Source organism: Coptis chinensis, chromosome 7 (assembly GCF_015680905.1).
Source record: "Coptis chinensis isolate HL-2020 chromosome 7, ASM1568090v1, whole genome shotgun sequence".
NCBI classification, from domain to species: Eukaryota; Viridiplantae; Streptophyta; class Magnoliopsida; order Ranunculales; family Ranunculaceae; genus Coptis; species Coptis chinensis.
In genome coordinates, this window is record NC_141462.1 from 73,872,550 (window position 1) to 73,944,638 (window position 72,089).

At 35.2% G+C, this 72,089-nt stretch overlaps 4 protein-coding genes and 2 long non-coding RNA genes across 18 annotated transcripts; 2 read left to right on the top strand and 4 right to left on the bottom strand.

Moving 5' to 3' along the window:
- The first annotated feature begins 1,449 nt into the window (after positions 1–1,449).
- Positions 1,450–5,669, top strand: LOC147488816 (uncharacterized). The gene is made up of 3 exons (XR_015202509.1): positions 1,450–1,622; positions 2,225–2,365; positions 5,563–5,669. It is a non-coding gene; the product is annotated as an uncharacterized LOC147488816 (long non-coding RNA).
- An 832-nt stretch (positions 5,670–6,501) lies between these two features.
- LOC147488817 (uncharacterized) lies at positions 6,502–7,925 on the bottom strand. Its single transcript, XM_086574492.1, has 3 exons — positions 7,541–7,925; positions 6,924–7,447; positions 6,502–6,816 (listed from the first exon to the last, which is right to left on the bottom strand). The coding sequence occupies exons 1-3, from the start codon at positions 7,923–7,925 to the stop codon at positions 6,502–6,504; spliced, it is 1,224 nt and encodes a 407-aa protein (XP_086430618.1).
- A 4,056-nt stretch (positions 7,926–11,981) lies between these two features.
- On the bottom strand, positions 11,982–24,676 carry LOC147488818 (ribonuclease 3-like protein 2). Of its 13 annotated transcripts, none has more exons than XR_015200881.1 (10): positions 24,146–24,673; positions 23,959–23,993; positions 22,876–22,995; positions 19,199–19,440; positions 16,363–16,497; positions 15,150–15,237; positions 13,158–15,051; positions 12,795–12,892; positions 12,463–12,640; positions 11,982–12,370 (listed from the first exon to the last, which is right to left on the bottom strand). XR_015200881.1 is itself a non-coding variant. In XM_086570247.1 (5 exons), the coding sequence occupies exons 1-5, from the start codon at positions 13,229–13,231 to the stop codon at positions 12,221–12,223; spliced, it is 519 nt and encodes a 172-aa protein (XP_086426373.1). In that variant the 5' UTR covers positions 13,232–13,411; the 3' UTR covers positions 11,982–12,220. The 13 variants fall into 13 exon arrangements, 2 of the variants coding, with proteins under 2 accessions (XP_086426373.1, XP_086426375.1); XR_015200883.1 differs by having other exon boundaries at positions 11,982–12,373; XR_015200878.1 differs by having other exon boundaries at positions 12,795–13,032.
- A 15,550-nt stretch (positions 24,677–40,226) lies between these two features.
- Positions 40,227–40,947, top strand: DSI-1VOC (dessication-induced 1VOC superfamily protein). Its single transcript, XM_086571917.1, has 2 exons — positions 40,227–40,596; positions 40,681–40,947. The coding sequence occupies exons 1-2, from the start codon at positions 40,300–40,302 to the stop codon at positions 40,816–40,818; spliced, it is 435 nt and encodes a 144-aa protein (XP_086428043.1). The 5' UTR covers positions 40,227–40,299; the 3' UTR covers positions 40,819–40,947.
- A 1,017-nt stretch (positions 40,948–41,964) lies between these two features.
- On the bottom strand, positions 41,965–42,386 carry LOC147488820 (uncharacterized). Its single transcript, XR_015201688.1, has 2 exons — positions 42,251–42,386; positions 41,965–42,106 (listed from the first exon to the last, which is right to left on the bottom strand). It is a non-coding gene; the product is annotated as an uncharacterized LOC147488820 (long non-coding RNA).
- A 166-nt stretch (positions 42,387–42,552) lies between these two features.
- On the bottom strand, positions 42,553–55,028 carry LOC147488821 (ubiquitin-conjugating enzyme E2 7). Its single transcript, XM_086571916.1, has 6 exons — positions 54,550–55,028; positions 54,359–54,461; positions 53,877–53,974; positions 53,685–53,785; positions 49,159–49,236; positions 42,553–42,966 (listed from the first exon to the last, which is right to left on the bottom strand). The coding sequence occupies exons 1-6, from the start codon at positions 54,596–54,598 to the stop codon at positions 42,889–42,891; spliced, it is 507 nt and encodes a 168-aa protein (XP_086428042.1). The 5' UTR covers positions 54,599–55,028; the 3' UTR covers positions 42,553–42,888.
- Positions 55,029–72,089: the final 17,061 nt, after the last annotated feature.

Genomic DNA, 72,089 nt, shown 5'->3' on the forward strand with positions numbered 1-72,089 from the left:
CATATTGACACTCTCATGTTTGATGCAGAAGAGTGTACTAGTGCTCCTATCAACGTTGCCACATTGGAAATACTTTTGTACCTGAATTTCGGGGAAGATTGTTGGCCACAGAGAATTTCTTCTACACATCAAAGGTTCAAGGATTATTTCCTTTAGGGACTATGATTTTTAATATGGAAACATTTTTAATTTTTGGAATATTAGTCTTATGAACAATATCTTATGCATTTTATTGGTTCGACATTTTGGATCAGTTCTTTGGATTGTCTTCCAAGGCATTTATATCTGACTTGATGTTGGCTTGGGAAAAGTTTTGTGGAGAGGATTGGGCAAAACTACAAAAGAAGTACCACACTCTTGAGAAGGAAGATTTGCTCAAATATTGCTTCTCTTCAGCATATATTGTGGCCTTTTTGCATGACAGTCTTGGAATAGCTTTGGACAATGGAAGGTACCGAATTCTGACTTGCGCTTCACATTGTTAAATACCATGAAATACTTTCGCATGTTGGAGAGATCTATTAGAATTTTTTTTTTGCACAGTTAACATCTAAATGAATTCTCGATAATGAGGATACATATATATTAGTTCACAACCAACCGTGTACCTTTTCTTCTTCTTCTTCTTATTTTTTTTCTAATGTATTCAAATATTCATTGTATTTGACATCCCATTGGACTGGGCATTCCCATTAGACTGGGATTGGTTTCACGAATATCTGTTTAATTCTTTTATTATAGTCGCTGTTCTTACATGATATTGTCCTCCAGGGTGGAATATACACTCTTCCGAGCCATTTATCACCTAGAGCAAGAGATCTAATTCCTAGGATGCTTATAGTTGATCCCATGAAGAGAATGACTATCCCAGAGATTCGTCAGCACCCTTGGTTCCAAGCCCATCTTCCCCGTTATTTAGCTGTGCCTCCACCGGATACAATGCAACAGGCGAAAAAGGTATGCTTTCATTGCTTTGCACTAGCACTTGCTCTTTATGGACGGATGTGCTAATATTTTCATTATGAAAGTACCTGGTCTTATGGATGGTGACTTTAAGCGAATGACTATCCCAGAGATTCGTCAGCACCCTTGGTTCCAAGCCCATCTTCCCCGTTATTTAGCTGTGCCTCCACCGGATACAATGCAACAGGCGAAAAAGGTACGCTTTCATTGCTTTGTGCTAGCACTTGCTCTTTATGGACAGATGTGCTAATATTTTCATTATGAAAGTACCTGGTCTTATGGATGGTGACTTTTAAGCGTATCTAATATTGAACGTGACTCTTGTTTTTTAGTTAACCGATTTTGAAAACTTTTTTTTTTACAGATTGATGAGGACATTCTTCAGGAAGTGATAAGGATGGGATTTGACAGGAACCAGCTGATTGAATCTCTTTGGAATAGAGTACAAAATGAGGTATTATGAATCCATAAGTTATTGACTGCTAATTTTACTTTCTTGTGTTACTATTGTTTATTTATTTGTATTTGAAGTTTTTAAAGTTACTATGATTGCTAACTTATTAAGATTTGACTCAGGCAACTGTTGCATATTATTTGATGTTGACAATCAGTTTCGTTCCACCAGCGGCTATCTAGGGGCGGAGTTTCAGGAATCAGCGGTGCATATCTCCATCAAGAGTTTATTTATTTATATTTATTTAAGATAATATTTCCCATGTGAAACCACCCTCGTTTCAGGTACCTGAGAGTTTAGATAGGAATGCTCGAAGATACCATGAATGCTAAATCACATGATTAGGAATTGTATGTAAAGTGTGATAATCTATACTCTAGACACTACAAAAATACAAAGTGAGTTTAGGTCATCAACACTCTGTGGTCAAAATACTCGCTCCTCAAGATACTCTGGTATCAGTTTTATCATGACGACTTACTTAATTGGTGACACCGTGATACCTGGCGTTGATTTGCGCTGTTCAATTGGCAAGCTATCTTCAGTATGTGTATCTTAGACACAGGCACTGTCGCACGCACACACACACACACTCTGCAGTGCATGTGTCCTTCCACATGTACACACTGTGATCCATCTTTTTTGAGACCTCTTATATGGACACTTAAGTTTCGTTTTCTTTCTTTCCTTATCGTTGTCATTATTGTCATCATAAGTGTTATTTATATTATTGTTGCATATGTTGTTTTATTACACTTTGGTTTCCCAACACTTTTTATATTATATTTTGTGACTGTACTTAAACAGGATAGCAGTTTCAGTCGTATGCATCCAAGTGAACCTGCAGCTTCAACCATGGGGCATCGCTTTGTGGGGTATATGGATTATCAGGGAATCAACTTGAGACCTCACTTCCCGATTGAGCGGAAATGGGCTCTTGGACTTCAGGTTAATTTTTATGTTATATTTCTTATACTTGCATGAAAAACATATACTGTTTCTTGGATCTGTTTCGTCGATATAATAGAGTAGGTGCGAAATTCTGAATTCTTTGCTCAGTGAAATCTACGCTACCACCGCTGTCATTGAAATATTGTAGCGCAATAACACAAAGCACTAGATGAAACTTGCAGATGTATTTCACTGGAGAAAAATCTGGACTTATTACTGATCCAAGTAATCATGTTGGTCACCTCAATTTATTTGCATGTCACTATATGTCTTATTATACATACTCTAACAAACTTAAGAGCACTGACAAAAATCAGGACATAGAAACAAAAAAATTGGGTGTTTGGAAGCATCGAGTGTTTAGAATAATCACCTTCAGTTCCAAAATGGTCTTCTCATTGCATTGTTGAATGAGTACACAATCCAAACATTAATGTACTTAATAAAGTTTGCATGTTAAGAAGAATTCCAAACATTAAGAAGAATAATTAAGAATAGATAAGATTCCATACAATATGATTTAATAGAACCATGAAGAAGACAGAGTAGAAGGGAATGTTAAGGTAGCTAACATTAGCTCCTACTGTCCCTAGTACTACATGGCTTATAAAAAGGGATTAGTAGCAAATCACTTAGGAGATAATCAATTACACTGACGTAAGGAGGATTTGATCTATGTGTTGTTTATGGCCATACTGTCTCTATTTGTTTTCCCTATATTCCGTTGAAAGGAGATTTTCCTATTAAACAATGTAAAAAAAATAAAATCAATGTCTAAAATATAAAAAATATAATAATCATTTGTTTTAAGAAAATACCTTTGAGTGTAATAATCTTCAGATTGAATTGAAAACTTCTTTATAGACAATGTTCTGTGTATGTCCTTCAGGCTCGTCCCCATTCCTTCTGATTAAAAACTTCAGTCCCTCTCGTGAGCTTGTTCTTGAAACTGCAACATATAACTGGCCATGAGTGAAAACTGGCGTTGGCAAATATATTCCAACTTTTTCGAATGTTTGTCCCTAGCTTTTGTTTATGGTCATAGCGAAACAAACTTTAACAGGGAATTGCTTCCTTCTGAATTCAAATGGCCATTTTGTATCGCTTGGGGACAAAACTGTTCTTGGAATAAAAACTGGATCTCCTACTCCGTTCCCTGTAATAATATCCGCATATATCACTTTAGAAACTAATTTTGTGATGATCATCCTAGTCCCATTGCACAGTCCTCGACTCTGATTAATGTTTCTCATTAACATGATCGGAACACCAACTTTTAAATCCACTTTGTGGTTCGGTATGCCGGAAAATTCTAGAGTGTTTAAGAATTCTGTCGGGTATAAAACATTTGGTTCAGCACTTTTACCTTGAATTGGACTTAGTAAGTCTGCACTTAAGTATCTCTTTAGTTCTGTTGGGAGTTTTGAAATTATTGTGGAGTTAATTTCATCAACTGTTTCGTTCCTTGGGGCTAGAATGCTTCTTTCTTTAAGATACTGAATATCTGTATATTTGTTGACCAAATCCGGATATATGCATGACACAATATCTTCTACTGGATTATCACTATCCGGAATAAGCAGGTCTTCGGGAATTTTGAACCAAGTTGATTCCACCTCGTCACTCATTCTAGAAGTAGGAAGATTTCCGTCTCCAAGGTCTAAAACCCATTTGCTAAACTCTTCAATAGACTTTGTTGTAGCTGATTCTATATTTCCATTCTTCAGTCGCATGTTCTCAGTTAAGTGAAAGACTTTGCAGTTTTTCCATAATTTTGACTTGTTGATAGAGGCATCAACAACATTAGTTCTTGTGCCTCTTGGAATGACTGGTAATATTTGTCTGAAATCTCCTCCCATTAGGAATGTTTTACCACCAAATTCTTTGCCTTGTGATTTAAAAAGGTCCTCCAGTGTACGGTTTACTGCCTCAAATCCATGTCTGTGAGTCATTGGTGCTTCGTCCCACACTATTAGATCAGCCCGTCTGATAAGGTTGTGTAATAATGTCCCTTGAGAGATGTCACAATTGGTGTTTTCATCAGTCGGAATAACAATTTTAAACCTAGAGTGAGCAGTCCTTCCACTTGGAAGTAGGAGCGCAGCTATCCCAGACGACGCAACTGCAAGAACAATCTTTCCTTCAGACCGAAGTTTAGATATAATTGTTTTGTAAAGATATGTTTTGCCAGGTCCTCCGCATCCGTACACGAAAAAAACACCTCCTGATTGAGATTGAACTGCATCATTAACAGAGTTGAATACCTCACGTTGATTAGCGTTCATTCCGTTGTTAAGAATCCCATATTCTTTTCGCAACTCATTGCAGTCGTAGTCTAATTCTTCAGCAATCAATCTGTTATCTGTGGAGATCCTTGAAGACATATTAAATTTCGGGAAATCAGGAATGTTTGTGAGAGATAATCCTTTTTCAGCCATAATTTGTTCAATCTCATAGAGAGTCTCATTTCTAATCTGTTCTTCAGTGAGTTGGAGATTCTCATTATTGTTCTTCTTTTTATATCGAAACAAAATATCTTCTCTGAGGTGCTTTTGATGTTTCTCCCAAAGTTTTTCAGGATATGTCACCCCACAAAACAAAATCAATGTGACGAACAATTGTCTCAAAGATTTTGGAACTTGCCAATGACTTGCTTCCTCCATATCGTCATCCCATTTGCTGTCGTCCTCAAGTAATCCATGTGGCTTGATATAAAAATGAAAAATTAGAATAATAATGTAACAATATGAATTGCATTTTAATAGTAAACCATCATAAATGAGCTGAGGTTTTATGATTAATACGTACTATTTTTTTTTTTTTTCAATATCTTTTTCTGATGAAATGTTTTTACATCTAAATGAATTTTCGATAATGAGGATACATATATATTAGTTTACAACCAGCCGTGTACTCTGACTATGCAGGTGTACATTACCAAGTAACGTGTAAACTCTCCCCTTATCTTAATTTCAGTAATACATTCAGCAGACTCCTTGATTTTCAGCATATATTAGAATGTTAGATTCAGCAGTAGTACATTAATCAAATCTCCCAAGTAACGTGTAAAACAAAAAAAAGTAAGAAGTGTTGTATATATATATAATATTGTCTTTTTATTATTATTTTTCTTCTAATGTATTCAAATATTCATTGCATTTAATGGCCTTTTAATTGGAATAACTGTTTTGCAGGATTGGTTTCACGAATCAGGTGGGAGACATCCCATTAGACTAGGCATTAGGAGCTTTTATCATGCAAAATATGTCAGACTTGGACAGAGAACATTACGACCGGATTTACTCAACGTACTTTCGATGGTGACTCAACTGGGAGGTTCTCTCTTTTTATTAGCTCGCAAATCTTGTTGACACAATTTTGGATACGAATTGGGAGATAAATTAGGATGGGGGCAGTTTGGTATTATCAGATTGTGCTATGATAAGTTGACTGGATAGGTTTTGGCATGTAAGTCTACAGCCAAGGAGAGATTGGTCACTGCATAAGATCTTCGTAGTAGCAAGCTTGAGATAGAAATAATGGCAAGGTTGTCTGGCCACCAAACAATGAGAATTATGTACACTTAGTGATGGAGCTTTGTGCTGGCACATTAGAGAAAAGGTACACAGTTCATTCGGAAGTGAGATAGTTAAGAACTGCAGAGGTGAAGCATCATCTGAACCCTGAAGTCACGCTTCTATTATACAAACACCACTATGGTCACAGAAGCAAATGTCTACAATAAACTGCTGAAACATTAGAGCAAGTGCTTCTTGTAAAGCAATAAAAATACTCGCCACCCCGGTTTTCTGTTATGACTTTACTTATATTTGAAATTCTAAAAATGCGCAGCCAAACAGGCTCCTAAAAGCCAGTAACAAAATGTTGTGTGCGAGTTGTGTGCTGGTTTTTAAAACATGAACATAGATTGGAGAGGTTTTGAATCAGTACATATGAATCAGTTTGAACTTCTAAAAGTATATGCGACAGATTTTAGGCAAGAAAACAATATAAAAAAAAAGTTAATATGGAATATGTAATAAAATATACCTGACATGCTGCTCTAAAAGTTGGATAAACTTTTCCATTAACAGTTTTAATATCTTCATAGGACAAAGGACCTTTGACGATATTCAGCAATAGCCGCAGATAAATCTCTCTCCTGAAGTAGGATGTGCGTAGTAGACACGTCTAATTTTCTTCCCATTTTTTCTTGGCTTCCACTTCCTTTCCTTCTTATCCCATACGAATTTAGTAGGAAAATCGACATACGTAAGACCCCTAGCTAATTCTGGATACTCAACATTTGCTTTAAACCACTCTGTGAACTTGGTTTTTGATGAAGATTTCCTGTTTACTACATCTCTTGCATCATCTCTCTCACTATAATAAACCAAATGCTCACCCTCAAGATGGAAAGGTAACCTTTCAACGCCTGGTCTTCTGTACTGAATATCAAATTTCAATAGTCTCCAAACCGCTTCAGAAGCATATAAGAATCGGCAGTCTAAGAAATTTGCAACTTCATCAACGTCCTTTACTATTTGATGAGTACTATCTTTGTCTCAGTAACCATGTTTTCAACAATAATTGCAGTAGCCCTGTCCCTTCCCTTGTTAATGTATTTGAAAAGGTATTTGATTGATCTTCCCTTGTTGCAGTGTTCCACATTAATATGAGCTTGGTACTTAACTATCAAATCAACATTGTGTGGAACAACCCATTTGTTATCAACTTCTATATTCTTCTTCATTCCCTTTCGATTGTTATTTCGCCTCCTGTAAACTGTGAAGTCATTGTCGTCAATAGTTGTTTCTTCACTAAACGGTCTTGGATAGAACTTAGTACACTTTTTCTCATTCATGCAAGGGGAATCTAAGTTTTCTATTCCACATGGCCCATGTATCATGAATTCTAGCACTGAATCATAGGCAATTTTGTCACCAATTGGGTCAGGTAACTCTGCTGATATGAGCTTGTTGATTGGTGAAGGAGTAGTAGGCTTCGAAGCGTTGTCCAGAAAAAGTAAAATGTGAGCGTGTGGTAAACCTCTCTTTTGGAATTCAATAGTGTATAATGCTGCAAAACATTAACAAAACCCGTATGTATTAATATTTTCATAAAATATTATGACTTTTTAAATTATTTAAAACAGTATAGTATATAGGTTACCTGCCCAAGCCTTCCCAAATTTCTTGCGCTTTTGTAAATTAGTCATCAGTTCGTGCAATTTCATCTCAAAAACTCTTGCAACAATATCGGGAAAGTCTTCTGGTTTATAACCAGGAGCTATCATGTCAATACATCTTTGGATTTCTGGCCATTTAGGGTTGCATGTAAAACTAATGAAGAGATCTGGGGAACCTGTGTGCCTGCATATTGCAATGACATCTTGATAGTTCTGTACCATGTACTGCGGACCACCTGTGAAAGATGAAGGAAGAACTAACCGTTTGCCTACAGTACCAGGCCTCGTGTCACCAGCAACAACTGCATCTACTAATCCTTGATACAATTCTGCCCGAATCGTTTGTTGATTATTTCGAACCCAATCCATTCTATTTTATTCAACAGCTGTATAAGCATCTACACAAAGTTGCTGTCTCAATTTTTTCCCACGAACTATAGTCTGGCCTTCATTGCGTCTGAGTTGTAATCTAAAAACATAGTATTCTCTCATGCTAATATTTTTTCTTTTTCCAACTACTGCATTGTTTCTATATGGAATGTCAAGTCTATATCCATCTTCAGCATGGGGGAACAAAAGTGGATACTGCATTGCCATGAAACTTGGAAGCAATTCGTTGATTCTCTTCAAGCCAAATCCTTTCTTGTCCACAATAACATCTCTGTGCTCGTTAAATTCATCACCATTGCCAACGATTAGACTAGCTATCTCTTTTGATGATGGCAAATTATAAAGTCTTCCATCTTTTTATCTTCTATTAATCAATTGTATGCTGACGTCGGCTACATGACATTCTTTAAATCTATCCCTTGCCATCCTATAAGTCTTGGTGAGTTCGTTGGTAACATTCAACATATTTATCAATCCTTGAACAATGCTAGAATCTAAAGCATATTTTGGATTCCTCTTAACAATTTTTTTGCTAAGAGAGTTCAACTTGTGGGTGACTTCATTTTCAGTATCATGTATGTACAACTGTGTAAACCTTGGGCGCATTCTTCACCGGAAAGAATGTTCCAATTTTGTGGTGATTTTGCCCTTTTATTTTATAAACATAGGGTGTCTTTCCATCATTAACTGAGCTCTGAACTTGTCCACCAGTAGATGTGAACGCGAACATTGAGTTGTAAATGCTGATGTTTTCCATGTAATTTAACGATTTGTAACCTCCATTGCAATCCAAAAGATTCTTCAAAAATTCTGGAGTATCTTTTAGAAGAGGCAATTGAACCTTTTCATTCTGACAACATATGGAGAATTTAGGATTAATAGGTTTTTTGCTCTTATCATTCATTTCTTCGTACCAGACAATAGCTCCACAGTGAGAACATATGGATGTTGGACATCCAAAATCCAAAGGCTCAAAACAACTTCCTGCAAAGCAAAAAGTTAATAAAAATTAAAGAATTTAATTATAATAAGAATATAAAACATTGCTGTAAGAAAATTACTTTTATGTGAGACATCTATTCCACATGAAATGGAAACTTCAGTTTCATTGTCCACTTCAATGTCGGAATCTGATCCACTCATTTGTGATAGGTAATCATCATCACTTTCATCGTCAATGTAATTATCGTTTCCAATGCTCTTCAAATTCAGCATCTCTTTTCGTTTAGCTCTATTTATTTTAGCTTCTTCTTCACTTGTTCCGGGCATAGATATTGTTTAAAAAATAATAATATGTCATTTAATAAAGTATTTGATGCTATAAGAACAATAAATTGAATACATAAGAAGAAAATATTTACCAAAACGTTTCATTCTACTAAGACGATTAGATTTATAACTTCTCTTCTGTGTTTTCCTCCTCTGTTTTCTTTTTACTGGAATAGACTTTGTAGTTGTTGTTTTTCTAACTGATACTTGATGCTGACCTTCAATTTAAGAGTAATATTAATATGATGAATATATAAAGTACTTGTCAGAATCGTTGTAAGTTAAGACATACTTTCTTGTGAAGGAACAATGTCACCAAAAGTTTCTTCCATATTATTAGGCTTGGTCTTCTTTGGAGAAATTTGAATCTCTACTTGAATTTCATCCGAATCTTTCTCTGCATTAATGAGTGCTTTTCTTTTCAACTTAGCACGCATGTTGCGAAACCAAGTAACTATGTTTTTTTTCTGAAACATTAACGTGTTGATTTAGTTCAGCTTTCAAATTGTTAATTATCTCTTTATTTGGACTTTTATTGAATTGATCAAATACTTGATGCAGTTTTTCAAGTTGGATTGTTGTTGGTGTCCATCGCTTTCTGCTGGATAAATTCTCGTCAACCGAAATCATGTAGAACATAATACTGCTGGAAGCCTGGAAAGAAAAGGAGTCAGTTAAAGTAGAGAATCAAACAAATATGTGAATTTAGTGATATTTCTTGTGCACGTGGTAGTGTTACTTACTTATTTATCTATTATTAGGTGCTGGACTTCTAATCTCTCAAACTCTTCTATATCCAAGAGTTGAAAGAATTCTTGGTCCTATCATGGTTGCTCGCATTGCAGCAGTATGTTATCAAGATCTTTTTCTTTCTTGTTTTGGAGTTTGTCTTTATTTTTAACATGGATAACTGATTTCAGTTGCTTGTTTCACGTTCTTATTGCATGAAGGTTTTAACTATACCGGTGCTAGCAAGTTACCCTTTCATAGCTAAGCTTTATGGGTTCAATCTAGACACTTTAGGTGGATGAGAAATGTTGTAGTTTTACAGCTATAGAGCATCAATAAGGGTTTGATGCATGCTATTCACCTGATGGTTGAAAGAATATGTCAGACTGGATGGCCTCCACAGAGTCGGCCCATGTCACTTTTGGATCAATAGGCATCTGAGCTATTGGTTCTGAGAAGCATCATCGCATACATTTACTTTTTATCACTAAAGCTAATAACCCCGTTCAATGCTTATAAATGGTTCTTGAACCATTTCTTTGTGAAGGTTAAAGCTGAAGATGTAACACCCAGGATTGAAAGCCTTTTGGAGGAGTTGCGGATGGCAAGAAATGAAGTTTCTGCTCTACGTGCTCAAGTAGCGGTGTACAAAGTAATTGATAGTGAAATTATTAATCTTGATCTGAAAAAGAAGAATTGGAGTCTAACACCTATTTTCTTCTCAGGCTTATGCTTATCATATATCTCTTCCTATGCCAATCACGTCCTGCAAGTTTGGTTCCATTGATCCTATATCTGGGCAAGAGACAGATGACGACAATGGACAGTTTGTCTCAAGTGTTTGTTGGAGAGGGAATTCAAACACGGTTATGACTGCCAACTCCATCGGGAGTATAAAGTTATTGCAGTTGGTGTCTAATTTTTTTAGAAGAAGAGATTTTCTTTGGTGTTTCCGTGTCCTACGGAACTATATTGAAAAGGGAAGCAAAGGAACCCACCCCACGGGGGTGAATCAGAGTTGTAGGAAGGTAATTAAGAAGAGAAAGTTCTATCGGTGAATGGTCTTGGGGAAGAAGTTAGATCTGCTGTTCAAGAGCATCTCAGCTAGTAATGCGATGCCCAAAGGTTTCCGATGTCGTCTTGCAATTGAGGCTTCTCAACCTTTGAATTTTGTAGAGGTTGAAGAAGCTGAGAACTGAGATGCCAGGAGGGTGTTCTTTCAATTTGAATTGCTACATGAATATTCTACTTTACCCTTGCAAAAGTATCTTTGATTAAGTGTGTTTGTATTTCTTATGTACCAAAAAATATGTACTAACAGTAAAAAAAATACTAACCTTCAGTGGAAAGAATTTGGATTCCTTTGAAAGATGATGTACCAGGGAAAAACCTTCAGTCTAGGAAAAAAAAACGAACTTGCAGTAGAAGGATGATGGTGTGTGCTTCGTGAATATTGATGTGTTTTCTTAGAATTTCTTTCTGTATATTGGCGTATGGTTTCAATAGGTTTTTGTTGAATGCTTCATGAATATTGATGTCTTTATATAGATTTTAATATGACAGCAGTTGTATAGCATAAGAATTCTGTTGTTGATCCATTAATTAATTCGTATCCATATCTATTAACTAATCCATATCCATATCCATATCCAATAACTAATACATATCAATTAACTAATCCATTATAGCACGGAATAAGTTGTGCATTTTTATGGATCACAACAAAGTAAAATTATGCATTTTTTTATCGAACTTGTTCACGGGATACTCTAATGGCAACTATGGACGATTATATTACACGTATATTTTCTGAATTGCTACTTGCATTTTTTTTGTATGTTCCTTTGGTGTTTCTGTTGTGCTAGGATATTATACATTCGTTGTGTTATTGTTAGTTTCTCACCACGGTCTTATGGCTGGATTCTGAAAAATGATTCTTTGTGATCTATCACCTGCATTAGGTACATATAACTTGTGATTTTGTGAATGATTCGAGCGAACAAAACGTTTCATAATCAAGGGAATAGACCATTGAGATGTTGGAGTAAACAATGATAATTCCTATTATCAGTACATCTGACTGGCTAGCACGGAGTGTTTTTTTCTCAGTTAATATCTGAATCACTCTCTAACACTGTCTATCGTATCAATAATAAATCGGTTATAGTTCTCCTATATGAAACAACAACAAAGCCGCAGCAATCACATAGTAATTTAACATTCGAAAGATGTATGAAATTATGAAAACACAATCACATAGTTCTCCCACATAAACTTCAAATCAATTTTATTTTGGCGTCCACGTATACAGCCGCAGCAACGGGTTCGACGATATCCACTAGGACTTTTGGCGCTTTTACTTTTCCTCCATACGCTGAGATCTCGCAAGCTTGTTCTTTTTTAATTGCTAAAGAAAATTCATTAACCTACTAAAACAATATACAAACCCGAATATCAGAGCATGATCAAACCAAATATTTAAAGTTTAAAACCAACAGAATATTCTTAGCTTGTGTACCTTTGCATCAAGAGAAGGGGCATTGTGCCTAAAAAAATGAAAAAGGCCATGTCGGACTGCAACGCGAGCAAGCTTTTCAGTGTTAATAGTGGAAGCACGAAGAAGCCAGAGTTGGCCCGGATCAAGATCAGGGTATGTTGGTGCATCCGATTGCGCAGCAGCTGTTGCTAAGCGTGTCCTGCATATGTACTCCAAAATGTAAGTCAGAAAGTCCAAAAAACAAACTCAACAGTATTTTATAACCATAATTTGATTGGAATCAGACTTCAATCATTGCATTAAAAATGTTAGAAAATTAACAATATTTTCCATTGTCAAAGACAAATGCTTACTTCTTACGTCCTGGTCTACCACTTCCACTGCCGTTCCCAGGCTTTGCATTGCCATCAGAGCTCGCAATAGACACCCCAGTAGCAGCACTAGTATCCCTCTTTGTTACAATCCCCATTACCACAAACAATGAATGGATAAATAAACGTAATCATAGTAGTACTTTTTAGTCTCATTGAATCATCTAGCCAATGACCAAAGTTCATAAATGAGAAAACTACCTCGTCTACGTGCATCCACCTGTTGTATGAATGTGTAACAAATCATAACATAACATATATATTCCATTCGGAAAAACATGAATATGACCAATAATGGTAGTACAAAAATGAAACAACATATCGGAAAAAGATGGCATGACTTACATAATTGACAGTTTATTTAATGAATCGACTACCATCTCCTCCTTGACAATAAATGCATCAAAAAACCATGACATATTTTACACCCAACGGTCTTGCATTCTCACTAAACCTCACAACCTCCGTTGGACAGCCTCCCTCTGCAGCTGCTTCTGGTTTCACATTGAAAAATCCTTCCTTTGTTTCTCTTGGACTACATTCACCACTGCAAGTTTTCAGTGGTCTTACTTCCACGAAGCACCTCCCCCAGTGAGAATGCAGCCTATTTCAGGTTCTCAGGCCCATTTGGTATATCCTTCCCTACCTCCACAATCTAATCCTGCTTTGCCACATCAACCAAGGACTACTGGACCAGGCCCTAGGTTCCTCTCGCTGTCACAACCATTGTTGACTGCTCCATCCGGGCAGCCACCTTATAGACCATTAGCATCTTCTGCATGGTCTGGTTCAGCTGTACATACTCCAGCACAACCAGTTGATTTGTTTCAAAGACTTCCGTTAGTTTCACAACCTCTAATGGCATCGGTGACAGCTTCATCGAATGCACCGGGAAATATATCTAGAGGACCTTTTGGTAATGTGGTGGCTCCTGCTAGCTTTCCTTCTCGACCTTCCACTGGCCAGCTAACGAATACACCATTTAATCATACTGTTACAGACCCAATTTTTTCTTTTGTAATACATCAAAGGTCTGCATCAACTCCTACGGCCAATGCACCAGTTGGCTCTATCCCAGCATCTGTACCTTCAAGTGTGCCTCCATCCACCTTAGGACCTTTACAAACACCTTTTTTGATGATGCCACCCTCGGCTATGAACCAGTCTTCTCCTTTGGCACCTAAGCAAACAGTTAGGCCAATAGGGCCAACACCTTACCGATCAATAGTGGTTTCTGCTCTAGTTCCTTCACAACAATCGGTAAACGCGAATTCCATCTCTGGAAGCCTACCTAGTTTCACATCCTTAAAGCCACCAATGAGTAGTCCCCGAAGTATTCCACCTACAACACCAAGACCCCAACGATCGAGCTCTGGTAATTTCACTTTTCAACCTCTTGGGTCGCCTGTAGCAGTTTCTCAGACAGTTCTGAGGCCGAGTAAACAAATGTTAAAAGGTTCATCAATGCAACTAAATAGAACAGTGCAGCCTCCTTCGGGACAATCTTATCGGCCAGCTTTACAGAATTCAGAACAACAGCTTGTCATGCAAGGGTTTCCAGGTACTCAGCTGAGGAATCAGGCACTTCAATTGGGTCAGTCAAAAGATCATTGACTTGACCAAGTCACCTGATTTTGTTGTCTGGATTGACATTAAGGATAACATGTCGTCTTGATGCCACTTCTAACTATCGGTTAATTATGTTAATGTGACGTACATCACAAAAAAGTGACCCGAGATATTGAATCCATTGTGGACATGCTGGTGGGTTATGTTTATGAAAGCTCGATTGATAAACAATGTTTACTAAAAACGTTAATGAGGAAACTATACATCTCGAGACCGATCAAGTCGAAATTGAACTCTAATACATACTGCTATTTCATGTTTTTAATTAAATTATTTCTGATTCAATTGGCTTTTCGCTATTTCATTTGTAAACCCTAACAATTTGTTGGAACAAAACTAAAGCGGTAATGACCAGTCATGGGTGACTCTCTTCACTTCAACTTGTAATATTGGTAGTCATAGAGTAAATGGTCAGAAATTAAGGAAAGGAACTTCTGAACTTTTAATAAGAAGAAGAAAAGAAAAAGAGAAAAAAAAAGGAAAATGAGATGCTCAAGAACCTCTCAGTGGAGTATAGTATCTCATAGTAGAAAACAGAGAAGTTCAGAGCCAATCCAAGTCTGATTGGATGAGTTGGTGGCAGATCCGTTGAAACAGTACTGGTGGCTGCCTACATCATATCACCAAGTATGTTGCGATTACTACACCTACATACTTCAAAGGTTAAAGTACTAAAGAATTAAAGGAATAAACCAAATCAAAGCGGACCTGGTAAGCCTTAAGTGACTGATCTGCCACTTCTTTACACTCATTTCCTGCATTGAACTCTGCCAAATATCGGAAATAATCCCCTTTCCTAGACAGAAAAATATGATTTCATCAATATAAAAAAGACTGATTTCTAGAATTCTGCAAGAGATTAAGTTGCTTAACCATAAAACTGCACAAATGCTGAAAGAAGATATCCACCACCTAAAGCATATAACGACAAATCACAGGTTGGACTCAAGAATCATACAATTCGGACATGATGCAAGTAAAACTGTTTCTTTTCACACCAAGAGCTGAGCAGCAGGAAGAACAAATACTCGATAGTTTCATCATATTCCCCATGCAGGGTGGTTATGATCAACAATTCCTTTATATTGTAAAAAGTTATGTACTCTGGAAAGTCTTGACCATCCCTGACTATCATGTTCTACTATTCTTTGACGTCCCTCCACACACACAAAAACACTCCCTAACCTACCCCACCCACCTCTCACAAAAAAAATAAACGTAAATACATAGATGACTATATAATCTGCAGATATATTGTCTTGATGTTCATCATGAATCCCAGTGTGTTCACAAAATACTTTTCAACGGAGCAGCAATCTCAGTTCAGTTTACTGATGTATATATTTTCATCCTAAATTAAACAGATTCTTATCAATCAGTCAGCAACAACCCAAAAATAAAGAAACAACCAGTCGGCAGCAAATAACCAAAAATCAAGTACTAAAAGAAAATAAAGAAATTAGTAGCAAAAAATCAATCAGTCGTCAGCAAACCACAGCAGTCAATAGAAAGAAATTGAAACAATAGCATACAATGCAGCAACAAAAAAACAATGTATAATTGATTCAAGGAATGTATAAGTGATTTGGAGTAGCTTAAATTTCTGTAAGCAACTTTCCTATGCATGCCAAAAACAATATAAAAAATAAATGTAAGATTAAAAAAAAAAAAAAAAAGAAAAATCTATGTAGCATAATCAAAATATTATTTTATACTGACATTCAACCATAATCTAGCTAGCACTTCTCAAAATAGTGTCTCTGTATTTACTCTGAATTCTACTCTTGAAAAGTGTTAAGATATTAAACAGGTATTCCATGCTAAGCTCAACGGAGAACAAAGGGAATCCATGAGTACAACTACTGAATTAGGTACAGAGAAACAGTTGAATGAGGGTAAAAAGGGCTGTGTTATACAATACCGTAAGAGCGAAAAATTGGCCCGTCCATTTGTGTTGCACCAGTTGTACAGTCCCGCTACTACCCTTTCCTACTACTTTGATTACATCCATGTCTGCCAGGCACAATTGGTTGTCAGTTGGTTGTATAGGAGGTGGCTGAACACAAAAACAATCCAGAAGATGGTAAGGTCAAATGTGTAATGCAGTTACAGAAAAGAAATCAATCTCCACTTGAAAATGAGATAATCAAATTCACCTACTGGTTTTAACCAATTCTCTTCTTTTAGTAGTATATAGCATGAGACAGATAGCAATACTTAATCACAAAATTAATCCATTGTTAATATCATACTTAATCACATAAGTAATCTCTTAAGTATTTATTTGAGGTGTGCATGCTCGGTACTACTACGATTGCTCGTTAGTTCCAAAAAATCAAATTGAAAGCAGTTATATTTTTCTTTATGGAATTATGTTTTGCAGGAGAAATTTCCTATCAAACAAACAGATTAGTAATGTGTGTAACAATTGCTGTGAGGATGTTATCAAATGAGGAGTCATTGGTCACAAAGGTATTACAAAAGACAAACTCTCTTAGTAGCACATTTTGTTTTAGTTTATCAAGCACAGCAAAACCTTGATCACATAAGGAAAATGCCACAAAAATAGAAGACACACTAAACTATTACTACATGACAGTGTATAAGAAGCTGGTTACAATGACAGTGTAAGAGGTATGGTCCCGTCCAAAATCTGCTGCAGGTCTCTTCTCTCTTCCATATTGGTCTGATGTTGCTGGTTGGACCACATATTGCCACCAAGTTGGTTTATAAGAATCCAAAGAACCATCAGTCATATTTGAGGTGGAAAGGTCCATATCATCTATGGAAGCCTTTCATCTTTTATCTATTATTACAGAGTCGCATTAGCTTCTCCACCACCACATTCATCTCTTCATCTCTTTTATTTCTCATATTCTCACTTATCGCCTTCATTCTCGTCCTTACCTCCTCTCCTTTCTCTACCACCACCTGTTTAATCACCTTGGCCATCTCCCCATTCGCAAGTTTCCCGTTTCCACATTTATCTCTTTCGACTTCCACCCCTGCACCAAGCTCTACCACCAATCTAGCATTTAGAGGCTGATCAATATGCATTGGCATAGCAATTATAGGAACGCTGAGCTTCATTCCCTCCAGGATAGAACTCCATCCACAGTGACTTACAAATCCACCAATGCTAGGATGTGCAAGAATCTTCATTTGAGGAGCCCAACCGTCAGCAACCATCCCTCTCTCCCCAATTTTCTCAAAGAACCCTTTTGGTAGAGCTTCATGAAGCTTGGTTTCCTCCCCCTCGGGAAACCTTATCACCCATATGATATAAAAGTCTTGGAAGTTTTGGACATCAAGATTACTAACAATTCCATACTTCTGTCTGAAACATTCTTAAGGTTATAAATTTAGTTTAACCAGTGAAAACACGAAGATATCAATAGATGCCATAGGTCTATATAGTCAAGGGCAATGGTGTAGATACTCCACTTAATCCTGTAATTTATTCATCTTTTTAAAATTTATGTGTTTATTCTAGGCATCTGTGTGTGTGCGTGCGTGCATGAGTGCGTGTCGATAAGGCTGTGGGGCTGTGGCTGTCGGTTTGCAGTGAATTACAACTTGTAAAGCACTTAAACATTTCTGTTCAGAAAGGCCTATATAACTTTGTATAACACTAGGGTAGTCTCTACCAGTTCCTCGAGCACTCTGATAAGCAATACCTTAGAATTTGCAATAAACTTTTGACAATAAGAAAGAGCCCAATACCTTTAAACTTATATAACCAAAATCCACTGAGCATATGCTCCTATGTTGCACGGGTACGACTGAGACACGACAGGGACACTTCGGAGACACGACATTTTCAGTTAAAATGCGGAGTGTCCGACACGGTACGGCTTCAATTTTGAAGTACCTGCGCAACACAGAATTATGCTCCTATTGCACACAAACAAATGCAGAATAAACCACTTGCTATGTTAAGATTTCCCACTAAGAGCATATCTGCATATATGACTTTTACTCAAACCATTAATTCCCATTTGGATTATGGACAACAAATATGCACATATTTTGGAGGAGTAATGAGGATTTTAGTTAGGAGGGTCATCATCATGTAAGACTTCTTAACTTAATGTGAATTCTATATTATCTACCACACCTAAATTAAGCAATTCTAATTAACTTGATGATTTAATATATTTAATTAAAACTGAATACAGATACAACAACATTTGGAATAACGTAAATGTCTAATGTAAATTCTAATTTTTTGGTGTATTCAGCCGTCAAATAATCTCACGACATGTACTAATCCACAAAAAAATGTTGTAAACTCATTGCACTTATGCATTGAAATTTGAAATGCCTCAACATTCACTGCTCTCAGAAGTCTAGAGTCCAGACTTCTTTTTCTTATGGATTTGATACCCTTGCTCTAATGAAATGGAACATACTCTCTTGGGAGCTTACAAATGTAGTTCTTGAAACAGGTACAACTACAAAGTGAAATGTATCTGTCGTCCATGGCACAAAATACCGAACCACAGTCATCAATCATACTTGTTGGTAAGAACATCACACAAACTTGTTTTAACGCCTCATGGTGATAAAATTCACGATAAAGGGTCTCAAATAAAGTATGTATGTAGGCACAACTGCACAGTAAAAGTTTGAAACAACTCTCCAAAGAGTGACAAAAATACCAAAAAAAGGAACCACAGAACAATAGATGATCATGACACTAATATCGCATTGAAACAATACCAGATTATAGTAGATATATAAACCCAGAAAAGTACCTCTTCTACGAAATGACGAACTTGGTCCCTCCACAGATCAATCGAGTACACCAACTCCTTTGCCCAGGGCTCAGCTTGTTCTCCAAAACCCCACACCAAATCCATCTCTCCCGAAGCACTATCCTTGGCCAAAGGGGCAGGGTCTTCAACAGGTAACGACATACCTTGTCCTATAAAATCCACTGCCCATACTCTATATTCACGACCCAAATCCTTCAATTGCTTCTCATAATGAAAAGAACCTACACCAAAACCCGGAAGAAGGAGCACTGATGGGGCATTAACATTTTCAGACCCTGATTTTTCATAATGCACATTAAACTTCGGTTTCCATTCCCAAAAAGAGAAACAAAAAACCGTGTAGTGGGAACTGTTTAGTAGTGGGAAGAGATATGCAGACCGTTAACAACTCTAGTAGAACCGTCGGGTGCCCAGGGAGATTACCCAACAGTTGGTCAGATTATACCCGACGAACAAAATGTGTTGGGAACTTCCTATAGATAGAATCCGTCGGGTATTCTTTATGTCGTCTGTCGGGTAAACTCGTTTTTTTGGTAGTGTTAGGTCATGCAACAGCTGAAATGGTGTGGATACAGTTTATCATTCATGATTTAGATGTTTATTCTACTGATTGTCCAGTTCTATATTGTGATAATAATATTAGTTCTAAGTAATGCCCGAAGGCACTATATAGAAGTAGATTATCAGGGTTCTGCATAGATGGGGGCACTGGAGTAACAGAGAAGGCTCATGACCCCAGAAGACAGCAATCCAGAATAATGCTAAGAATTCTACGTTCTGTTCCATTACCTTGTTTTGTTATTTAACTCCAAATCCTTCTGACACTAGATATTCATGTTCTTCCTTCCCAAGAGAATCTAATTTTAAGTCATCAAATTTCCTTATATTGAAGTCTCCGCCTTGCTTGCTTACACAAACCTTATCAACTTATTCACCAAGTGAAATTCGACCCAGCCAAACTTTAGAAGAACTTTCTAAGCATCCTCTCTATTTCTCTGTTGCAATTAGCGACACGAAAGAAGACTCAACTATGGATAAGATACTAATGACTACTATGGAAGCCTTTCCCTTGTTTGTAAAAACTCTCTTTCCAAAAGAGTTAGTCCTTCCAGGAGTATCTATAATTTCTAGATTCCCCTCAAAGAAAGTCAATGTTAAGTCCCCAAAAGTGAACTAACAGAAAAAGAAACACTATATGCAAAGATGTTGCCGATGTATTGAGGAACACCAAACACCTTCTAATTTTAGGTCAATGAACAGACTAGAACAGCTTTGAAGCAACTTAGAAGTCCGTCCATATGGCTTTCAGCCTTTCGACAGCACTTCAAAGTATAACATATGCCTATCAATGAAAGGTGAAACACAACCATAGCATCTGAACGGACTGGAGGCACAACCTGAATCACTAAAGAGGAAAGATCATACCAAGAGATCTTGTATCCTACCTCTCAGATTTGTGAAAACTCAAACTAGGGAACCAAATCAGGAGAAGGAGTAGCTTAGAATTAACATTCACTTATACCATTTAGGCTTAAAATTTAAACTTATGCTTAGCGACATGTAAACACACAACATACTAACCACCTTAATCACAATAAATTCCATTGACGTTGAATTTCAAAAATAGTGTCTGTTTGGGTAGTCACGATTTCTAAGCAATGCACTGCAACTCAAGCAAGGGAAGAAAAAGCCCTTCGAGAAAAGTTTGTTCAATATGGAAATCAAGATATGCTCATTAATTCCAAATTTCAACAGGCAGTACCCGTTTCCATTTACCTAAGAGCTTCTAGGTCGGTTCTAATCTATCAATTGCAACCTTTGTGAAATGGAAACTAGATGTTCTAAAGCACTCTAATAAACAAGGCCTAACCTGGGTGAATATTGCTTTTGCTTTTGATATCCTAAGCATCATTGCTATTTCGCAAGGGACAATATTATCATTTATCAGCAATCAATACAACAACATAGAGTCATAAACTGCCAAAACAATTCCAAGATAGACGATCACAGCAGTGATATTCACTTGGCATATGTATTGTCATCTCCCTTCGCCCCAATTTATCAGGAAATATATGTAATATATCCCTCTCACATTTTACACTCTCCCTATCATGTTTACCACCCTCTCCTTTATATTTCTCCTACTTCATTTGGTAGATTTCTTGGAAAGTCAGATTTCCACTAGCTCAAATCAAACACACTCGTTAGTGTATTACAAAAGTAAAATTTTGAAATCACAATGCAATCTCAACTGGTTAAATTCAAGGATATTATGTTATAGACCTTTCTCAATGTTATACTGTAGTAGGATGAATTTCATGGTATATAACTATATGAGGGTTTACTTTTTGAAATACAAAATTAATATCTACTGTATTGATGCCTTTGTGCATCGAATGAATTCTAATCCCATGCAGAATAATCAGCCAAAACAACAATATGGGAAAGAAGTCCAAAATAAAGACAAGACCTCCACAAATAATGTACAGAGGCAAAAGATGGATGAACCAATGATCCCATGGAATGTAACTTGAGAACCAAGAAGTAGATGTTTGAATAATTTCATATATGGAACCAACATAAAAAATGAAGGGAGACCATTTGAAGCAAAACCACATCAAGATCACATTGATCTTGGGATGTCCAAAAGCATGTTTAAATGTTGACAAATGGTGCAAACTACACCTCAAGAACACTTAATATCCCCATGAAACCATTAGCTCAGGAGCACACAAGAGTGCATCAAACTCAGGCACCAAAACATACAACTACTTGACTCATAAGAATACGATAATTAAGTTTCAGCCTGCACATCAACTTTTGGCAGTGCCTAGGTTTACCCAACAAAGAAACTACTAGACTGCCAAGACCCACCAAAGCCTGAATATGCTCAATTCAACAAATCTAGAAGACCCGATCACCATTCTCTCCGCAGTGAGTCATGCAGCCAACTAAGATCCTGATACAAAAGCTCCATATAAGTAGCAACTATAGAGCACGACATTAAGTCATATGCCTCCTCGATGGCCTCCTCGAGATTATAGACTAAGTGGCCTTCTGCAAGGCTGACACTTCTTGGTATTTAGGTACACAGCTTATGCCTAGGCCTCAAGCCTTACAATGAAAACTGAACCAACTGGTTTTGAATTCGGGCCTCACATATCTAACATTGACGCACTCAACCCCTATTTTCATATATGAAGCTAGAGCCTCAATATCTTTAACGCTTCATTACGAATTTTATATATGCGACATGTTCTTCTTGATTTAAGTTTCAAGCGTAATTTTCTAGGTACAATAAGGTTTATGTCTCCATATGCCTTCTAGGCTTGCCTTCCGCTTCAAGGAGGCACTCCGCCTGAGGCTTAAAAATTATCTGTAAGTTGTAACAATGTTTACTAGGGAAAATACTTTAAATAGTATACCATAAATACAGACAATTTTATGTAGTATGTGTGTACTTACACTACAGCTTGACGATCAGCAAACTTCTTTTCAAACACACACATGCTAACATGTCCCATGTTGCAGAAATGTTTACTAGGTGCTCCACATTGTATCTAACATTTGTAGAGTTCGCTATAACTAACAAATAAATTTCAAAATACACAAAACTAAATATTTACTAACATTGTAACATATTAAGAAGGCAATACCGCTGTCCAGCTCCTTGAGAGGTAAAATATCAGATTCTTCTTCTATTGTCCATGCGTGCTTTCTTGATTCCATGCTCTGATTCTTGACGACCACTACTCTGTATCTTATGAAGCTTCCCCCTAACAAAGTTGACAGTATTGTTCATGGACGAGGATGTAAAATAATCGTCATTGGATGACACTCTAGTGATTAAAAGGTCTTCACCCTCCCTTTTATTATTATTAATCTCTGCCCGTGATGGTTTATTTAGTCTAGCTAGAACTTCCCTTCTCCTACATTCCAATTTCTCCTTTGTGTCAATAAGGGTCTCGAAATTTGAAGCATATGACACATGTAACTTATTCCCAAGAAACACAAACTCATTCAATTTTCTCTTTGCAAATCTTGCATTGTTGACCAGAAAAAACTTTATCCAAGACACATCCAGAAATGGCTCACACTCCTCTTCGTCCATTGGTTTACATTCTTCTATCTCTCCATATGATTCCAACAATTTTAACACCTCATCTCCACATCCTAACGACGGCACGTTTTTAACGATCAGATATTTTGATTCGTCACAAACTGTGTACACCCTATTAATTCTAAGTGTTCAGATAAACTCCAGAGCCTTGATTTTGGGCGAGATGTTGGAGAATTGGATAATCAACAAACAACCAAAGTTCAAGGAATAAAAGGCCGAGAGAGAAATCAGTATGGGTGACTAATCAGTATGGTCTGATTTCCTTGTAAGCATATAAAAAATAATTCGTTTGTGTGTTTCTCCATTTCCAAAATAATCTTGTAAGCATATTCATGCATATTATTAGATTTAAAATCGTTAAATTCCAAAATGGGGTAAAGGTCCAATAAAAAAAACCCAATCCAATAAATTAAGTGGAAAGAATTCGGATATCAGAATTCCAATAAATTTGAGTCAAAACGACCTAAAATGATATCTTTTCCATCCTCAGAAGGTCAAGTTGCACCTCTCACTTGTCTGATATCACAGATAAGCGCACAATATATACTCCATCATTTTTAGCTTGAATGCCAATTTCTAGACTATAATCTCAGAGATAGAGAACAAAGCCAAGACTAACCTCTGGTTATGTATGACTTGTTGGGTGGTTATTTCCTAATGATCAAATACCAAGAAATGAGAAAACAGCAGAAACTTGTTCTTCTTCACAGGGGTTATATAAAGAACAGATTTGGTATATAAAGGGTATCTTGTAAGATATTAAATAACCAATAGCCTAAAACACGTAGAAGGTAAAAACAACATACTTGTTCATGAAGCACAACATCTTGAGCAACCTTCTCAATATCAATTTCTTTTGCTCCATGCAACCTCGAGTAGCCAACACTCATATTTATCAGCATTAGCTTGGTTAATTTTGTCTGAGATCCAAAGTGTCGATCAAAGAAAATGCACACCTTGGAGAGGTGGACTCAATTCTTAATCTGGAGACTCAAAGAATTAAAAGGCGAAAGTTTTGGGGTTTTGGAACTTGGATTGAGAGGAGGAATATGTGGATTAACTTTTTCTACCAAAAATACAACTTGGATTTGAGATGAGGAGAAGATGTACCAAAAAAATGAATTGAGAGGAAGAAGACCAAAACAGATTGTTAACTTTGAGACTGTTTGGGCATGATATTGTAATTAGATGTGTTTTTTTTTTTTTTTATAGAGTTTGGGGTTTTCGGAGTGGATGGCGTGAAATTGAATCGTGGGTTTTTCCAGATATCTATCGCCAAGTTTTTTTTAAAGTTTGGGATTAGATTCGGGCACAAAAAAAGTAGATGGATTTTTTTATCTCTCCCTATTTTATCGTAATTAGTTTTGCCCACGTGGACACTCTCAAAACTCTCCCTCAATTGATGAGGGGAGAGCTATAATATATATATATATATATATATATATATATATATATATATAAAGATTATTTTTTTTCAATTTGGTGACTCTGTCTGTTAATTCAAACTCTAATCTTTCTAAAAGAGTCAAATATTTTCTAATTTGAACTTAATTGTCGACGTAATTTGAACTTTCAATTTTGGTTCATTTTTTTTTTTGCAAAAATCAAACAAACTGTTGATCGAAGGTGGCATCGTCAAGCTCTGTGAAGCTTTGTTGGTGTGGACATCCATCCATATTAAATATGTCTAAGTCGAAAAAAAAATCCTAATAAATTGTATTATGCTTGCAAGACTCATCGGTGTAGTTTTTTTGAATGGTTGAAGGAGCCATCGATACTAAAGATGAGGAATGAGGAATGAGGAATCATTGAACAAGTTATCATTGGAAATGACCATTGAACTTGAGCGAGAATGCAAGAAAATGCTTGAAACTAAAGTGAAAGAGATGGAGAATAAGGTAGAGAAAAATAAAGATATTTTGAGGAAGAAGAACTTATTGATCATCCTACTTAGCTTGTTATTTGTTTGATTTGTTGTCGGCTTTAAATTTGGTTCTTTAAATTTCAGTTTGATGTATTGTTATTAAACTGCAATAAAATGAAGAAAATGGATTTAAATAATGACTACTCATTGTTATTGATTCAACATCGACTTCAAACATACTCTAGACACACTGACTTCAAACATATTTCAACACAACTTCAAACATTACTAAGAAATAGGGCACAAAGACATAAAATAACAAAACAACCAATTTAAATCCATTTTCTTCTTCAATTCTTTGGTGGATGGTTGGTGGTGGATGTCTACACAACCTCCCCATTAGCTTTCATCTTCTTCTTCAGTTCTTGAGCCAAGTAAGCCATCATCATCCTAATAGTGAAATTTTCATTACCCTCTTGCGCAATGAATTCCCACAAAATCTTTAAATATTCTTCATTGAAATTATGATATCCTTCAATATTTTGTTCCATCTTCATTATAATTCCATATCGATTCATCAAGAAGTTTATCACTTTCTTCTGCCATGATTGAGAGAAAGAACTTGAGAGAGATGGAATTTGGAGTGAGGAAGAATTGGTCCTGGGGAGTGCTTATTAAGGGCACAATTCCAACACAAAAAGTGCACAATTCCAATACTTAGAATTGACAACATTTGGCTTATTAAGGGCACGGGTTGCATTTGTAGATTGATCAAAGACCTTGCATTGTGACAAACCACTAACTATTCTCTTTTGACAAAACAATAACTTGCAGACAAGGAAGTGACAAAAAATAAGGTCTGACATAGCAAACATACAGAGCAAAATAAGTGAAGACTGACATAGGTAGTTTTTTTCGTATTGAGGATAACAACATAGTACCAAATACATATGGATTGACAAACAATGTATCCCCAAACCAAAATATGAAAATGATCCAAAATACATGCCTAAATACAGAGTCAGGACATAGGATCATTTTTTCCTAGTTGCAGTCTTCTTGCAAGATTTCTTGGCACCTACTACATTCTCTCTTGAGTTATTTGAGGTTATTACACCACCATTTATTAGAAAATCCACATTTGAAAGCCTTGGAGATTGCAAATTTCCAGCAGTTGCATTATTCCTACCAGCTGCAGGTCTTGTGCTTGGAGCAGATCTTGTGCTTGCCACAGGTATTGTGCTCCTTGTTAGCAATTCGGAATACGGGAGTTATTCGGTACAGGAATAATTCGAGTTTTATTCATTTACATGTTAGAAACATTCGGTCAACAATTCGGTCAAAAATTCGCAATACGTTAATAATACGTAGTATGTTTTATACGAGTATTAAACGTTTTGAAATAAAAATTCGGATATCAAAAATTTGGTACACTTAAAGAGAAATTATAATATATATTTGTCAATATAATTAAAATGTTCCAATAATTTTACTCAACTTTTTATAATTTTACTCTAACTATATATTATAATGTTCTACTTATAATTTTACTTATAACTATATATTATAACTAGAGTAAAATATTTTACTTATTACAAATATATAATTAGAGTAAAATGTTATACTTATTATAATGTTCCATTGATTTTACTCTAGTACAATTATAATATATATTTGTCAATATGTCTCTCTCTTCTATATTTACATCTCTTTTAGAATGTAGATTTGTAAATTATATCGGAAAATAAGAATTAAAAACAACACATTCATGTCTTTATGTTAGTTTACTCGATCATTTGATCTGCAAAAAGAAAAAATCATGTCTTTCATAGATAAACAAAAGCTTTTAAGTCATGGTCAATCTCATATCTTTTTTCTCCTATATTGTTTGTTTCTTATTTTTTTTGTTTCTTTATGCTACTCATCCTTACAAGAATTTGGTTTTCAATTTTTTTTTTATATGAAGTATTTTTTAAATGAATTTTTGAATAATTCGGTAATTCGTGTTTTATACGTTCATAGTGAAAAAACACGTGAATTATTCTAAATTATTGAAAGGTTCAGAAGTATTAAACGTTTAGGCCTTCAAAAATTCGATTTGTGAATTATACGCTAATTATTCGGAGTATTGCTAACAAAGCTTGTGCTTGGAGCAACCCTTGTGGTTTGAGTAGCTCTTTTGGTTGGAGCAGCCCTTGTGCTTGGAGCATGTCTTGTGCTTGGCCGGAGCAGCCCTTGTGCTTGGAGTAACTCTTCTAATTGGTTGGAGTTGCTCTTGTGCTTGGAGTAGCTCTTTAGGTAGGAGCAGCTCTTGTGCTTGGAGCATTCCAAGCTGGTTTGTTGGTAACCCTATTTGATATTGATGATTGTTGACTTCCGATTGCTTGTTTTGAGAATTGTCTTCCATAATCACAAGGGTAGACTCCATAACCTTGGGGCACTTTCTCCCTTCTAGCTGAGGGATCCACTCCATCTAACTAATATAATAAAGTTAACAAATACATTATAGTACATATATAGACATAAAAGAAATGACATACATGTTTATGACATTACAACACTACACATTCACCTGTTCTTGTCTTGGAATCACATTGGAAGCACCATTTACTGGCATATTGAATACACCACTTACATGCACACTAGAAGCACCCCTTACAAGTTCTTTATGTCTTCTTTTGGAAGGTACATTCACTCTTGTACTGGTCAACCCAACTGGCACATTGTGCATAACTGCTTCATCAATATTGGAAGCACTGGTTGGTATATTGTCCATACCTTGGTCATTTTTCTAACACATCCAAACAAAATAAAAAATAAAATAAATAAAATAACTTGTGCCAATACAATAAAAGTCTTTAATAGTTATATTTTATAAAGTGGAAAATTTTACTACTTACATTGCTGACTGGCCTCTGAGAACAAGTTTTCTTGTTATGACCAACTGTGTTGTATATTGTACACCTCATTCTCCTTCCAACTCTAGAAACATGAGTTGTTGTCTTCTCAGCTTCATGTGACTCTTTTCTCCTTTGCTTTTTTGGTCTACCAAATATTATTCTATTTATAGGAGGCAAAAATATAGCCAGTTTGGGTCTTGGCCACATTCTTTCTCCATTAAGAGGTTGCATGTATGTATCATATGCTCTTTGCAAAGTCTCCAAGAAGTAACATGGATTAACATACTTGTCTGGATAATCAGTAATATAATATATTGCACTAACTGCATGGCAACATGGAATACCACTTAAACCCCACATTTTGCAAAAACAACACCTATTTCTTAAATCAACAACATACCTATCCAAACCAAACTTGAGTTCGAATTTGTAATCACCAACATAATATGTTGCCCGCTTGTGGTGCTCCACCTTATTCTTCTCTAGTTTTCTCTTGCCTTTCGAGTCAACTTGTCATGGCATTGGCTCATTGCCTTTCTCTTTTTATTATTATTATTTTTTCTATCCTACCCATCAAATAGATTATAATGTCCTCAAGCATATGAATAATGGGTTTAACTCTTGCCTCAATAATAACACCATTAATAAACACACTCATAGATGTTGTTCTCAACAGTTTCACAAGATGAGGATGCAAGAAAAAAAGCTCTAGACCACCTATGAGGCCCCTCCTTCATCAGATAAGCATTCCCTAGTGGACATATACTCTCCATTTCATCCATGGCAATGTTAAACTCCTCTTGAGTTCCACATTTAGAAGCTTTCGGCCTAAAACATGCTCCTCAACTGAGCCCCTCTAAAGTTAATTCTTCCTAAAGTTTGCATATATGTGCCTGACACAACATCTATGTTTAGCCATTGCAGCAACTGTTCAATAACATGGACCAACCCTTTCTGATGATCTGTAATTAGTGTAATCCTTGCACCTTGAATTATGTCCAAGTCATTCATCAACAATTGTATAGACCAAGACCAAGAATCTATGGTCTCCCCCTCAACTACTACCAAAGCAATTGGGTACATTTGATTGTTTCCATCCCTCCCAACTGCAGCCAAAGTTCACCTTTACAAAAACCCTTGAGAAAACAATCGTCTAACCCAATGACTGACCTACACCCCCTTAACCACCCTTTCTTTAATGCCTTAATACGCACATACATTCTTAGAAAATGAGCTTGCATTGAAGGACCAGGATTGTCAACCTCAATATGCACTTCATTGTTAGCATTTGTTTGCATATTAGAAGAAGGATTGTGAGCTTCAATTTTGACACTTAAACCACGATTGGACCTCAATATCTCATAGGGCATAGTACCATACATTGCTATAATGTTCTTATAACATTTTATCAACTTCTCCTAATGAAATTCTCTGCCCTATAACACTAGGTCAAAATGACATGCAAGTGGTATTTCTCTTTGACATCATCCCTAAAATCTCTCAACCTCCACATATGATTATTAATTATCTTATCATGATATATACCATTAAGAAATTTTGCATTTGCAACCCTGATATGGAATACCCTAACACACTTGTGCTTATCAACCAAGGTCTTTATCTGCCAGACGTCTTCTCCTTGCATTTTGCTTCCTCACACTCTCCAAGGGAACCCATCAGCACAGTTGGCATGTATAAATTTCTTTGTATTCATTGTAAAATGAATGGGAAACCCTTTACTAACTGCTAAAGCTTTTAAACAATCCTTCAATTCATTTTTATTTGCAAATCTCATGCCTACAACTGGTAACACCTTGAACATATCATTCTTCAAATTATAGACAGGGTAACTTGGTTGCTTTCTCACCACTCTGCTAGCATCATCCTCATAACTAGACTCAGTATTAGGACTAATGTACTCAAGATAGTTGGGAATATCACTATCATATACCCTATTTCTAAGATTTCTTGAGGTTTAGAACTTGTTTGAGTTTGAGCTTGAGGTTTAGATGATGGTGGAGGTTGAGATGATGGTAGAGGTTCAGAAGCTGGTGGAGTTTGAAGGGTAGGTTCAAATGAAGGTTCACATGGTGGCTCTAGACTAGTTTGGGATATGGGTGCCACTTCCTGACTAACATTTTGCTTTGACATACTTCATTTTCCTAACTCTCACTTCTATTAACTCCTCATCATTATCAGTTAAATGATCCAAACTAGCAGCGACCATCACTCTCACTTTCATTTTCCTCAGCTGCCACAAATTTATAAGCTGCCCTTTGATCATCCAAATCCTTAGTATCACTATCGCCTTCCTTACTATAACAATCACCATGAATATGAGTCTGAGAAGGTTTGACTTGCAGTGTATCAATAAAAAAGGGATCACCCTCAACACCATGCTCATGAAAAATTGAAGCAACTCCATAATCTAATGTGTCTTCCACCATCTGACATGTTGAAACTTCATCATATAATGTTCTTAAACCACCCTCTAATGAACTACCAGGTAATAGATAATACATTTTAGTGCATCTTTGTATACCTAACACCTTGATCTTATCAACTAACTCAAAATATGACACCACTTCAAGTTTAATATCAAAGAAATAGTTTGCTAGCCCTCCACTATATGTAAGCTCAGGAATTTTCTCAAACTTGCCATAGAAATTCAATTCAATAACATACTTGCTCATTGACAGGCAAAAAATGTTCATAATAAACAACAATATTATAAACAATGAACAAAAATATTATAAACAATTAATGAACAACAATGCAATAAAAAACAGTATATTAAACAATAAAAAACATAGCAATCAATAAACACCAAGTCATAAATACAATATAATATTTCATAATGCTCCCACAAAAGAAACTACATCGCAATTTAATAATTTATTATCAAACCATAAAAAAAAAAAAAAAAAGTTTTGGCAATGGCAAAGTAGCAAAAGTATCATTATTTTAACAAATTAACATAAAACACCAACATTATTTTAACAAATATGTGCCTCAACCCTAGATTATTGTCTTAATTTCACATTTGTTATCATAAAATATCAAAATGACAAAGTAAACTTACTTGTCGATTATCACGATTTGTACTTTGTTCAATGTTTCCTTCTCGGTTAACCTTCCTTCTTTACATGCTTCGTTATCGATTTCTAGATTCCCCACTTTCAATTCCCAGTTTTAGTTTCACAATTTCACAATTTCACGATTTTAGTTTTAGTTTGTTGTTAACCCTATCTTTATTTTCTCAGACAACACTTATTGTTTTTTGTTGTTGTTTTTGGATCTGTTAACTTTAGAAAATGCAACAAGACCACGCGTTCAAATCTTTACGGTTCAATTAAGATACGTGGTCAAATCTGGGCTCGGTTCGTTGGAGTACACACAGTTTGCTAAGTAATGACACGTAATTATCGAAAGAAGAAGAAAAAAATGCCACATCAGAAAATATTTGACTATGTTAGAAAGATTAGAATCCGAATTAACAGAGTCACCAAATTGAAACTATATATATATATATATATATATATATATATATATATATATATATATATATATATATATATATAAAACTCAACTCTTAAAAGGACCATAAATAAGGACCAAATCTAAAACAACCCACAACTTCACATACAAAATGATTTAAAACCTAATCTTTTGTGCATATGATATACTAACCATAAAGAACATTTGTACAAAAATTCAACTTGTTTGATATCCTTTAACTTAGATAAAAATTGTTGTCAACTTTTGAAAAAATATCTAACGGTCCAGAAATATTTAGTTTTTGCAATCATCTTTTGCCAATATTAAAAATTGTCAAACAAGTTGAATTTTTGTAGAGATATTATTTGTGGTTAGTAGATCATATGCACAAAAGATTAGGTTTTAAATAATTTTGTAGGTGAAATTGTGGGTTATTTTAGATTTGGTCCTTATTTAAGGTCCTTTTAGGAGCATATATATATATACTAGAATTTAACCCGTGGCTACGCCACTCGAGTCATTATGGGTAAATTTAGAAAAATAAAATCGTGTTAATTTATTATTTTAACCCCAATTTTATTGGAAAAAAATCAAGAGTGTTTTCATTATTTTTTTACATTTAAATTGAACTTTTGTGCATCATACATACTCAATTTCACACGACAATATGTCCATAAAAGTTATGCACCCACAAGTGCTTCAAATCCCATGAGTAAATATGCCTTACGCTAACAAAACCTAAATAGCTGTCAAGTCCCTTTATAAGAATTAGAAAAATAAATAAAAGTCAATAGCAAACTCCTGTAATCCAAGGTATATATTGCTATCAATAATAACCTAAATCTCAAGGGTTATACAAACATTGTTGTAGCACTATTAGGCTCTTAGTGAGAACTTGTCGCACATGTGTATACTTAGAGTGAATATTGAAGCATACCCCATCCACGTTGTTAAGCAAGCAAATGCAATTTTCACCAATGACAATCTTCTTTAGAGAAATTTTGTGGGTCTTTTGGCTTACTTGTTTTTAATCTTGCTAAATACATAGCGAGATTAGCTTATTCATGAGCACATAATTATCATCATCAATAGTTTTGCAGATAGTCCTGCGGTAGAACATGCTTGGATCAAACAACTAAAATCCCAAATTGATATAAAATGTTTCCTGCTAAAGGACATGTCTGCAAGTCTGCAATCTAATGGACTGCCAAATGAAATGTCAACAGGCAACAACAAAAGCAGTAACTAATATGAACTGCTGAAGTAACAAAAAGTTCTCAAGTTTTCTTGATTTTGTCAACATCAAAAGTTCGAAGACAGTAGCTAAATGAATTCAATGCATCTAATTAATCACGTCCATTGCACAATTACTACAAAATTGCTTAAGAGATTATATATAAGATGCACTGCAAATTATGCCATTACATTGAACAAACAAAGATATTTCAAATGACCAATATATAGCCCATGGAACTTCAAATAGGCCCAATTAAAACATGGCTATTGTAAACAAATTTATAAGTTTGCTACTCAAAGATACTACTGTACTGGGAATAGTTTGATTTGCCACTCAAAGATACCACTGGGAATAGGTTTTCTACTCAAATGAACTTCCAAAATTTGCTCTTAATGCCTATAATACCCAATTTGCAAACTTCAATGGGTGGGGAATATGTCAGTTGCCAAAATATTGTTGTCTTTATTTCTTTCGTTAGATAGTTCCTGCATAAATATAATAATAGTGAAAGTCATAGATCCATTAATAAGTAAAAACAAAATGGATCCTTGCTAAATCCAGCATATATGCAACCAACACTACTACGTAAGAAACTAAAGACAGCCCACAACCAATGCTCAAGACAACATGGAGCAGTTTAGTAGCTAGCTAGTAAGAAGTGAGCCAAATTGACAATGAAATCTGAACTTCTATAGCCACTTCTTGCAACTAAATCTTAATCACAAAGCCATAGCCAACCTTTCACAATGCAATGATGAAAATATAATATTTTGTCAATCCAGCTATGTTCGTTAGATAATCCAAGGATATAAACCATTAACTTCCAAACTTCTGACCTAAATATGCAACTTAATTGTATATGATGAAGATGGTGCTTTCTTGCCTACCTTTATCTACTTGTTCCGATCTTAGGGTAAGGTAGTCTTCATGTACTGTGTCACATTCTCAAAATGTTGGTTTCAATTCAACCCACAATCATTTGTACCTGGATTTAACATAATTAATAACTGTCAAATGATAACTAAATTCATATACTGTGAGGTACGGTTATGAAGTCCTAATAAGTGCACACAAAGTCATAGTACAAAGAGGTCGAAAACTTCCAAGAAACTACAACCTTAATATAAAAATTTATCGAAACTAAAATATCATATTAGAAATTATTAGGATTCAAAAATCTGATAAGAAGAGAGGATACTGATCCTTGATACTCGAGTGATGATATCATAATAAGTAGAAGTTCTACTTGTTCCTTGACTTATACTCTTTTGGTTGTTGTTGCATCCTTGACCATGCGCTTATGCAACACAATAAATATGGGAAATAAGTCTAGCACAAATATTTGGGATGGGAAAACGATACATTCTTCTGCATTTAGTCTCCCACTCAACACGTCTTTACAACTGCAAAATGCACAAAATGAAGCATACATCTACAGACAAATAAGATATAGCTTTTCAAATATAAATAGTAAAAAATAACTTTTCCACTAACTTACTTGCTTCCATTATAGCTAATTCTTCACTCTTACATTTTCTTGTAACTCAGACACGTTCTCAGTCATGTTGACTGAAAAAGTTCTCATTCAACAATACGTAAACCTTCCATTGATTAGTTCAATCTTGCAAAATAAGCGTTGAAGTCTCTACACTTTGTACATACCGAAATGAATGTATATTCTTTGTTATTCTGTGTATAGAAATAAACTTGAACAATTAGAAGGAAATGACGTTAAAATGTACTTTCCTTCACAACTGTCGTTTAATCCAGAGGAATCTTATTCAATAGAAAAGATTTATTCACGTATCAATGGATTTTGCCGAAATCCCATCCCGCCGAAATCCAAATTGAGTGTTAAAGGCATAGTTTTCATTACGCCCATAAAACTATGCACTGAACCACCACTGTGTAAACTAAATACAAATTAATATTACCTGTTGAAGAAGAGACTTAGAGTGGTGGAGAGAGCATGATGTAGTGGAGAGAACCGAGATAGATAAATCATATTACGAATTCTTACTAAAGAGAAGAAGATAGTATTGAAGAAGGTTACTGGAAAAACAGTGTGGAAAAAGCAACAAAACTCACTGACAACGAAGTAATGAAATTTTTTTTACCTTAAATTGAGGATTGTGCACGTCGGGAGAGCCTTGCACTCAAACGTGACCGGGTGAGAAGAAGGGTGTTACCTTACTGGTTAGGAAGAAGAAAGAGTTGTAAGGTATCTTCGTGAGGAAGAGGAAAGAGTGAAAGACGTAGTTTTTTTTTTTTTTTTTTTTTTTTTTTTTTTTTATTTTTTAACTAAAAGTGATTTGTTTATTGGTAACTAAAAGTGATTTGAAGAAAAAAAAAAAAAGATTGGCCCAGGATTCTTATTTCCTAATTTCGTGGGTATTAGTAAGTGTTATAATTATCGTTAGATCATCCCAAAACTAAAAGTGATTTGTTTATTGGTAGCTAAAAGTGATTTGAAAGAAAAAGATAGTTTGTCCCGATAAAGGATTCTTGTTCTTATTTCCTAATTTTGTGGGTATTAGTAAGTGTTATAATTACTGTTAGATCATCCCAAAACTACTTTCTCTATAACCGCTTGATATAAATACATAAAAAACCAAGCAACTTTATTATATAGAAATACTCTCTGAAGAGTTTGTCAATAAGAAGGCTTTGAGGATTAATATCATCAGTACTTTAGAATTTAGATAACTTTAGATTTTTTTTTTATTATTATTATTTTCTTTCGGTAACTAAAAGTGATTTGAAGAAAAAAAAAATATTGGCCCAGGATTCTTATTTCCTTATTTCGTGGATATTAGTAAGTGTTATAATTACCGTTAGATCATCCCAAAACTAAAAGTGATTTGTTTACTGGTAGTTAAAAGTGATTTGAAGGAAAAAGAGATATTAGCTCGATGAAGGATTCTTATTCTTATTTCTTAATTTTGTAAGTATTAATAAGTGTTATAATTACCATTAGATCATCCCAAAACTGCTTTCTCTCTGACCGCTTAATATAAATACATAAAAAATCAAACTACTTTATCATATAGAAATACTCTCCGAAGAGTTTGTCGATAAGAAGGCTACGAAGATTAATATCATCAGTACGTTAGAATTTAGATAATTTTAGATTTATTTTTTATTTTAGATTTATTTTTTATTTTTTTTTATTTTTTTATTTTTTTTTCGGTCGGTAACTAAAAGTGATTTGAAGAAAAAAAAAATAGATTGCCCAGGATTCTTATTTCCCAATTTCGTGGGTATTAGTTGGATCATCCCAAAAACTAAAAGTGATTTGCTTATTGGTAGCTAAAAGTGATTTGAAGGAAAAATAGTCGATGAAGGATTCTTATTCTTATTTCCTAATTTTGTGGGTATTAGTAAGTGTTATAATTACTGTTAGATGCTTTATTATATAGAAATACTCTCCGAAGAGTTTGTCGATAAGAAGGCTATAAGGATTAATATCATCAGTACGTTAGAATTTATATAATTTTAGATAAATTTAGATAAGTTATTTAGATAAGTTTCATAAATTAAGAGTTTGTCGATAAGAAGGCTATGAGGATTAATATCATCAGTACGTTAGAATTTAGATAAGTTAGATAAGTTATTTAGATAAGTTTCATAAATTCTAGATAAGTTAGTAGTAATTTCTTTGAGTACGTTTTCATAAAGATTGTTTCCTAATTTGAATCAACTTACTCTTTAATCGTGCCGGTCTACCGTCAGATGTACTGACTGTATTAACTATTAGCCATCCGATGTAGGCTTCACACAAAGCGCTTAAAGACCAAGCTGTTTTATTTGAAGAAAAAAAATAGATTGGCCCAGAATTCTTATTTCCTAATTTCGTGGGTATTAGTTAGATCATCCCAAAACTAAAAGTGATTTGTTTATTGATAGCTAAAAGTGATTTGAAGGAAAAATAGAGATTAGCTCGATGAAGGATTCTTATTCTTATTTCCTAATTTTGTGGGTATTAGTAAGTGTTATAATTACTGTTAGATGATTTATTATATAGAAATACTCTCCGAAGAGTTTGTCGATAAGAATGCTATAAGGATTAATATCATCAGTACGTTAGAATTTATATAACTTTAGATAAATTTAGATAAGTTAGATAAGTTATTTAGATAAGTTTTATAAATTAAGAGTTTGTCGATAAGAAGGCTATGAAGATTAATATCATTAGTACGTTAGAATTTAGATAAATTTAGATAAGTTAGATAAGTTATTTAGATAAGTTTCATAATTTCTAGATAAGTTAGTAGTAATTTCTTTGAGTACGCTTTCATAAAGATTGTTTCCTAATTGGAATCAACTTACTCTTTAATCGTGCCGGTCTACCGTCAGATGTACTGATTGTATTAACTATTAGCCATCCGATGTAGGCTTCACACAAAGCGCTTAAAGACCAAACTATTTTATTATATATACTAGAGTTTAACCCGTGGCTACGACACTCTGCTTTTATAAAAGTGCATTAAACATTATTTTTACACTATTCAATTTCATGTTAAATAACTATTTTAAGCATATATAATCCTCAACACTTCCTTATGCAAAAATGAGATTTTTTAAGGCGAGCAATCCCATTGCATTTACAATCAGAAATTAAAAACTAAAAATGTTGCAATATTGAATTCTTTATGTGAATGTGGCTTAAGGTACCCATTGCCTTTCAACGGTCATCATTATTGTATAACAAACTACAACAACCTTAGAACTCATGTGCAACTTGTGTAGCATTCACGATGAAAATAGATATAAAAGTTAGCAGCAATATTAGATGCAAAAAATATTGTGCTTTAAACCTAATATAATCATAATGCACCTTAAGCTCAAACAAAAGTAATATATCCTAAAATGTTGCCCACTGCTCCTTATGGCAATACAACAAATCACTGCACCTTAGTGACTAAGCTTGTAGCAATACAACAAATCACTAACTAAGGTCCTTTCTCACTCAATCTGGCATAACACCAACACTAAATGTATAGTGAGGCACACCAATATATAAATTTACAGATCCATCAAAAGAGGTAAAAAACAGATGAGTTTACATTTAGTATAAAATTGGCCTTTTAGTAAAAAACTGATGTGCATTAAGTTTGTACCGAAGATGAGTTATAGATGAGTTAAAGTTGTCTAAGAATTCAAATCTAGTAATAAACTAATACTTTTTAATCCATCTGGTGCAGCCCTTCTAAATGATCTTTTTATGTTTTCCTTGTTTCCACACCTTATATGAAGTTCTCATAGTAGTTGGGTCTTGGTTTTCTGGGGCTATATCTAATTTACAAAGGGCTATATCTAATTTACAAAACTTGAACTTGTGTGGGTTGGGGGTTAGGGTTGGGGTTGGCAGGCACATCGGAACTGGCAAAACTTGTTGTTGTTGGTGGTTGTTGAGTGTGTGTGTGTGGAGGGGTGGTGGTGGTGGGAGGGGAGATGTCTGGACAACCCATGGAAAGAAAAATTGCACTTGCAATTGGCTTTAGCCTGCTCAGATTGAGCAATAAGAATAAGAAGGCCATCCTATTTTTTAGTTGCCACGTAAGGACTGCAAAACTCAATAACTGATGGGTCTTCCTGTGGCAACTTGAGTTTGGTGGTGGGAGCACAAAAAAAAAAGAAACCAACCAATCCCAAACCAATATTGAAACCACAACATAATTATAAAAAGAACAATTAGAGATTTCATTCTTACCATTCTGTAGTTTTTCTATTATATGAAGTTTTGCTTTAACCATATTATACTATCCTACTTAGATGTGTTTTCTCAAGACTCTTAGAATTACCACTAAGCTAGGTGACCTATTGGCCATGTTTTTAACATTTTTCTTCTTTTGCTTACTTACAGTAACCTCCATATATTAGTATGTGTGCACCTTAGGAATTGAAAGGGAATTGAAGGGTTTATGCATACTAATTTTCCGATCCTTCTCCAAATAGCATACTCCTATAATCCAAAGTATATATATATTGCTATCAATAAGAACCAAAAGTTCAAGGGTTAGAAGTCATTGTCATGTACACTAAGTTGGAATGAAGTAAACTTAATCTAAAGAACCAAACCTATGCGAAAAAAATTCGATAAACAATTTTGGTTTTCAATGAAGAGTACACAACTCTTTATTTTATTTTTTTCTTAAGAACAAACAGAACTATTGGTTTCCAATATTTGTAATAAATAAAGTTTTCTTTAATTCAAATCTATAGAAAGTTAAACATGGTGATCACTTTAGCACTTGAGCACGTGTATGTCTTCCAAAGTAGTTATTAGTCACCGTACCTGTATGCTAATATTATTTGTGTGGAAAACAGTACACTCAAAGCAATTATCTATTTATCTTACAGTGTAACTCAGATTAGTCGAACCTTTCAGGAGCCTATTTCCTTCAGTACTTAAGCATTAACAATGGAGTATATATGAAAAATAACAGTTTGAAGAAGGTTACTGAAAAAGAATTGATTGGACCTTGCTAGAGAGCACCTCTTTTTTTTTTTGGGTGTGAAGAGGAAGGGGTTTTCTTTCCATGAAGAGGGGATAAGGCAAGACTTTTTATTTTGGGTGGTGATTTTGTTGGCAAATTTTTTTGGAGTAAGTAGGATTCTTTAGTTTAGAGTAAGTAGGACTTTGGAAGTAGAACTCTTAAAAGAAATTGATGATTTCAGGTGGTGATTTTGTTGGCAAGTTTTAGGACCTTTTAGTTTAGAGTAAGTAGGACTCTTAAAAGAAACTGTATTAGCAAGTTTTAAGACTCTTTAGTTTAGAGTAAGCAGGACTCTTAAAATAAACTGATTTATCACCTTAGGATTATCCCAAAACTGTTTTCTCTCTAACCACTCGATATAACAGCATAAAAAACCAAGCTGCTTTATATATATATATATATTGGTTTGGCTAGGGTGACATCCTAACTGTGAATGACATTCTTACTGTACATCCTATCAAAAAGTGCATTTCAACAATGAATTAGTATATGATTTTTTGTAGATATAATCTACTCTTCATAGATTAGATCTCTACAAAAAATTAGCTCAATCTAATATATATATATATATATATATTTCAAATTAGATTTAAAATTACAACTTAGCCACCAAATTGAAAAAATCTGTAAATTACGCTGACCAAATTGATAGTTAAACCATTACCTAATGTATGTATTCAATGATTTCAATCTTCACTTAACATCATGATCTCCATGGTAAATACTTCAACCTATGAACTGATGTACCTAATGCATGAATAGGCCATGTACTAGTTGAAAATTGAAACAGGTGTCACTCTTTCATTTAATTCATAAACTGCATGTATTACACCTGTCATTTATCTTCCACCTCTGTCGTCATCAACCTCACAAAACTCTATATATTTTTGAACAATTCTTCTCTACACTCGTACAGTGTGCAATACCTCTTGAGCTCAAGACAACAAAGGAGAAACATAGCATGGCCTCAAAAACTACTAGCCTCAACCCAGCATTTGCATACACAGTGGTGTACGTGAAAGATGTAGCCAAGTCAGTAGCATTTTATGCCAAGGCATTTGGCTACAATGTTCGTCGGTTAGACGAATCTCATAGATGGGGCGAGTTGGAGAGTGGACAGACGACGATAGCCTTCACACCTGAGCAGCAACACGAGACCGATGACATTACGGGTGCAGTACAAAAGCCTAGATCTAATAATGAGAGGAATCCTCTTGAAGTGTGCTTTGCTTACACAGACGTTGATGCTGCCTACAAGGTTAGTTTTGTGGTGTAAATGTTTTTTTCATATTATTGAGCTTGGGTACACAGGTTGGTTAGTCATGTGATTTTGTAAATGCAGAGAGCAGTGGAGAATGGGGCGGTGCCAGTCCACGAGCCAGAAGACAAACCATGGGGTCAGAAAGTTGGGTACGTGAGGGATATTGATGGGATTGTTGTTCGAATTGGGAGTCATGTTGCTGAGCCTAGACACCACTAAACTTTCCTCCCTTTCTCGTGATCTCATTTAGATGTGATCTGTTATTGGTATCGGTTAAGTTTGTGTTGTAAATTTCTGGTGTTGGCTGAATATTTCTACTAAATGAGAGGGTGCTTTTAAGTGATCTAACCAACTTGAATTTTATACTTCTTGTGATGCAACTTGAATTTTAGCCTTGGAAGAAGGCCGTGAAAGTATAATGTCTTCACCCAAAGCCAAGGATGATGAACACACATCCTGAATATCATACGCCAATAAAATACTAACACGAAAATGATCCACCTTCTCATCCAGAGACTCACAAAGCGAATAATTGCTATGGATGTTCATAGCAGTTGGTTTAGTTGATCAGTACTCAGTAGTTCGAATCCTACCAAATTAGACCACCCAACAAAAGAAAAAAAACTGTAAAAGGTAGTGAATTCTAGTAATACACCGCACCCGCTTCCACATTCCCCTTATACGGAAGTAATCCTAGTGTCTCCATAGGCCATAGCCAATCTGTCTCTACTCTACCATTGGTCATAGAACCCAATCTGTCTCCAATAGTATTTTCCACTTGTAAATAGTGGACAAAGGTTTCCATAACTCTTCACATCCTCCATTTAGAATCTTTTATACTGTCACATACCATTCAACTCGACAAGGCCAAAGAGTAAATTCCATTATATAGCACTCTAATTGAGATTTTGAGTATTACCCATCCATCTGCCATATCAAAAAGTGTTGGTGGGGGTGGGGAAGGATTTGTCAAGAAGGCTAAATAGTCAGACACTCAGACTCAACACTGGTGATGGTTTTAGGCCTTCGTGAGAAGATTCCAACTCTTTTTTGTTTTAATGGCATGTTGTGGACTTGAGCCTGTTGGAACTTGGAACCTGATTCTAGTATGAGGTTAAGCACCCATGCTTGTCTCGCATAACAAGCATCCCCAAAAGCTAATGTTCTCCGGACAAAGTATGCTATCCCAATGATATGCACTATGGGTTTTTGGTGGTACCTTTCATCAAACATCCATGGAATCATGGAATCAAAACACCATAATCAGTCTACATAGACATTTACAAATCTAAATTATCCTTAGCTGTCAATAACATCGCCAGCCACACCAGATAGCAATATATAGAGGTGACAAATTGCTAATCATTTGAAAATCGCAAACCATGTCTATTATTTTAAAATGAACCTCTAAATAAAGCCTCAGTTGAGGACTGACATTGATGAATTCATCACTGAAATGGCTGGTGCAGAGGATAGGTTCTATAACCTTTTATGCTGGGAATGTATTCTGGTAATCAGTGCAAAGTACATCCAAGTCAGAGATGCTTGTGAGATCCAATTAAGTACGTACGTGCACTGTCATGAGGTCACCCTCATAGAACAAGCAGCTACAAACAAAAGTATTATGGGATTCACGATCCAAAAATTCTACCTCTATAGGATAGGATGAAATGAGCTGCAGTTTTGCGACATCTGGAACTTCTGAGCTACATTTAAAAGAGAGAAGGAAACAACAGCTGCTTGATGCAAAACATGATCAAAGATACTGTTCAAGAAGATGATGTGTACCGGAAATTAATATGACAAGTATTTGAATTTGAAGGAATCAGAATCCAACTTAATATAGTAAAGTAGAATCAGTAAAGAAGGAGATCGTGGAGATGGCGAGATATGTAGGTGCATGTCTCAAAGTTCGATAAATGAGACATTTTAGTGTGCAAAAACCAAAATAGATTTTGACCAAAACCACAAAAGTTCATTCCAAACTTATTTCAGTATATAAGGACCAAAAGAACCACCATTCCCTACCAAAACCAGACCACAAATAATGCAGTCAGCGATCTACATGCAAACCATAACAAGTTTAGATACAGAAAGTTTAAGTTGTACATGTGAACTGACCAATCACTGGGAATGTGGGGGGATATAGAAGAAAAGAAACAGATTGACTGTGAGAACCCGGAGGAAATCAACACAGACCTGAGACATTACCAGATGCGACCAGCCAGTTCTCAGTAAAATTGGATACTCAGACATGTAGGGAGCTGGAATTGCAGCAATGGTGACAGCTCACAGCATCTCTTGAGATCGTCTCACACAGCGGCTGACTTTCTTCTTGAAATCATCCCTCCTGTCTCTCCACTCTTTCTGCAAAAAGATCCGTATGTACATATCTATCAGAAACAAAATTCGGCATCCCAAACTGGGATATATCAGAAATAAAATAACATGAAAAATATAAGTCTATTGTAACTTCTGATGGGAGAAATACCTTTTTTTTTTTTTTGAAGATTTGAAGAGGTAAATGATCAACTTATATATTAGCAAAATAAATGGAAAAATTCAGAATAAGATATCCTACTGTGGAAAGCGCTAAGAGCGGAAAAAAACAGCAAACCACTACAAGATAAAACAAAAGAACAACCATAACAAGAACACTAAAGAAAAGAATACAAAACAATGTAATGAAAATAATACGGAGTTGTTTCCCTTCAACAGATTGAAGTAATTTCCATCAAGTACCACGAGAAGGCCATCAAGTAAACAAACTAATTCCTAAAATAGAAGGTCCCGAACTGGTGAAATGTTTAGTGAGACTTTCAGATGCTTTTAAGTTATTTGATGTGGAAGTTGCAAGTTCTTTAAAAATAGGGAGCACACACATGTAAGCGCGCTCACCCAAACATGCCGAAGGAATGTTGATCTTCTCAAATCTGTTTATATGTTCATTCAATTACAATTCCCCCATACAAAAGACTTGTCTCTAATATAGATTTTATTATTCGCCTACCTTAAATCACCCATTTACCCCGCAGCTAAAAGTGGGATTCGATAGGCCAAGCCCTTAGGCCCACCCTCCCAAGGCTTGACCAGTAGGCTACTGGACACCTTTAAGTTCTATAACACTTTTTTTTTTTATTAAGTATTAGTATTTTATTAATCAGTTTTAAAAGAAATTAAGTGAACTTGACATGTTTGACCTTATGCAATATCAGTATCCTTTTCCAGATCAAAATCAAACCTGTCTAGTTTTTCTTCTTTGCTTTAGCAAGTACAGATTTATTAACTTTAATGCAAAGACATGCAAGGAATTGTGAGAAGGAAGCACACCAAGAAACAGTAAAAGAGATGACGAAAGAAAGTGAGAAGTGGAGGAAAAAACTTCTTGATTTGTCAATTTCCTTACTTGAGGGTACCTAGTTCAACAACATTCAATTTTTTTTTTATCGGTAAAGTATAGTTTATATATATATCGAAAAAAAAAGGATGAGATATCCTATAGTACAAGCTACAAAATACTATGAAAAAAACATAGAAAATCCTAAGTATAGTTCAACAACAATCAAATCACTACCGACTTTGCGGCCACCGCCAAAGTCTAAAAGTTTGATCGAGAAGTTATGATGTAGATTGTTAGCTCGTTGTTTTGAAGGCATAGGCGTTCACCTATGTTTTCTTCTCATATTATAGCCGTGCGCCTATAGCTCAAGTCCAAGTGGGTCGTGAGTCCACTAGTTTAGTTATTCTATTTGGGTTGTTGCCCACGTGGCGTGTTACTATTGGTCTATTGTTTTTAGGGTTATCATAATAAGGGCTTATAGTTAGGGTTTCAATCGGTTGTTTAGTTGCGCTTGTGTTTATGAACTATTGAGTGACTATCAATAAAGGTGAGACTTTTATGGTTTTATAAACTGTAGATTTCAATTAAGTGTTGTTTCCACCACTTCAATCTACATTATGTTACCTACCCAAAAACTATAGAGGTCAACAAAAAGAACATTGTATCTGTCAATTACTCAATTCCTTATTGGACTGGTACTATATATCCCTAATCTAGTCTTGTGAACCTAGGTATGCTAGATGGGAAGGAAAAAACTTTACTTCTATGTCCAGGTTCTTAGATTCCTGTAGCTCAAACATAAATGGTGGCTAATGCTTTTAAACAACCAGAAACTTTAGAATCGGTTTTCCTTTTGACTTTCAATTCATTATTTTTGCAGAAAGAAAAAAATATTCCAAACAAGAAGCAAGGGGGGAAGACTGCATCAGACACTCAGACTACATGTCTACATTTCCACCCTATGAAATATGTGAGAAAGCTGACTTTATATAAGCCATTCAAATGGAAAGTACCTGATCACAGTTAGTACATAGCCAGAGTTTCTATTTCTTTGTTGGCGTGAATCTAAGTAGAGTTAACTAGAATTCAAATTCTTAGATGGGATGAGATGTCCCTAATATTTGTGCTCACATATTCACATTGAAGTTGCAGACCTGGGAGGACAAGTAATTCTAGTATGTTTCATTTACCTAGCAAAAAAACAGACAAGTAATTCTAGGAAATCAAAAGCAATGATTCTAATCAACAACAAAAAGGAGAACAGTAATTCAACGAGAGAAACTTGTTAACATATTCGAGGAAATAATGAGTAGCCACACATAAATACATTAATTACATTAATTAGTAGTGCGCCTTAAAAATTCAACAAGAATGAAGAATATTAAATCTTGTCCAGAATATCATTAATGAATTAACCAAAACTCTATGAGCCTTTAGTAGTATTTTCTATCAGAGCAGACTGGAGTTAACTTGAGAACCAATGTCCTCAAAGTAATAAAAGTGTGGGAATCTGCCAATCACCACATTAAAAAGGTTCTGGAATTACCTGAACTTCAATTAAATAATTAATTCTACAGTCTACGAGTGATTTCAAAGAAAGAAAATTAAAGAAACCTCATTCAAATGAAGATATGACAACAGCAGCATAGCACAAAATATAGCGGTACATTGCGATATCTAGGAGTTCTCACCAAATGATAAGATAACATCCATGATATGAATTTGATACATATAATAGTATATTCTTGACTATCGTCAATATAGCCTCAGATATCATGATATTGTCACAATAGATTGATATTTTAAAAATATCATGATATTAACTACCTATTTTTATCCTCACATTTGCTACTTTACGTGACAACTCGACAATTTCTCTTTAACGCCTCAACTTTTTCCTTTTTCAATATGAACTTTAAAATCCTCAACTCGATAGCTCATTAAGTAATTTTCCTCATTAGACTCAAAGAGTAAAAGTTCGCTCATCTTCTAGGTATCTTAAGAGGAGCAGGAATTTGGAGATTGTGTCTGGTTGAATAAAGATTAAATAAATGTAAGGTTTGTTGATGAAGAGATGATATTTGACTGGACCCCCTCTTTTCACTCTTCTCTTTTTTTTCTTTTTCTTTAAATCTAGATCCAAGTCAAATAACTAGAGCAACGAATAGCATATCCAAGCTACACCAATGCGTCTAACTCAAAACATTACTGCAACAAAATTATGTAACTTGAAACCAACAAAAAATATGTATCACCTAATTTACCCAAGCATCATGCTTCCTTCCCTCCATTATTAAACTTAAAAAAACCAAAACAGACACAATAGTGACTTAGTAAAGCTGCAGAGATTACAAGATTGATGATAATGTAGAGACCAAACAAGAGGGTTTAACAGACGAATCTCAAATTTCTGCTCTAGATCTATACATACCCCCTATAAGTTGATCTCAATCGTTGAATGTTTTTTACCTTCAAAACTTCCCTATATACACACAAACGGTCCATAATTTTTCAAACATAACTTTTTTTTATCCGTAAAAAATAATGTTAGAAAAAGTGAAAAGCACAATGTAGGATGAGTTTTCCTACTAACAAAGAAAAAAACAACAAAAGAAAATACATAAGACAAGACACCATCCACATATCTCTTCCCTGATGATAGTAGCCCAAGCAAATACAGAAATCCAAAATGGAATCTGCTTGAATTCCTTCCTCCTTACACCAAAGGCAAAGCAATCCTTTAATATCAAGAATCATCTGCGGAATGTTATGATCCCTTCGCCAATGTATCCGGTTATGCTCCAACCAAATGCCACAAAGTAATGCACCACATCTTCCTCTTATTCCATGTAGGTGACCATAGATTGAACCACATTAGCAAGAGATCACACACCAACTTAGGACGGTGTACCAACTGAGCGAAGGATATAACACCAAATGGCATAGGAGAAGGAAGAATTAATAAGAATATGAGGCAACCGATTCCCCAGATGCATAACAAAAGAGACAAAAGTTTGACAATAATCATTCTCTTTTCCTAAGGTTGTCTAGAAGAAATCTTGTATCATTTCATTCCTCTTCTTGACCTTAGGCTTAATGCTATTATAGAAGAGGACAAAAGAGGAACTTAGGAATTGAATCAATACAGGTTGAGGTCTGCCAAATCCTCTAAATATTTCCAAAAAAGAGAGAGGATGAAGTAAACCTGGGGGTTTATTAGGGAGGGAATTAAGAATCGCATTATACCAGGATCCAACAGCAAAATCACCTTTGGCATCATAGACCCAAAGTTGTTGATCATCTTGCAGATTAAGAATATGTGCAGTTCCTAGTCTCACCAACAAGGCAGCTAAATCATCAAACTCTTAATCATTGAAAGCATGCCTGAGATCAATACTGCAATACCATTTCCCACAACAATAAAGTCTTTGATAGGATGATCCTTTCTGTCTGACATGGCATAAAATATTTTAAACTATGTACACAACTCTCTATCCCCATTCCAGTAATCCCCAGGAAAACCTAACTATATCTCCTTTGGACTTTGAAGGAAATACTTTTCCTGAAGTCAACCACTTGCCCCCATAATCCCCTTCCAAACCCCACAACTATAGGAAATGAACACATCCCTACTTTTCCAACCCCCTAGATTCAAGTATTCAACTCCTGCTTAGAAAAAAATGATTCTCCTCCACGGTCTCTCACGCTCAACTCAAAACGTCCACAAAAACTTGCTAGAGAGCGGTTCATTGAGTGGGAATTTTTTTAAGTCCAGGACCACCTCAATCTTTTAGGCATAGTCTTTCCAACAAATTAGGCAATAATTGTGGACCACGTCAGAGTCACCCCACAAAAAGTCCCTCACGATGTTATCAACTCGCTTAGTAACACACTCAAGAGCATGAAACAAGGACATAAAATAAATCGGAAGACAAGCTACATAAATCTTAATCACAACCTCCCTACAACCTCTTGAAAGGTACATCCCTTTCCAAGAAGGTAGCCTACACTCAAAGCTCATGATGGTTCCCAAATGGATTTGGATCTATATCCAGCTCCTAAAGGTAAACCGAGATACGATGCGTCAACAATGGATAGTAACGTAAGAACACCCCCAATGCACTAGCAAGTCGAGCTGCTCTATCGCTGCCTCCAATTATGCTCTTGGAAATGTTGATCCTCAACTTACAGAAAATCTAGCCCTTAATTTCGTAATGGTTCAATGTGGAGTGATCAATACAATATAATGTGTATCTAAGCATCTTTTTACACCAAATGCCTCCACACTGTTTACTCGAGGAAAATAAAATGTGTTGAATGATAGTCACATTACATAACCTCTATCAAGAACTAGATACCTCTATGCTATCCTTGGTCTGAAATTCTAAGACAACATACACTTGAATTAATTCCATTCTTTTCCCTTCTATTTTTCGTTTAGAATTCTGGATCAATCAATTCACAGATGCTAATCATTCAAATTTTGAGTCAGTCAGATAAAAACTTTCTGCTCTTTTTTCCAAAAAAGACCCATTAACAATCAAATTAACAAATTCCTTTCCATCTTTTTGGTTTTTTCCTTTTCTTCTTTGCAATTTACTTTTGTGAATCAATCACCTACATATAACAGATCCTTTTGTTTCAAAATATACCCTTCTAAACTCTAAAGGAAACTTAGAATTTTTGGATCTATATCTGAAATTAAAAATATATTGGTTTACATGGTTTTTTTGTTTTATGTGTTAGTACTTTAATAGATAGCAATGTTATCATTGAAAATTTCGTAATACATCGTCGATATTTTCGTGATATATCGTCGATTATAACAGATGTCTGTTTGTAGAATGTCGACATGGTGAGGGATATATCAACATCTCAGGGGTCGATATACCCCCATATCATGATACTTTGTTGTACGAACAGAAGTAGATGTGTTTCTTTTTTCTTTCTTTTCTTTTAATAGTTGTTATTACCTAATCCTTTAAATTTCGTTTTTCCTCGGTGAAGATGGGCATCAAACCCAAGACCTTGGCCCCAACCTCCCAAGTCTTGACCAGTAAGCCACTGGACACCTTCCACTGGGAATTGAACAGAAGTACATGTAAACAAAATGTAGAACTCTAACGTATCTAACATCAAAATAACAGCTTTTATGATTTTGTTTTAAGAGAATGTCGTAGAAAAGATAAACAGTAAACCATGACAAGTTCTTCACTTACCGCAGCTTCAACATTTGCAGGAGATTCATCATTAGGACTAGAAAGCATGGAAATGATGCTCAAAACAATGCTTTCAACCTGCACATTTATATCAGCAGAGTTATTGCACAAACAACTACTGAACCAGAATAGAACATTATAAACAATACAAGTTGAACACGATGAAAGCACATACCGCACAAGTGATAACATTCACAATAATGTGATGAAAGATGCCACTATGCCAGTCAAACTATTAATATAAAGGAATACACATTGAAATGCTGAACTTCCCTACCAAAAGATGCAATAAATGGAAAAAACTAATTCATCCCTTTACTGATACATATAATATGTATAAAAGACTAAGTCTGACAGAATACTCTTCCTTAAGTTTACGTTTAAAAGTCAAGTAGCCAAGCCAAACTATGGGATACAGAATACCCCTTTAATTGAATCAATTATTTGAACAGGATCAGTACTCCACACCACTATTTGACCTCCTGAATATCCCCAATTGAAGGAAAAAACTCAGCTGTGAGACGATCTTCCCCACAAATAGTTAACTAACCTGTCGTTACAATGCTCCCTTTTTGTTTCCTGCAATGCCATCACCACAGGCCTAAATTTGCTCACCATCTTTCTCAAGCAACCAGCTTTATTCTTACATCAAATGCCCCATATGTTTCAACTTCCAAGTAGAAATATTAAAAAACAATAGATATAGAGTCATACCCTTGTTCATCATCCATTATACTGTTTCTGCTTTGATACACAGCCCTCTCTTCTTGGGCCCACTGATTGATCAATTGTAATATATCCCATGCGAAAAAAATATATCCAGTGCACATCGACCACCAGTACCAATTGACACCCCGACTTGCTGCCCCACATTAACAAGATGTTGATCATCAGCTCCCTCGTTCAAAGTTTGAGGAACAAATTCAGGATTTTATTAAAAAAGGAGTCAAAATCTTCATTTTGACCTCCCAGTCTCCCACCCCATCTGAAAAGGTGCCCCAATCTTCCAAGTTATCTTCATCATCATCCTCTTCTTCTCCTATTGTCTAAGCTGCTATCAAGGGTTCTTCGTTATGAGAAGAGATTGTGTCATGAATTAGATGCATTTGGACACATAACCCTTCACTGGGCCAAACAATTTTAATTCTACTATCCATTACCCCATTCTCTATATTGTCATTCAAGTCCAGCCCATCTACAAAGTCAAGAACAACCTCTAAGTTAAGAGAACGCCCCAAATACCCGTTATGAGATCCATTCAAGCCCTCATAAACATCCCTGCTCACTACCACTGATTTAAGCCGCCCATTACATCCAGTCAACCCCTTATCCCCATTAAATCTGTGATTCATATTTTGAATTTGATTTCTATTTTGGGTTCCTGCTCACCATCTCCAGGCGTTCATCCAGTAGTCTCCCCACTCTTCTCGATCTACTTACCTCAGCATATGATCTAGCTGAGTGAGCTCAATCATCCCTAACCTCCTGTCTAACAATGGGATTTGTCATTTGTTGATGTTGCGAACTCATGAGTCATTCCTTGACATACGACATTGCCTTCCTAAAGAAACAATAACCTATCCAAGCTCTTCTTAAGGTAATGTGTTGCGCACTGACTCACAACAAACACAAGCCACCCTAGCTTCATCCTAACAATCTCACAAAGCTGGATGTGATGCTCCCAAACATCAATCACATCCATGAGTCCATGCTAATGCCTCCGTATATGGCACCCATTATAATATAACAATATAAAGAAACACAGCGAACAAATGACTAACCACATAACAAAAAGACATTTCCATCTCCCAAAACGAGGCGAGAAAAACTCACTGGAACGAGCCACCAAATTACGATAAAGGTGTACAAGCTCTCCTCTCACCTTGACACCACCAAAAGTATCCATGCTACCAGACCATCAACAAATAGTATCGTAATGCTCAAGGTCCTCTCCAGGCAAGCTGGCCATGAGGACCACAAGACGGACACTTGAAGCAAGTACTTGCTCACAGTCACTTCTGCATGAGCCCCAAATACTCCTAAACACTTTAGCCTCTGCCACCAATCACTCAAAAGCTATGTTACATGCCCACTCATATGCACCATCTTCCCCAAACACTACTTTTCTGACACCAATAGCAACTGACTTGGAGGTGGCTGCTCTTCCCTTTTAGTCTTTAACTAAAAAATAATAATTGTTTCAAGAATGGATAGTTTTTAACCATCATACATAATTACTGCTATTAAAATAAAAAATAATGATTAAAAGAATCAGCTGTCCAACACACTGATGGCTGTTGTGAAACGGGTTGTCTATGTGGATGCTCACTTTAAGGCCCAATTAGCACTAGGCTTTAATATTAGGGATTACTTGTAGAGGAGCCAACCTATCTCTAAATATATAAAGGTATGCCTCCTCCCACTTTATAGATGATCAATAATAATATTGCTCTCTCTCTCTATATATATTTTATTCTTCTCTTTTTTGTCATAAATGTTGTTAAAAATTTACACACATGATATTTGGGTGATCAGATCGAGACACCCAAAACGGGTTTTTGAGGGTGTCTAAGTTTTCATTTTTCAATGATTCATCAATATGTCTTGTTAAAAGTATGATAGATTCAGCTCTATCAACAACATTAGCTACATTATTTTCTTCAATAGTATGGTTTAGATTCTGGGCTATCAACATAAAACTAGCATCTTGTATCTATGAAAGATAATTATTTCCCGAGAATTCTAGCTTAGCAAAAAAAAGGTTTTTGAATATCCACGACTACAAATAATCAAAGAAAAGATAAATAAATTAACATAATGTGAAAAAAAAAATTAAAAAAAAAAATAATAGTATTGATACACTACCATAAACTATTCAATGACGAACTAGTTGTTTTATATCTCAAAGTTTTAATACTATTTTTTGGCCTTAAAGTGTTGATGATTAAGTATTAATATTATAAATTGTTGTGTTCAAAAGCTTCCAGGACAGAAAAGGGGCAAATGGATTTCAAAAACACCAGCAACGTGGATTTCCTGGTGCACAACCAAGCATCAACTATGGCCACTCAGACATCCACCACAAGGCAACCATCAACTCGACCACCAAGACCTCACAACCAAGTATGGCACTCAGACATCCACCACAAGGCAAGTTAAGGCTACTACAGTCCCATCAAGAGTCGAAAAACATTTTGTAGTCCCTTCAAGAGTTACAAGTTCCACTGCAAGCCCAGCAAGAGTTACTAAAATTTCTGTTACCCCCCATCAAGAGTTACTACAAGTTGTGCAATATTATTCCTACTAAAATACATTGTTTTGTGATCTAAAACAACTAGTTCTAAATTGAATTGCTTATGGTCATGCATCAATATTATTCATTTTTTTTCCGCATCATATTCATTTATTTACTTATCTTATCTTTGATTATTTGTAGTCATGGATATTCAGAAGCCTCTTTTTGTTACGGTAGAAGTCTCTAGAAATAACTATCTTTCATGGATACAAGATGCTAGTTTTATGTTGATAACTAATAATCTAAACCATATTATAAAAGAAAATAATACAACTATTGTTATTGATAGAGTTGAATCTATCATACTTTTAAGAAGGAATATTGATGAATCTTTGAAAAATGAATACTTGACCATTTGTTTTGGGAATCTCAATCTGATCCACCCAAATATCATATGTTTCTAGTAGTTTAACAACATTTATGACGAAAAATAGTGTTTAGTTTAACTACGCTAAGTAAAAGAAAGTCTAGGTCTTACTTTACCTTTGGTGGAACTGTGGAAGAGACTAATCTAGTGAGCAGTCATGCTGATCACGTGTGAACTGTGAAGAAACTATGTGAATATTATCGATCATCTATAAAGTGGGAGGAGGCATACCTAATATAGAGATAGATGTCTCCTCTACAAGTAATCCATAGTATTAAACCTAATAATATGGTGGCCTTTGCAATAATTTCAGTCTTATCCTGGAAACATCACATGTTAATGGTTCAATGAAAGAGAAACGGGAAGCTTGTATGAAACTAACTCGATCAACATACACTCTAGAATACCAAGGATCGTTCCCTAAAATAACAATGAGAGTCATCCTAAAGCATTGTCTGGGATCTTCGTAGCGAAAGGAAGGGGAGAATCTTCAAAAATAGGACAAAGGAGAGATTCAAAACCTTGCTAGAGTTGAAAGAAAACCTCTCCGATTGGTCTAGGGGAACGAGGGACTTAAAGTTCATCTAGCTAACTTGCTAAGTGAAAATTGTATCTTTTGGGCAGTAATGAAATATATCTTTTATTAACCTGGTATTCTGTGCTTCTCCATCACAGAAAGGATCAATAGTGTAGAAGATAAGGTAACAGTTAACAAATACATATTTCCAGTTTAACTGGAGGAAATACATCCATTAAATATGAAGGAAAGAATATCTATATGACATTTCTTTACAAAAAATGCATCCATTAAAGAGGGACAAAATTATAAAAATAAAAACTGTCAGACTTGTGAATATACAATACCGTATGAACTGGCGTCCAACGCTCACTTGCAAGCTCATAACCATTTGGATCATCCCCAGGAGCATGGAGAATAGATATGCAAACCCGTCCATCAGGATAAACTACAATTAATACAAAATAAAACCAAACAGCTCACTTATCGTGTAAAGAATTTCAATTCTCACATAGGATTAAAAAAAAAAAAAAATAAACCATTAGGATGCCACATCTCTGAGATGAACTTAACGGTTGGAGGACTATTTGGGTAGTTGGCTGGAAAAGTCATTATGGCATTGAAATATCCCCCATCACTGCAGTTAGAAAAATCATGATAAGGATATGAAACAACTATAAAACTAATATGTATTCAATCAACACAAAATCAGATCAAATTCCTACTGCCCTACTTTCTCAAACTAGGTATCAGTCGTTTCCTATGATCGAGCCAACAATTTTACCTCGAGACTAAAGAATTGGCACAATATGCCAATTTCTCCAATCCAACATAATGTTGATGCTTCTACATAAGCATACCAACTACACAAAGACAAAGACGCTTAATTGATCTAGTCCTGAATACCCAATCATCGAAATTCAACCCAATATAACATTCCACATCAAATCCAATACAAAAACGACACGAATCAGTACAGAAAATAAGCAATAGATAAAAAGATTAAAACTTTAAAACTCACTAAAGAGTATCAGGTGGGCCAATAATAGTTACGCTCCATTCAAAAATATTACTATCGTCGACCAACCCAGCTGAAAATCCATCCACTGGATTCTTCATAAGATCTGTGCTCCATTCAATCAATCAATCAATCAATCAAACAATCAATAATAATTATTAATACTGAAACGAGGAATTTGAGATATTACAAACCACGGAGTTGTTTGTGAAGGAGAAGGCTTGCTTGCGTCGCTGAAGACATTATTTTATTTATATTTTGAAGCGAACGCAAATAAACAAGAGAGAGCAGCTGAGAAAAAGTGAAAGAGCAGCAGCTTAAAAAGAGGACCGACTTATTTTTTGACTTATAAATTTATAATAAGAATGAGGAAGAGGTTGTGAAATGAATCAAGGCTTCGAAATCTCGTTTATTATTATTATTTTTTTATCGTGTCGACATTTGACACCAACGTGCATGGTTGTCGTAAGCCGCCAAGGACCGGCGAATTTACTTAACTGATTCTACAAACTGAGCTCCAAGTATTCTACTATCACCTCTCTCTCTCTATTAAAGAAGTGTACATCTGACGTAGACAACTCTTTCCTACTTGGCACTCTCCCATAACAAAGGAAAGCCACGAGGATGTACTAAAACACTAAAACTCTATCCGAAGATGTTTCTTTCTTTCGTGGAAAAATGCTCTTACTTCTCAATTCTTAAAATACTCAAACTTCTCAAGACCTCCAAGAGAGAATCTCTAGGGTCGCTCTATTCTAATAATACCTCAACGGCTCAACATTGCTAATCAAGCACCACTGAGAAAGAGTTCGTATATTTCATCAAATTCATTGTTTTTTCTAAGTTTCAATAGCGGGGTTTGTTTACTAATTCAGTAACATTTATCTTCTTCTTTTTTTTGGTTTCGAGCCATAATCTTTGTGTTTGCTATTTCTATTCGTTGTTTGAAAATAAGGCATCACTTCTAATGACCATGTTGCCTAGCTAATAACTTATAATTGTTTTGTTTATGTCATTAAAAGGTGTATCACAAGAGATGAACTGAAACACGCTATGAGTGAGTACGAAATGGGAGATGAAGCGACAATAAATGAAGTTATTAGCAATGTCGACATAGATAATGGGTGAGTTCCATTGTGATCGATTTATTCTTATTTTTCCTCTCTTTACAAACTCAATGAGTTGAATTCAAGGTTCCTAGCTTTTTGCAAGATGGTTAAATCAATTATGAGGAGTTTGTAGCGATGATGAAAAAAGGGTTATGATTCATGATTCTGATCTATCAAAAGAAAACTCATGTTGTGGTTCAATGTGATGCACAGGCATCACAGAGTGAAGATGATATGACATTGAAAGTGGAAGCAATATTATAGGACATCAAACATCTCCGGGACTCTTATGAAGATTCAAGACTATTGCATATATACAACGAAGGGAAGACCCCTACCTGTTCCATTAAGCAAAACATAATGGTTACGATCTTCCTAAGAGTATCATCAACATATGGAGTAAATACAAAGACATGTATACTTATTGTTTATGATGTTAAATTGTTTGTCTAAATTACGAAGAAGATAATATAAACCATAAACTGGACGTACATGCAATTTCGGAAAGGAAAACAGAAAGACTTAGAAACTAAGAAACTATTACCCTGAAGCAACACTTCACCAAAAAGACACACCTGCTATTTTCACTCACTCATTGAAATAAATGATACACACCTTTTGTTTTTCCATGTCATCACAATTAGAAAGTACTTTGATAAAATTTTGCAGGTTTAATCAATGTAGTGGCAGTACTCAAAACAGAGAAGAGACATTTTCGACGATGTTTCCTTAAAGTTTTGAGAAGCAGAGTAAGCCGGTGGATCTTCGAAGAGAACTTGGTGATGAAGTTTAGCTGCCCATTTCAGCAGGAGTGAATACTGCAATCTTTGGCCTAGGTGAGTTACTACTTTATCAAACTTAAATATATATATTCCATGATTCTCTTTGGGATACCCTTGGTTATCAATTCCTTGATGTCTCTGATAATTTGATTATCCAAGCGATTGATAGAGTTTAAATTTTAATATTGTAGTCATTGAGTCATTGTTCTCCATGTCAGATATATCTGCTTGAGGAAATCAATTGTTCACAAGAACACAAGAATTATAATTAAGAAAGTCATGTATGGTGTCACAAAACATTGTTATTCTCCATCTTCATGAACAGAACTGTATAATTAATCTGACAAGCTTAGCTCACAACCAGGAATGCAACTACCATATGAGTGAAATGACCATTAGATGCATGTTTGCGCGCCTTCAAGGATTTTAGATGATCTACATCAACTATGGTTGTGTGCAAACATTTTACTACACTATATAATATGCATGGATCATGGAGATGCATGTGTTACAAACTCTTAAGAGAGAATGAAAAACAGGTATTGTACTTTATTTTTTGAACTTACTCTTACAAACTTAACTATACTAGTTGTGTGATCATTTGGAACTTTGTTTGTGTGTAGCCTTATTTAAGATGTGAGTCAATTGAACAAGTAGTTGATGATTCTGTCCCCCCACTAAATCATTGATATAAAATTAGTGTTTGATTTTATTACTAATGCACTGTTCGTCTCCCTGCTAAATCATTGATATAAAATTAGTGTTTGATTTTATTACTAATGCAGTTTGCTTAAGAAACATTGAATGTGTTCTTATGATACCATAGAAAGAGTTTAGTGTCAGTAATACTTGAGGTCTGCTCACTTAAGGATTCCAATAATTAGGTGATTGCTATATGATGTGATTGTAATTAATACTTTTCAAACTCATCACTATGTAGATGGAACACTTTCAATGATGCAATGTGGAATTTGAGAAAATTGCTTACTTAAGGCCTTATGAAGGTGTCAAGGTGAATGACAACACAACTCTACTATATATGGCTGCAACTAATGGCCTATGTAATAAAGTCCTAAGCTAATTATAATAGCTTGATACATGTTCCATGTGCAAAAGCTCTTGCAAAGTGAGCGTGATAGTATAACCATTGAGAAAATATGTATGTATAACCATTTAGCTGGTTATACATACGAGAGAAAATATGAAGGAATATGTGAAATCCATTGAGAACATGTATGTAATAAGTATTTCATAAATAGAATTATAAGACATAGCAAGTTTAAGTTGTGCTATGAGATTCCATGTAAGTATAACTATTTATATGGGTTATTTCTTTGGCACTGATTCTCATTTATATGGGTTATTTTCTACTTATTATATGCGTGAATCACTCATGCCCAGTACATGCACACATTTTTTTTTTTTTTTTTTTTTTTTTTTTTTGGTAACAAATTTTGTATTTTTGAGAATTATGTAAATATTGAGAACTTAATCTATTGCATGATGTCATTTTATTCAAAATGATTATAGGAAGAAGTACTACAAAAGCTTAAGGCCAAGGTGAGAAAATGTGTAGAGTCATTTAATACTATTTTGATACCGATAGTGAAGAAGAAAAATATGATATTGAGTGGTGTTCATGAAGGATGATTACGTACATGTACATTATCTATGAATGTGCTTACATGTACGTGTGAAAAATAGATAGGGATGTTGAAATACATAGGTAATGAAATGAATAGAACATTAGATCTATGGTTTACTAAAAAAAAAACAAGCTAGGGAGTTTTTCTAAAATAGCCCGGCCATATGGCCGGGTCAAAAATCTTATCTATATACTAAAGCAGAGACCTCTAAAAGATATTTTTTTCTCTCTTATGTGGCAGTCTAATATGAGAGATAGTATTTTCTCTCTCCTTTGTGGCACTCTAATATGAAAGATAGTCTTTTCTAATAACCTATAATCCCACGTACATGGAACTTCTTTAGAGAGTTTGAGTATATTTATAATTCTTATACTTGGAGAGTTTGAGTGTATTTCTAAGTCTTATATATTTGATAAAATAAAAAAAAATTGCTAAAAAATAGGTGATTTGTAGAAGGTAATTTCCTATTACTAATCAAACACTTTTAGTGCTCAAATTCTTATATATTTGATCAAATAAAAAAAATTGCTAAAAAATAGGTGATTTGTAGAAGCTAAAGCAGAGATCTTTTAAAAGAGATTTTTCTCTCTCTTATATGGCACTCTAATATGACATCGGTGATCCGAGATATAACAAAAATATCAAATTCTCATAATCACATCTAACTAGCTCAATTTTGGAGTACTATAGATATGTCAAATACAAAAATTACTTTAAATATTTAAAAGGAATAAAGGGGATTGAGAAGCGATAATATTTATTAGAGAGATAATACAATAATTTGTATATTTAACTTTCGTTAAAGAGGGGAAAATAAGTAAACTCTTACCTTTGTGTATTGATTGGGTTATATTATTATTAATACGGTTTAAGAATCTAATTCGTTAATTTTACATATTTTTTTGGATGGGGAACCGATATTTTCAATAATTTTTTTTCTCGGTTTAGCGAGAAATCGGTCATCTCGACCGATTAATCGGTCAATTCGGTGATTAAATCGGTTCGGTGAGAAAAAGTTAAAAAATCGGTAAAAACTAATCGGTTTACGAGCGATACGCGATTAATCGGCCAATATATCCGATATTGATAGCATAGTTTTCTAATAGCCTACAATCTCACGTACATGGAATCTCTTTGGAGAGTTTGAATATATTTCTAATTCTTATATTTGGAGAGTTTGAGTGTATTTCCAATTCTTATATATTTAATTAAATAAAAAAATTGCTAAAAAATAGGTGATTTGTAGAAGGTAATTTCCTATTACGAATCAAATACTTTTAGTGTTCTAATTCTTATATATTTTATCAAATAAAAAAAAATGCTAAAAAATAAGTGATTTGTAAAAGGTAATTTCCGATTACGAATTAAACACTTTTAGTGTTCTAATTCTTATATATTTGATCAAATAAAAAAAATTGTTAAAAAATAGGTGATTTGTATAAGCTAAAGCAGTGACCTCTAAAAGAGATTTTTCTCTCCTATGTGGCACTATAATATGAGAGATATAATTTTCTTTCTCCTATGTGACACTCTAATATGAAAGATAGTCTTTTCTAATAGCCTACAATCCCATGTACATAGAACCTCTTTGGAGAGTTTGAGTGTATTTATAATTCTTATATTTGGAAAGTTTAAGTGTATTTCTAATTCTTATATATTTGATCAAATAAAAAAAAAATTGCTAAAAAATAGGTGATTTGTAGAAGCTAATTCCATATTACAAATCATACACTTTTAGTGTCTATGATAAAGCACCGACTTATTTCGAATATATCCTTAATGCGGCCTAAAAAACACTAGATATTCTTCAGTTAATAACTTATTATTGGGTGTAAAATCAGCTTCCGACGGTTCCCCACATTCTCCTCAAGCAGCGTGTAAGCACGGCTTGAGAGGTAAATTCTAAACCTCATTGAAGCCCATGTAAGAGGATACCTTGTATATTCAAGCATGCTTACATGATTGTTTGAATTTTAATTTCCACACTGCAATTTAAATTCATGCATAAGGCTGAACCCGAGCCACATAACAACCATTGGGAAGTCATTCCCTAGTGTAGATAAATCGGACGTTGCTTGATTCTTGAAGCACTAGACCAAACAAACAAATTAAAATCAATCAACTAGAGCCTAAAGTAGTCACGCTCCTCCAGAAAAGGACAAAAATATAGCCACGAGAATTTAGAGTAATAAGTTACCAGATTCCGGTGGACCAACTGCCTTCCTCACTCCCCTCCCCCAGATTCATTTTGAGTGAGATTCTTGGTAGCACACCACTTGGTGAAGTGATTGCTTACTTTTCTGAGCCGTATAGTAGATCTATCTTAATCTTGCGCCCAATTGTTCCTTTGAACAGGGCATAGTAAATTATAGACCCAGCAAAGATTTTCAAAACTCCAAACTTGCAAAAACGAATTTCGATTGCTTGAGCATACACTGCATAGTTTGTGCATGTTAGGATAGTTTTGCTATCTTGCTAAAAGTGCATGATACTACGTTTAGGCACTACAAGGTTTAGCGAGAATAAAACTTACTCACGTAGGCAAGCACGTCATCTTAAATAATCTCAAATTTCTCGTCCTCCACCTACTAATATGGCCGAGAAAGTAGTGCAAGTTGAAGAGCCTCTCTCTAACTTCTACACACCATTGTATGATGGACCTTCATCTTGTATATGACTCACACCACTCACGAGCGATTTTTGCATTCCACCAAACGCGTTCAATCTTCTACCCATATTCCACGGGTTTGAACACGAGTTACCGTACGAACATCTACGCCGGATACATGAAGTATGCAATACTTTCCACCATTTGGGCGTCACCGATGATCAAGTGATGCTACAAGTGTTTCCTTTCACTCTAGCTGGTAAGAGTCACGCATGGCTTCTTTCTCAGAAGCCCGATTCTTTCGATAATGGGAAAATGTTGTGTTCTCTTTCATGAAGAAGTAGTTTCCACCGAAGAAGACAGAAGAGATAAGAAGTAAGATACAGTTCTTCAGACAGAGTCCGAGTGAGACATTTATTTTCTGAAGCATGCGATAGATTCTCTGACCTACTCCATTCATGTCCTCACCATAAACTACAAAAATCCACTCTTGTCCAATGTTTATTCAAAAGTCTTCTCCAAGAACACAAAGTAACTCTCAACATCATGAGTAATGGTAATTTTTTGGATATAGGTGCAACCGTAGCTTTAACCTTTCTTGAAAACTAAGCTGAAAAGAGTACCCATTGGGCGATCTAAACAATTCCAGAACTGCCCAACCTAGTACATCTAAGGCTATTGGTATTTTTGAGGTGAAGTCTGATCCTGAAATCAGAACTTTAATCAAAACCCTCACAAGAAAGATAGATGCCCTCACAACCAAACAAAAAGACCAAACTCCTCATCCTGTCATGAGCATAAATACCTCACCATATAATTTATGTTTAAAAGCTTAAATCATATAGATACCACTTGTCCCTTGATCACAAACCTATCATCACTTCAGCCAAAAGAAGTATGTACTTTCAATGTACCAAATACACCATGGAGACAACATCCAAACTTCGTCTGGCTAATAATCCACAAACCTAACCACCTCCAAGTTTTAACAAACCACCAAATACATTCAAACAAGGACAAGGTACCTATAACAATTAGAACAGAGCATTGGTTCCATCCCATTTTAACCAGAACTACCAAAACCCACCTATCAATAGCCAAAGAGACCTAGTTCTAGTTACACCATCAACTAGTGTCCAAACAGATAAGCTCACCGAGATAATGCTATCTGTCATACAACAACAAGCCCAAATTTTAGCATCCATGTAATAATCTATGAACTTGTTAGCCCAAGACAAAATCCAAAAAGATGTGTTCCCAGGACAAGCTATTGCTAACCATAAACCAACAAACACAGCCTTTGAAGCAACAAGTGATGTGAAAGAAACTGGAGCGCTAAAAATTCTTTCATAATCATCCTATCTACGAGGATTAAATCCTCTTTTCCATGATACATTCCTTCCCCATTCCATTCAACCTTTTTCTTTAAAGAGAATACATCAATAAGATAACCAGACCCTCCATTTGGAGTGTGTGGTTGTAAGTGCTGGAGTCTTAGTCCATGTGTATCTCGCATATTCTTTGTAAAACACTTTATACTCGTCGTTTGAGTAAGTGTGAACCTGTGGAGCGGGTATACAAATTTTCTTTTCTTTATTTTATATTTCTTTTTCAAAACAGTTGTTTTCTCTATGTTCTATTAATGTTAGATTTTCGATACATCAATAGTCATGTGATTTTTCAAAAACAAAACGGGCAATGGATTCTACACAGACTAACCCCTAGAACAATATAATCTAGGGGCGACTTGAGATCAGTTTTGCTTATTAAGGGTCGCTTATATCACTGCGCCATTCACACGGGTCAGGACATTCAATTTCTTGCACAGTAAATCCCTTAACTCGCGTAGTTGAAGCTCTATCTGTCTAGATTGGGTTCGCCCCATAATCGACACAAAAGTTGCCTGAGATTACCTGTTATGGTTTGTTTTCAAAAATTAGCGTTTAAAATCACCACTTTTTAGTATGAGTATCTTAAAACATCTCTCCATAGTTTTCAAAACTAGAGGATATAAAAATGAAAATTATATGCCCCGGAGTAACCAAAATGATCCCGGATTCACGTATAATTTTATCTTATTGTCAAAACCTCTATATGGTTAGAGATATCTTTTGCTTGAGAAAACCAACTAAAAAAAAAAACGAGGCGTCTCCAAACAAAAATTAAACAAATAGAGTAATTGTAAGTGATACTATTCTCTGTTTAATTATATCTTTTGCCTCTACCTGTCTATTTGTCTTAAGAATCTGACATTAAAAGACTCAAACTTGTACAAATTTTTGAAAAAATTCTTCCTTTCTTCTTAAAATATTTTCCCTTCTAAATCTTTTCCTTTCTCAAAATCTTTCTTTATAAAAACTTTCAAAATTTTACCAAAATGTCTTTTGTTACAAACACAAACCCGGCCTCCACCTAGCAAGACTAGATGGATCAGTTTCAATGATCGTTTGCAAACACTTCCTAGATAACTGCAGCTGAAGATATGAACACATATACCAAACACCATTCCTGGTTTGGGTAAGAGTTCATACGCACGTAAGAGACGAGCTATGAGAGAAGACTGGTGCTCGAACTGTCAAACACCAACTTGTCTCGGTCTTCAACCTTATAGTGAAAATTCAGTTTTCATGGTTTTCATGTGTCAGCCGCCTATGCACCAAGCACAACTGAAGAGAGTAAATCAACCATCCAGTTGGGATTGACTCAAGTTTTCAAAAAGTTTTAAGTCTTGGGAATCTGACTTAAAATGACCCACCTTTTAAATTTTCAGTCCAAACTTATTCAAAACCCAAAAAAATTAATGAAATTTTTTCCTTCTTTTGTTTGTATATATTTCCCTTTAGTTCTTTTTTGTTATTTCATTTATCTGTTTTTCATCCACCATTAGATATAAGTGTACCATATACCTTTACGTAAAATTTTCAATGCTGATCGTTTTGGTACCTCACGGGTCAAGATCGGACAAGTAACGAAGCGCGGGTCGGCTTTTGAAGTTGACACTTTAGTGAGGGTTCGATGTACTAAGATCATGCAACACTGGGGGTTCGATGCTACAGACACTTTAGTGGAGGTAAGAGACGCTACTAGAGGTCCTATCTATGCCTAATGCATCTAGAAACTTTGGCATCCACCTGTAGCCAGCGCCACCAAGCAAGCATGCCCTACCGAGCTTGTGGACTACTTTCTTAAAGGTGCCACTCGACAGTTCACTCAGCCTGTAGGCTTGGGCCAAAAATTTCGAATTAACTTAAAAAGGCACATGCCTCACACATGCCATAAACCGTATTTATAACTCGCGACCGCCCGATCGACATCATCGTCCCCAAACTTCCCAAACCCTAGCCACCCAAACCTAGTTTGCCCGCCCCTTATACAGTCGTGACTGCCCACTCACCTATACACACCGGCCACCACTCCAAATTTTTACAGCAAGCTCCATTTTCAATCCCCTTTCCAACTAAAAACCCCAATTTCATCAATCCCTTCTCTAAATGGCTCGAGTTCTAAAAATCATGCCGGAGCAAAACTTTCAAACCCTCTTCAATTTTGATCTGTTTGAAGTGCACTTCAAGGTTGAGATTAGGAGAAGAGGATGGGAACCTTTGGTTTTGTAGGAAGGTACGAGCTATTCTCCCTTTCTCACCCTTTTCGTTTTATAACCAATTGCAATGAGAGGTGGTTGACCGTGTCACGATTGTCATGGATGGCCACACGTTTGAGCTCAATAAAGAGGTGGTGAGTGAGGTTATGGGGATTCCTCTGAAGGTCTATACTCAGATGGAACAGTCTCCAGACAACAAGACCATTGATGTGATGATGGCATAAACGTTTCTCGAGGGTAGAAAAAAACTCCATGTCACACTGCGAGTTCTAGAACTTGCTGCAAAGGAATTAGTTGGCAGTATCTCAATGGAAAGCCTTCAACTTGATAGGCTCTATCAAGCCTTCTGATATCGGTAAGGTGATGCTCCACATCCTGTGGATTCTTCAGGAGCAGAAGAACAGCTTCTGCAACGCCACCTTCGTTTGGGAGCAACTATGCAAACCCAGGAGGTCCACCTCCCTTTACCTAGTGCTGGTCACTAAGATCATGCAACACTGGGGGTTCAATGCTACAGACACTTTAGTGGAGGTAAGAGACGCTACTAGAGGTCTTATCTATGCCCACTGCATCCAGAAACTCTGGCATCCACATGTAGCCAGCGCTGCCGAGAAAGCACGCCCTACCGAGCCTGTATATTACTTTCCTGAAGGTGGCACTCGACAATTCACTCAGCCCATGGACGGAATTCATTTCCTCCATGAGGGCCAGAGGATTCTGCACCAGCACATCCACCACCTTAGGCAAGGTCAGCAAGTTATTAGAATGGCTCAGCAGAACCTCAGAGAGGAGCACCTGTCTTTCCAGCAGGAGCATTGACGTTTTCAGCACAGTGTCACAAGAACACTGCAAAGCATTAGAGATGAACTCTCGCATAGCGATGGACACCCTAGGACCCGACGTTAGCCAGGAGAAGGATCTTCTCGACGTCGTGATGAGCCACGCATGGATTCTCGGACTAGGCAGCTCCCTAGTGTTCGTATAGATAGTTTATACTTTATGTTTTATTTTCAGTTTGTTTTCTTTTAACACTTATGTATAATTATAACTAGTAGTGTAATTTTAATATTGTCTGCTTGTTTTATTTGTTTCTCTTGTGGAATTTGGTATATGAGTAGAAGGTAATACAAATATATCATGCCAAAATTTTCAATTTTTCTTTCTGCATTACATACGCTTTCAAAAATACAAAAACCCAAAAATTTCATAGTATAATAATTATCTCTAGTACAATAAACCATGTATTTCTTGTTCTATATCAAACAACCTACGCCCTAAACTTATTTTGGGGTGGCATATTTTCATCATGAAGAACAGAATACAAGTGTATCGCCATTTTTGCTCATGTTTATATGACAATCTCTTTCCTTATCTATTCATACTTTGAAGAAAAAACATATTTCCATTTGGGAGTGGTATAGTAACATTTTGCAAAAACTAGACATTTTCTATAATAGTATATTTCTTACTTTCTAAAAAAAAAATTAAAAAAAAAGACCAAAAATATTTTTCTGTTTAGTATTAAAAGTCTTGTTTCCTTTTCTATGATGAATAAAAAGTTTAGAAGTCTCATTATAGTAATAGAGTAAGGATTTGTTCTTCGAACTTAGACTAATATACGTACAATAGTTTATGCATCTTTTCATGAATGACATGCATAAGCATTTGATTGCATATAGCATTGAGTTTTCGAAACCAAGGTTAGAACAATTATGTTCCATATCCTGTTGAAAATCTAGCCAAAAGCCTCATATGAATGATTATTGAGTGATGACATAAAGGATGTCCGGATAGAAAGACCACTTGTCCACTTGCTTGATCACCACGCCATATCCTAGGAGATAATTTAGGCCATTTTTGGATCGATATAGCCAAATAAACGTTAAAAATCCAAAAAGATAGTTTCTTCTAGTTACACCTTTTGAGCATTCACCAAATTCTAAAAGCCTTTTTATTCTTCACCATAAATCCCTAACCTGTTACAACACGCAATAAAAAGCTTATCTAGCTGACGAGTTGAGAATTGGATGGATATCTGAAAAAGAGAAGAGGAGATCTTGTACAAAAATAGATCAGTTAGTTGCTTCGAAAAGAAAAGAAAGAGAAGAAAAGAAAGACCCATCAAAAACCAAAACTCTAAAAAAATCAAAGGAGTCAAAGATCGAATCTCCCAAAAGTTCAAAATCAAAAGGAGATGATATCATAAACAATAGCAAAAAGAAACAAAAGCAAAGTTAGAACTCCTAAAAATTCAAAATCATATGGAGTCACAAAGCCAAAGGGCTAAAGAATGAATCACAATTCGAAAGCAAAGAACAAAATGAGGTTCTTATCTAGTTACAAGTATCTTGAAGACCCAATTTCTTAACTTATTATATTTTTGTTTTTCCCTTCCTTTTTCTTTCTAAATCATCACTCTAGCCCCGTAACTCCTAATAAAAGACTTCTAGCTTAATTAGGAATAAGATGGTATGATAGTAAGTGGCAAGCATGATCAATCGACCCCAGTTTCCTTTGGATGCCATTCATGTATGTGAGGAATATAAATGTCTGCTGCATTTGAGAGAACGAAACTTGAGTGAATCTATCAAAGATTTTATGTTTTAACACATCTATATGAGAACCCACCTTAAAGACGCTCTCCAAAAGTTTCGGAAACAACTCTGCTTTTGCATTTCATTGCCCATATTTGTGCATTTATCTTTACATGATTAAATTACTATACATATGTTATTCTAAGTTCAAAGGAGCTTGTCTTTATTCCTCGCTAATAAGATGTATAGACTTTTGAGAATAAATAAGGAGACAAGATCCTTTGTACTAGATAGAAAAAGTTTGTGAGTACCTTCTCTGGAAATCTCTCACGAGGCTTAAAGCTCGTCCACTAGGAAATTCCTAGTGGTTTACGGCCTTGTTGCATATGGTCAATGCAATCGCACTCTGCGAAACGAGATTAGTATAATAAATAATAAATCACTCATTTGTGATCTTAGTTTTTTCTCTCATCTTTGCTTGAGGACAAACAAAATGCTATTTGGGAGTGGTGATCAACTCCCAAATGTGCATTTTATTACCCTTACATTATTGCATTACAACCCTTTTACATATAATGAAATGACAACTCATAGCTTTTATTATATTTTTCAAGTTACAGAACATTTCAGACCACTTATCATAAACGCTGCATTTTAGCACCAAAAGGAGCCTTATTTACGCTTATTATGAACACTCGAAGCTGCTATGAAAAAGTGCTGAAAAAGTTAAAGTCAAAGTCAAAGGTCAAAGACTCAGAACCAGAGAACTAAAAGTCACGTCCTTAACTCAGAAGGCTAAAGATGGATGGCCTTGATGCAAAAGAAGGTTTGCTCTAAACCTAGCTTGATCAAGAAGAAATAAAAAAGCAAAAGGAAAAAGTAAAAAGGAAAAGCATAAAGCAACCATGGTGAGTTGTCTTGATTGTAGAGGGAGAGGGCAAATCAGTCTTTTATAAAAATAGGGGTATAAGAACTCAAAAGCAGGATGAGAGAATGCACCTAGACTTATTCTAGTGTCATGTAGGAGCAGTGTAGGATTTATTTTTTAAGTTATTTACATTCAAGTTGTTTTACTTTTTATTCTTCATTTCAACAAGTTATTTCCTTCAAGTTTTTGTTCTTCATTTCAATCAAGTTATTTTTTTTTTCAAGTTTGTGTTTTCAATCAGCAAACAACAAAGTCTTTTCAAATTTTCTTCAATCATTAAAGTTGTTTCTTTCTAATGTTTCTTCAATACAACTAGAGTTAACGAAAACAAGTCCTAAAAGCTAAATAAATCTACCTTTTCTTCTTCTTAACTCCCATTCATCCAAGTTCTAAACAATTTATGGTGAACCTCACTCAAATCTTTAAACTTACCACTACAACTACAGCTTCACAGAGCACTCATTTTGGCAGAATCATGAGCCTCTATGACAGATTAGAACAAAGATAGTAATTTTGCACAGATGCACTAATAGAAAATAGCTCTGCATTAATAGATCAACAAAGTAAACAGGATGATTGCTTTTCACAGAATATAGATTAGAAGTTAAGGAATAAACAACTAAGAAACACAACCCAAAATTACAAAAAATCATATCCAACTTGATCATCAGATAATCTGCTTTAGATTTTAGCAGCAACACTTAATAAATCCTTGACTGTATATACAAGTCTTCATAATTACCTGAACTTCTCAGATCCAACTAACTCATAATCCATCATTGTATATAGGACCAATATTAGTCTGAGTCTCCTTTGAATTTCATTGGCAGTACCATCTCCGCTGAGCTTGAGCTTTTCCAGAGTAACATAAATCTTGCTTAGCACCACCTTATCATCAGGAGCTTCTTCCCTCAAATAAAAAACCTAAAAATCGTAGTGCCTTAAGTTAATTCCCACAAGACCATTACCAAATAACAACATAATAGGTTATGACCTAGAAGGGTATATTTTACACAAAGTTACCTAATTTTTATTGAGAATTTCACGATAACTAATTAGCAAGTTTCCTCCCAGCTGCTTACCACTTTTAGAGTTAATGAATACTAAAATAGGACATTCAGGTGTATGGTAAACAGTTTCAACATTTGAATCGGCTAGAAGAATGTAGTTCGGGATACAAAACATTTGTTATCACTCATATCTATTTCCTAACTACATCATATCACAGATAACCTATCAGGTTTTAAATTCAAAAATATCTGATCGATATGCTTTACACTGACAAGAGATAACATTTCTATTAGAACAAAACCACTTACATTAGCACAAAGACCTTCTGCTAAGACCTTCTGACAGATTAGAACAAAAAAATTTGGAAGTCAAAATCAAATAAATTTTTAGATCAAATTAAACATTAAAATCAATCAAAAAACATTAAACACTAAACCTATATCAAATCAAACATTAATATCACAGTCATAACCTATGAGGTATCAACAAAAGGCTCTTCAACTGGATCATCTTCATTATCTGTGTCTCCTTCGTTGGAAGTTATATTTAATGTTGAAACATGCTTAGCCATTTCATCCATCTTTTCTATAAAATATGAATAAACTTGAACACTATTCCCCACATCATAAGCCACTTGAGAAGCAACCTTGATACAATAAGCCACTCTCAAAGGAATGTTCATGGTTTTCATGGCCAACCACTAATCCAGTATCAAACTTCGCTCTATGCGTGTCTGCCTTTTGCATCCACCGCTTCAAAAGAAAGTGCCTTGAAATCTCTTCAATGTCGTAACACAGAAAAGCTTTAACATGTGACCACAAAGTAACCCTATAAATTGAAAATATTTACATTCATAGTCTCCCTCTAAGGTTCCTTTAATGAAAGTCACTATCCAAATAGACTTCTTTTGCGGGTCCCTTCATTTCACCATGTAGCTTCTAGTTCTATTGCTTCTCAATCTCTTCCCCATCAATTTGGTACTCCATCTTTGCCTTGTCTAATTTCTCCTTAAATTTATTGAATGTATTAATCGTATAGACCTTCGTATCATGCATAAGGAGAAAAACATCTTTAGCCACAATTCGTGAACTATGCTCGGTGCGGTAATCAGAATCTCTTTCATTCCTAGCAATCAAAACCAAAGATTTCTTATTACTATGTTCAAACTCCATCAGCGTAGTGCTCGAATTTATGAATTGGTCGTAATGATAATTCATCGATTCACTCCTCCCAGTCGTATGCATACCAACAAAAAATGTGTCACTGAGATAACAATGACCCCATTTCTCCCGCATATTATATATTTCTGTCAACCAAGGATTTTCAGACAACTCATTCTTCTCTATTATTGTACACCATCTTCTTTTAAAATCAACAATCCTATATATACGAGTAAGAAATAGTGTTCTTTAGGTTAGTTACTAATGTCTCAATTTTAGTAAACAACAACTTCTCTTCAAATTTCTGCATAACACGCCAAAGACAGTAATGATGACGAGTATCAGGAAAAACTTTTGCAATGGCTGCAATCATCGCTCTATCCTGGTCAGTGATGATTGCAGTTGGCGCATAACCACCCATGGCTGCAAGCCAGGCCTTAAACAACCATATGAATGTATCTTCTGTCTCATCAAGTAGATACACGCAACCAAACTGAATCGACTGCATATGATGGTTGACTCCAGTAAAAGGGACAAAAAGCATAGAGTATACATTCGTACGATATGTGGTATCAAAAGAGACAACATCCCCGAAATACTCATACTGCACTTGAGACCTCCTATCAACCCACTTATCAGACCACTTATCATAAAACCTATATCTTGGCACCAAAATGAGCTTTATTAACACTTATTATGAAGACTCAAATCTGCTATGAAAAAATGTTGAAAAAGTCAAAGTTAAAGTCAAAGTTAAAGGTTAAGGACTCAACACCAGAGAACTGAAAGTGACATCCTTAACTCAGAAGACTAGAGATGGATGGCTTTGATACAAAAGAAGACTTGCTCAAAACCTAGCTTGATAAAAAGATATGAAAAAGCAAAAGAAAAATAAAAAAGGAAACGCATAAAACAACATGGTGAGGTGTCTTGATTGTAGAGGGAGAGGGCAAATCAGTCTTTTGTAAAAGTAGGGGTATGGTAAACGTAAAACGATAGTTTTACCTACGAATACAATTACGCATAGGTAAGTAAAAGTAAAGCTAGATTTGATGTGTGTTATTTATCAAAGATTATTCTACTCTTGATTCTATCGAAATAGAGTTGGAGTAAAAGATTCGTTCCACTCCTAGTTCGTTAGTATTCAATATTTTCTATCATTATCGGTCTATCCAAAGTTTAATGAGAGTAATGTGGGAATTATACTACGATGTCAATTCAAATACTAAACAAGATACGAATAATGAAATGACGAAAATACTAAGGTGTGAATCTAGATAAAGAATTAGGGGGAATTGAATCCACCTTGAATCCAACTTAATAAACTAGTATAGATTGTTGTCATCCAAATCTTACGTTCTTACGATAAGAATTAGTCGTTCTAATCCCTAATCACTCATGACAATCTCTACCAAATAATGACTAGCATGTGAGGAAGTTCAACCCATTCTCATGGCGAATCAACTACCTTCTAGACTGGAATAGACTCTTACAACTAGTCCTACACTACACAATCAAGTTTTCATCAAGGCTTCATAAAACCCCTCTAATGGAGGTTTAGCCTTGATTCATCAAACTATCATTTCCAATCGAATTCAAACAAGACATAATATAAAGATTCTAACTTTAATAATAAAGATTCTAATCAATAATTCAAAACTAAACTAATAACTACGAAATGATTAACAACTAAGATCGAAATTAATTCTAATGAATTTAATAATTAACTAGATTATGATTAACTAATTATGAAATAAAGACAACTAATTTATAAATTTAATAATACTAAAACTAAATAAGACTTTAATCAATAAACTAAATCGGAATTAAAAACTAATACTTTATTATAAATCTAATTATGATTCTCAATTAATCATTTACTTGTTCTAACTAATCTATTGCAAAGTAAAAACTAGATCTAAAAACGATAATTGAAAACTAATTTCTAGAATGAAAAACTAGATCTAGAATTCTATCTCTAATGGCTACCTTTCTACCTAAACTGCTTATCCCTTAAGGGCTAAGTCTTGTTTCTTGAAATGGAGGAGACAAGATCCACATTTTCGTGCATGGGCTGAGGAGCCATGTTTTGGGCGGGAAAATCAAGCCCAAAACCCAATTTCTTCAGTCCACCAAGGCTTTTTCAGCTAGATTTGACTTCAATAGGCTTTTCGTCCACTTTTGCTCCTCTGATTGGGTCAAGGATTGGACCATTGGAAATCTCATTCCGAGCAGGTAGTTTTGACATAAGGTAGGCCCAATTTCGAGGTTTGAGTCCAAATATACGGTCTTCTGAAGTTCTGCTGACTTTTGTGCGCTGTTTCTGCCTGCGTTGACTTTGATTTTTTAGCTTTG

What these genes read in the sequence shown, in the direction of transcription:
- LOC147488818 (XM_086570247.1), bottom strand. Translation starts at nt 13,231, where the DNA reads ATGTCATGGTTTTTTGATGCATTTATTGTCAAGGAGGAGATGGTAGTC. An exon ending in GGTAGACCAGGACGTAAGAA is followed by an intron (nt 12,641 to 12,794) that starts GTAAGCATTTGT and finishes GTACATATGCAG; the next exon opens with GACACGCTTAGCAACAGCTG. An exon ending in CCCCTTCTCTTGATGCAAAG is followed by an intron (nt 12,371 to 12,462) that starts GTACACAAGCTA and finishes TTGTTTTAGTAG; the next exon opens with GTTAATGAATTTTCTTTAGC.
- LOC147488817 (XM_086574492.1), bottom strand. Translation starts at nt 7,925, where the DNA reads ATGGATTGGGTTCGAAATAATCAACAAACGATTCGGGCAGAATTGTAT. An exon ending in ATTTGGGAAGGCTTGGGCAG is followed by an intron (nt 7,448 to 7,540) that starts GTAACCTATATA and finishes AATGTTTTGCAG; the next exon opens with CATTATACACTATTGAATTC. An exon ending in TGGTTACTGAGACAAAGATA is followed by an intron (nt 6,817 to 6,923) that starts GTACTCATCAAA and finishes TTTGATATTCAG; the next exon opens with TACAGAAGACCAGGCGTTGA.
- DSI-1VOC (XM_086571917.1), top strand. Translation starts at nt 40,300, where the DNA reads ATGGCCTCAAAAACTACTAGCCTCAACCCAGCATTTGCATACACAGTG. An exon ending in ACGTTGATGCTGCCTACAAG is followed by an intron (nt 40,597 to 40,680) that starts GTTAGTTTTGTG and finishes TTGTAAATGCAG; the next exon opens with AGAGCAGTGGAGAATGGGGC.
- LOC147488821 (XM_086571916.1), bottom strand. Translation starts at nt 54,598, where the DNA reads ATGTCTTCAGCGACGCAAGCAAGCCTTCTCCTTCACAAACAACTCCGT. An exon ending in AGAGATGTGGCATCCTAATG is followed by an intron (nt 53,786 to 53,876) that starts GTTTATTTTTTT and finishes TATTAATTGTAG; the next exon opens with TTTATCCTGATGGACGGGTT. An exon ending in GTTGGACGCCAGTTCATACG is followed by an intron (nt 49,237 to 53,684) that starts GTATTGTATATT and finishes ATAAATGTGCAG; the next exon opens with GTTGAAAGCATTGTTTTGAG.